This window comes from Aptenodytes forsteri, unplaced genomic scaffold (genome assembly GCF_000699145.1).
Source record: "Aptenodytes forsteri isolate BGI_AS27 unplaced genomic scaffold, ASM69914v1 Scaffold51, whole genome shotgun sequence".
NCBI lineage: Eukaryota > Metazoa > Chordata > Aves > Sphenisciformes > Spheniscidae > Aptenodytes > Aptenodytes forsteri.
In genome coordinates this window covers 5,113,486-5,171,871 of record NW_008795495.1, presented here as the reverse complement: position 1 = coordinate 5,171,871, position 58,386 = coordinate 5,113,486, and the positions used below count along the sequence as shown (strand labels likewise).

At 40.6% G+C, this 58,386-nt stretch overlaps 1 protein-coding gene across 3 annotated transcripts; it reads right to left on the bottom strand.

Annotated features, from left to right (window-relative positions):
• Window positions 1-3,929: 3,929 nt before the first annotated feature.
• SLAIN1 (SLAIN motif family member 1) lies at window positions 3,930-55,422 on the bottom strand. Of its 3 annotated transcripts, XM_009281731.1 has the most exons (7): window positions 55,281-55,422; window positions 27,260-27,409; window positions 25,190-25,339; window positions 22,614-22,952; window positions 11,701-11,865; window positions 9,152-9,449; window positions 3,930-5,025 (listed from the first exon to the last, which is right to left on the bottom strand). In XM_009281731.1, exons 3-7 carry the CDS (start codon window positions 25,248-25,250, stop codon window positions 4,950-4,952), a joined length of 939 nt encoding a protein of 312 aa, XP_009280006.1. In that variant the 5' UTR covers window positions 25,251-25,339; window positions 27,260-27,409; window positions 55,281-55,422; the 3' UTR covers window positions 3,930-4,949. The 3 variants fall into 3 exon arrangements, with proteins under 3 accessions (XP_009280006.1, XP_009280007.1, XP_009280008.1); XM_009281732.1 differs by lacking the exon at window positions 27,260-27,409 and having other exon boundaries at window positions 55,281-55,415; XM_009281733.1 differs by lacking the exons at window positions 22,614-22,952; window positions 27,260-27,409; window positions 55,281-55,422 and having other exon boundaries at window positions 25,190-25,250.
• Window positions 55,423-58,386: the final 2,964 nt, after the last annotated feature.

Here is a 58,386-nt window from a genome sequence, read left to right as displayed (position 1 = left end):
GACCCCGTGGGGGACCCACGCTGGAGCAGTCTGTTCCTGAAGGACTGCACCCCGTGGAAGGGACCCACACTGGAGCAGTAGCCTGTGGGAAGGACTCACGTTGGAGAAATTCATGGAGGACTGTCTCCCATGGGAGGGACCCCACACTGGAGCAGGGGAAGAGTGTGAGGGGTCCTCCCCCTGAGGAGGAAGGAGCGGCAGAGACAACATGACAAACTGACCACAACCCCCATTCCCCCTCCCCCTGTGCCGCTGGTGGGGAGGAGGTAGAGAAAATTGGGAGTGAAGTTGAGCCGGGGAAGAAGGGAGGGGTGAGGGGAAGGTATTTTAAGATTTGGTTTTTATTCCTCATTACCCTACTCTGATTTGATTGGTAGTAAATTAAACTGATGCCCGTGACGGTAATTGGTGAGTGATCTCCCTGCCCTTATCTCATCTTGACCCATGAGCCTTTTGTTATATTTTCTCTCCCCTCTGTCCAGCTGAGAAGGGGAGTGATAGGGCGGCTTAGTGGGCACCTGGTGTCCAGCCAGGGTCAACCCACCACAGTGGGATCTGCAGGTGGATGGTCAGGAACCGCACCAGCCACAAGAGCATGCATAACCACTGACAGAGGTCACAAGGAAGGTGGGAATCTGGGAAAAGCAAGAGTTGGAAGTGTAGACGAAAGGAAAAAGATGGCTGAGCAGATGGGCTGCAGGGGGTATTGCAAATGAAATGTGATTTCTGATCACATTTTGATTCTGTGTGATTCTGATTGGCTGGGAAAAAGAAAATTAAACCAGACCAGCCAGGACATACCCTTTTCACCACAACCATGACAGGGAAAGTCATCTGGGCTTAGTCATTTCCTTTTTTATCCAGAATTTCTTAATTAAGTCATGCCTGAAGGTTAAACACCACAAATCTGTTTTTAAGAGAGAGCATGTTATTCCCCAATTATTTTTAATTATGAAGCCTTACCCATCATTCATAGTGGATGTTTAAATAGTGTTTTCCATAGGAAGATGCTAATTTTTAGTATTTGTGCTAGCATACAGGCATTGTAATGGTGGGCCCGAGATCCTGGGCTTCGTGCTGTACAAACACAAAGGGAAAGGACAGGAGTCCCTGCCTCCAACAACTTGTGATTTAGGAATAGCAAAAAACACCAGTCAGAGAAAGAAAAAATGATGAGGCAGCATTCCTTAACAGGCTCAAGAGCCGTCAGAAAACACTGGCAGTTTAACTGTAGTCCTGCTTTTAGTGGTACTACCTCAAAGAAAAAACCTTTAAGGAAGGATTTGAGGGTGAAGAAAAATTGAGTCCCCTTATGCTTATGGGGGATTCCCGCCCACAGTGAGGGACAACATGGAAGGGAGCTAGGAGGTGCTTTGCTTGCAACAGGCACAGGGCAGGCTGGCATCATGGACTTTGATAGGGGCATCCACTTCAATACTCAAAGAGAAACTAGTAGTGGGATGGAATAGTGTCCCTAGCTTTGTAAAAGAGTACAACTAGCTTATAACTCTTTTTAACTGTATTCCACCGACAGGAGGAAATCAGTAGCAATACACAAGAAGTGGTCAAAGCAGTGACATGGTCAAAGCAGGAAGACAGGAAAATGATCTTATCGTTTTAGTTTGGACAGATCTCACATGCTGAAGACACTACAAGGCCAAAGATGTCTACAGGGGAGATCATGGACGAATGCACTATCTGTAGGGATGAAAAAGGAAATGTCTGTCTTCAATGTATTATGCAAAGTATGCAAGACTTTGACTTAACCAGAATATTAGGTTGTAGAAAAGTCAAAAACAGTGCCCAAGTTATGGGGCTGAATGACTGGAAATGTAGAGGTTTTATCCCCAGTGACAAAAAAAGAAGGGGAAAAAACGTTCGAGAAAAAGGAGTCATGACTCAGCCATCAGCTCAAGAGCTGAGCCCAAGACTACAGTTTGGACAGAAGGAGGTAGGTCATTTTTGGGATGCAGCAACAAGGAGACAAGAGTGGGATTTGCATTCATGGACTAAAAAAGAACCAAAGAGGGGGCAAAGAGAGAATTCTCAAATGCTCCCTTATACTTTGAAATGAAATGAAACTTTGGTTGTGAAAAATAAGCTTGAGTCTTTATTTTTAAAGATAACTGTGTGGCCTTGCTGTTTCCCATTGCCCTGGAAGAGATTCGGCCTCTCACAAAATCGAGTGTGACAGAAGTGGTTTTGTGTCGCACAGTCCACGTGTTTTGCTCCCAGTGAGACTGTGGTGAAGTACGTGACATTTTGCACGCTGTGCGGTAGTATCTGGTTTGTCGATGCTAATCTCGGGAGACAGCCAGCTCCCCCAACTACAGGCAAACAGCAGCAGTACCACAGCCCGTGGCTGAAACGAATGTGATTCTGCTGATCCTTTGAGTGTAGAAGAGATCGATCTGCTCACACCTTGGGTTTCCTCCTAAAGTTTGATGGCATCCGATGTGACAGATACTTGGCAAAAGCACTTAAAGCAGCTAAGCTAAAAGGTTACCAAATCCTGACATGATGAAAGAATGTATTGCAAGGGAACAGGACAATTAAAAAGGGAGAAACAACTGCATCTTCTCAAAGAGCTCATTATATCCAAAATGCTTGACTCTCCAGTTCATGACACATTTTGTAGTGTGAAATTTAAAAATGCAAATCACAAACAGTTGGGCACCTTCCTTTAACACATTGTCATCATACATAAACAACAGTGGAAAGAAACATATGCACTGGGTTCAAACCAAGAGCCTGGAAAATAGAAGAGCTTTAGCTACTAAAAAGAAAACATTTTCAAAGTATATACTGCCCTCCAGCGTACAACCCAGTATTACCTCCAACAGTTGCAACCTATTTCAAAAATTCACAGTAATGTGGGGCTGTGGTGTCCCAGATAATGGAGGAACAGGGATAAAATCCTGGCGCTAGGGAACAGAGTGAAGAGACAGCTCAAACCAGGGCTGGTACGGCCAGCAATGAGCAGAAGCTAATCATTGCCACTGGTCTCCAGCCATCTTTTATGAGAAAGATTGCACTGGTTCCCTAGCACCAGAAGCGGAGAGCTTATTAATTTGGGAGGTTCTGCAGCCCTCCTTGTCACAGGCAAATAGCAAAGCACCCCCTGAGCTGGCTCTGCACCCCTGCCACAATCAGTCTGTAAGCGAGACAAACCATTCAAGACAACAGAGATTGTCCAAAAATGACCGATTGCTTTAACCAGCAGTAATTTCTTCCAACTAAAGTTTCTTACGAACAAGATGAGTTCCACATACTCCTGCTGAAATACTTACCTGTGCAGAGGTAATTTCCTTGCTGGAATATTTCTTGATACCCTCTTCAACGGTCCTGCTTTTTTTGAAGGGGGGGAAAAAAAAAAGTGGATTTTAACTGGATTAAAAGAACTAAAGTGTGAAAAATGATTTGTCTCTGTCAAACAATATTATGCTGCACAGAGATACCACTGCACTACTATACAATCACTTCTCACTGTAATAAAGGTTTTACTCACCACTAAATGCTTCTCCTTTGTTTTTTATTTTAGTTTGCCCTTCTAAGAAAAACAGGTCCTTGAGCAAATTCAGAGCAAAATTCAGACAGAATTCAGAGCCACGGTGAAAGACTCACTTGGTACACAATCTCTGTTTCCCCTTGCAAGTCACATTTGCGCTTGCAGAATCTGAACATTAAATTGAAAAAAAAAATTAAGATAATAATAACATTGATTTCAAAATACTTATTTGTCTCCTATGCATACTATGGCTTCATAACACAAATTTATAAGATTTTAAAAATTTTTCAGATTAACTTAGTTACTATTTGCAAAAATCCAGCATAATCTAAGTGCTAAGTAATAAAAACTTCAGGAGTTAAATAGATGCCAGTTGCTAAATTCTGACAATGTTTACATTGCACACTCAAGAACAGCACTATTGCTGAAATAGATTCTTTATTTCTGAAACATTCCAAAACAGCAGTATACACAGTTGTAATCAAATATTAAGTCATATGCCATTATAAGAAAGCATTGATTAGTGCAATTGGATTTTGTAAAAGAGCTATCAAAAAGATTTATTCGCATTAAAACTCATTTTCCATAAGCAACTGTTAATAAAACATTACAATTTTATTCTTTGTAATAAAGTACTGAAAACCAACTGTAGTTTTAGAGATCACTGTATCTTTGTAAGTGCAATGTGACTTATGCTGCCATTTTAAATACAAAACACTATGACAATAAATTAACAATTGAACAAATGGTGAAAGACCAACAAAACCATGCTGACCCAGCTGGATGGCAATTTCCAGTGAATGCTACTTTTTTTGTGCTTCTGCAACATAAATATACTGCTTTGTATTGCCAATGGAACGATTTTGTAAGGTATGTTCCTAGCGCTAAAAAAGTACATTACCCCAAAAATATTATTTATGGCACAGAAAAGTTAAATTATCTCTCTGTTGTTCAAGGTTCAGGCAAGTTTAAGTGAACTTAAGTATACAAAATAAAATGTACAGGAAACACTAGAAAAGAATTCAAGCACATACGTAAGTCCCCCCAAATTCAAAATAAAATGCATGATGCCTTTACACTCATAAATTATCTTAGAATTTCAGTACGGCAAAGCTGCCCGGAAAGCATTGTCTCCTAGTTCTTTCCAAGGAGATAGTCTGGTACTTTGCACATATATAATACTTTCTTCAGTTCCAAATGCCAACGCTGCCACTGTTAGTCTGATAACAATGCAGCTGTTCAGGTAACTGATTAAGTGCAATATTTAGTATTTGATAAGATGCTCATTTTTTAAAAATGACATTGCATTATGGATGGTTAAATCTTAAAATCCTGGGGGAAATAATATTGTATGACCCTCCTTTCCCAAATCGTTGTTACCCAGCCAGCTGGGTAACGAAATCTGCATTATTTATTTTCCGCTGTTGATGGGCATCCTTCATCAATAGCAGCCATCTCTCCAGTTCCCATCCCGCATCGTGCTGAGCGACGAAAGTGGCTTTGGAGGCTGAAGAAAACTGTATTAAATGAATGGCCAAAAAAAAGAAAAAAAAAAAAAAGACAAAGGAAGTCATATTTCATGTGAAAGATCAAGGTAACAAACATCATTTACTTCTGTAGCGACACTGACTTTGTGGCTTGCTTGGAGACATCGCTCTGGTATACTTCTGACTCCATGCTAATGCAAATGTGAAATTAAGGCCACTTCCAATGAGACCCCATTACTGTTACTGGTCTTAACAGGGTAAAAGGTTGGTAAAAAGGAATTTGGTGAATAATTCTCATGATGCATGAGACCCCTCTAAATGGGAAGATTTCGTTCTTCAGGACTAAAGGCAATAAAAACCTATTTTTGTCACTACGGACAGCAGAGATCTAATGGGAAACATTAGCTAAAAAAGCTGTTGTGCTCAGCATGCTCGTCAAAAAACAGCACTTTATAAAAACACTATGCACCAACACTAAAGAATTCAGGCATCTTATCGGTTGAAGAGTTCTACCAAGTCCTGCTCCAGACACTTATCCAGACACATGATGACGTGTTTCCAGCCCACAGCCGAAGTCAGAGAGCCACCAGTCCCAGCACCAACACCCCCGCAAGGTACCTGCCATCCTCCAGGCCCCCACCCTCACACCTGGGCTGCATCTCTCACTAGTGAATGAGGACTTACTAAAAAATGCTTGTTGACCATCTTCCAAACCCTCCAGATACCACCGAGTTAACTGTTTCAGAAAAGATTAAAAAAAAAAGGAAAAACAACCATCATGTTTGATCTGACTGTCAACCCACTGGTGACGAGGCAGGCTATCTCTACTTTGCCGCAACCACGTTTTAGTTACAACACAATTTGCCGAAAATAAAGTGTCCCAATTCTGTGAAACTGTTTCTCATAAAACCAGGTCTTAAGCCTTGTTCTCACACTTCTCTGCTTTTTCTGAGAGTTACTGACTCCTCCTCTCCCTTCCAAATGCCTTTGGCTGGAAAAAGCTAGAGGTATGTTGGAAGGCAGGCAGAGTCAGCAAGTTAAAAGCAGTCACCAGAGCAGCTTCTCGCCTCTCTGCTACAACTGCTTTTTTAGTGGCAAAAAAATTGCACCTAAGTAAAAAAGGTGCTTAAACTTAGGTTCAGCCAAGCTGCTTTTGTGCAGCTCCACTTTGTTGCAGTATCACTTATCTTTGATATAAATCAAGTTACTTGAGGCATAAAACATGACCTGCCTCTGCCGTTTTCTGCAACTGCTGTTTTCATTTCTTTTTTCCCAGAAAGAAAAAAATGAAAGTATGTTTAACAATCTTCAAGAGAAAATGGAGAGGGCAGAAGTAAAGAAAAATTAACTACGTTGAAAATAAATATAAGAATACCGGTACGTATCCAGAATCGGATCTCTGCTACAGGGCAGTGAACAGGAAAACGCACCAGCGTTGAAAACTGTTTCAAACAAGCACAAGCTGTCAGTATGATGCTACGTGGTTTGAGACAACAGAGTTTTGGAGGGCCTGTAGTCCCCTTCTACTTTCCCATCAGCTGGATTACAGTGACTGGCTCCAGCACAAGGCAGCAGGAACAAGCAAGCCTCCCACCTTGGCTCCGGAGCGGTGCTTATGTTGCTGCCATGCCTGTGCCTGGTACCTGGGATGATCCAGACCCTGACCCGCTGATTGACTTCCTGGCTTTAGCTGGGACCTGCCTTGTCACTGTGGACTTGTCTGGAGACTGGGACTGTTGGCTGACCCTGGGGTCACCATCAGTGCTGCTCTTGGTTGGGTACTGTGGGGCAAGCCTGGCTTGCCTACTCGGCTCCTGGCTCACCTTGCCTTACTGGAGGCTGCCCCTCATGTCGTGCTCCCGGGTAAGGATAGGAAGCGGAGGACTGGCAGATAGGGGATGGGAGGTGAGAAGGCAGGTCTGCAAGAAGCCCAGAGCATGGAGTTGGAAAGGGCTGGGGGTTGCGTGGATCCATTCAACAGGAACAAAAAAAAAAAATGCTGCCTCACTTGTAAGGCTAAGTAGAGATGGACTGTACCATTAAAATTTCTTTACACTGCTTTTGGATGCATGAATTTCTGACAGCAAGGAGAAAAGCAGTTAATATTTAGCCAAGTTGGTTATCTTGGCCATTATAATTTTATTTTACAAATTATCAAAAGCACTCCCTCACATGCTTGATCCTATGCAGTAAATACTGAAGTTCTCTAATGCAGGCCCTATATAAAGTGTCTAACAACCTATTTTAAGTTTCTAAAATACCAATAACTTGGCTACCTAACAGTCTGGCCGTAGGCATGAAGACACAGCTTTGCTCTGAATGTGCACTTCTCCCTGAACATCTGATTGATTAAAAAAACCCAAACAAACACCCAACAACAAAAGACCTTTTCTACTTTTAATCAAGTTATGACTAAAACCACTTTAATTTTCAGTATACTAACAGAAGCTAGACTCTTAAACTGATAATCAGAAATACCATTCCTTAGAAATGACCACAGTGACAAAAATCAACAGTGAGAAAATCTGCTGCTGACGGCTGAATTCTTTCCAAGAAAATTCCATGTGAACTGAAACCGCCCTTATTTTCCACATGAATAAATAAAATGAAATGAGGGTCTTAAAGAACTGTAGGCTGAGCTCCAATCTGCCTGTGCTTTTAGAGTCCTATAAACTTGTCATTCCCACAGCGCAAAGACCATCTATCTTCAAGGATCATTGGTCTGGCTCTACGGCAACATATGATGCTGACAAGGTACATTTGAAGGTGAGAAGACAGGAGCCCAGACTTTCTGGACTATAAATAACTTTGTTACTGATTTGAATCAGTTTCTAATAAAACCAGTGTTGAGAGTAGTGTCTCACCCTCCCACTGAAACCTCTTAATTTATTTTTTCTTTAATATTGTCTGTTGTATGAAAAGTTACAAAATAGCAAGGGACCGGTCTTCACGACCCAGAAAGTCTCTGTCTTTCTCACATGTTGCTATCAAAGATTGAAGAGCTCTGCAGAAGAACACGAAGTTGAGGAAAGGAAAAAGAGAAAGAAAACCCTCTACTATAAAGAACTCTAATAAAGGGAGTTCCAGCAGAGAGTGAAGGAGTTTATAATAGAAATCTCATGGCACAGTCTTCATTAAAGAAGAAGCCTGACAGCTCTTTATCAGTTGGTCAAAATCTGTTGTCAGTCACATCGGTGTAATCCCCAAGTAACTCAACCAAAGAGAGAATGTGAGCAACTGAACTTATTCTGGATCTAGCCAGTATCTAGTGAAAAGTATAAAAATGGTGAGAGCTAAACGGTGACAGTTCATCCAGCAGAAAACCAGGTGGTCATGCAGTGGCCCCTCACCAGAGGAGGGATGCCTGTGATGGGAAGAAATAGTTGGAAGAGTTGACACAAGTTGATAGAAGTTTCTCTTTGAGAAACTTCCATCACCTATTAATCACAAAACATACAGCTAAGAGTTTAACTCCCAGCTGTGATAAGGTGATTAAAACACAGTCTCTTTCCTCAAGTTTATTTTAATGCTTGCCCTAAAAAAAATCATTTGGAGATAAAATTCTCTTGGAAAAATGCAAAAATGCATTTGCTTAACAGTATAGAACATTGCAAGTATGTGATACTGCCGGATTCCCTGTTTGCCTATTGTCTCCCAGCTGGAATTGAAAAGATGCTTGTTTAACCCAAGACCGTAGTATCCAGGATATTTCCTTCCTCACAATGCTGCAATGTCACAAGTTGCATTTTTAGAGTCTCCCGCCTTTTACAACAACGGGGATGCAACTCATTATTTAAGTACTCTAAGATTTGCTCATCCTGTGATATCGAAATAGCAGTTGGCACAAGTCTGGAAGAAGGCAAGCCACATATGTTAATGACATGAGGTTTCCATTTGTTTTGATTTCTTATTGATGGGCGGCAATCCATTCTTATTTGTATGCGACTACCTTCTATCAATTATCATAGTTTCCTAGGAACCACCAGCAACCATTGTCCATCACTATTTCTGGAAAGAAATCTTCACCCATTCAGTGACTCAGCATTGGGAGCTAGAAACTCTTCCTTTTTATAACCCAGCTTCATATTCAGGAGAAAAAAACCCCACAATCTGAGCCAAAGCCGTCCACATAGGGAAGGAGGCCTGTTTAACTCACCTTCGAACTGGCTGTGCAATTTTACTTCTGGGTATGCCACTCCCATTGATGGCCAGCGATGGTCTTGGAAGAGCACTGCGCCCTACAATCCCTTGACTGGCAGCCTTGTTTGGCATTGGGATCCCAGTGTTAGAATATAACTGCAAGTTGTTGGACACTGGAATACTGCTGCTACTACTACTACTACTACCTTGTACGGTTGGGCTTACGTAGGCAGTAGCTTTGAGAGGCTGTCTGACAGACACTGGAAAATGTCCCACACTGTGAACTCTGTGTTGAAGCTGTCCTGGTGATGGAACTGTAAAGAGTGGTAGAAAAGGAAGTAACAAGGTCAGTATGCAACAGATGAGGCCAGGCAGTAACGCTCATTTCTAGATAGATCTGAATAGGCATAAACACATCATTATACAATTTACTTGCTAATTATAAACTGCTGAAAAACCCCTTGGATGCAATACTGTATCCAGTAACACTGCACTGACCTAAAATACCATTTTCCATCCCCATCCTGAACAAAAGTCCATATTCATCCTTCTTTCTCCCCTCAAAAGAGGTTTCATGAGCCATTACAAGCACACTAATTCCACCTATGCAATTAGAGCTTTAAACAGGAGAAATTGCTGATGGTATAAATTAGTTAGTTAGATCATTTAGATTTTTGTAAGGTTGCTTGCAATAACCACATCTTGTTTAAGGATCATTGCATTAAAGCATTATAAAACATCACAGAAGTCTAAGCTTTATGTATAAAAACAATAAAAAGGCTATAAAAAGGTCTTGAACATAACAGCATATTCCAAGGATGATGTTATGTAAACTATCATTTTAAATCAATGCTATGGGGTCCAGAAGCTTTATATATAGGTTTTTCTACACAACCCTGCCCTCTGGTGGACATCAGACACACATCTGTTTCAGGGTCCACATATCAAAAGCAAACTGTCAAAAGCCTGAAGCACATAAACTAACATACCACATACAGGCCAATACTTTTTCAAGTCTTTGAAAAAGGACATCTTAAAATCATTTAAAGACACAGGAGAAAATAGAGGAGTGTGATTCAATTAAACAATACTGGCAATATATTACTATGGAAGTCTTATCATAACACAGTTCCTTAAATACGCCAGCACAGCCACTTATTAGAAATGTTTTTCAAAAAATTATTTCAGAAAAATCACATTTTATAAACACACACACATATATACACATAAACACACAGAGAAATATGTATTTCTAAAATAGCAAATAAAATTAAACTCTCAATGCACTACCATGCAAATTCAAGTGGGAACCTGAACAACTACTTCCATTCTCCTATTCAAACAGGACAAAAATAAAACAAAATAATCATTTAAAGACACTAGAGAAAATAGAGGAGTGTGATTCAATTAAACAATACTGGCAATATATTACTATGGAAGTCTTATCATAACACAGTTCCTTAAATACGCCAGCACAGCCACTTATTTGAAATGTTTTTCAAAAAATTATTTCAGAAAAATCACATTTTATAAACACACACACATATATACACATAAACACACAGAGAAATATGTATTTCTAAAATAGCAAATAAAATTAAACTCTCAATGCACTACCATGCAAATTCAAGTGGGAACCTGAACAACTACTTCCATTCTCCTATTCAAACAGGACAAAAATAAAACAAAATAAATCCAGCGGTCAAGTATATTTTCAAGAAAAGATGCAGTTTAATAGTTTTGAAGACATTTGTAAATTCTGCTCAAATTTTAAAGGAAACACCCACAGGAAAAGGTTTTGCCAACTTCTCCCTCCAAAATCTCACAGGACATGGGAAGCATAAGTTAAACCCTTTCTCCTGACTGTGTCCAGTGAAATCCACTTTTTCCATTTTCTCTGAGTACCTCAACCACTGTGCTACAAAAGATGGGTTTGGATCTTGATCTATCTTGTTCACATTCTACATTAACAATTCAACACCCACTACATCAATACTCCCTTCATCCCCCCATCAAGACGTCACCTAAGTTAAACTAATTACAGAGTTATTTCAATTCCCCCACTCAACAAGTATATTATACTTGAGGATATAACCCTCTGTTTACCACATTTGGTCGGAAGAAAGTGGCTCAACTTCAGTAGGAAGGTCATGTATTTCAAGATAGTATTTATACAGTGTACTATAAAAGCAGCATTGTACAAATTACCAAGAAAAGTGGTTTTCAATTCTAGTATCAAAACTAAAACTGTAAGCTTATATGAATTAACTGTATTATTGGTGTTTCTACAATACTACTAATAATTATTGTTATAATTTTAGTTCTAAAGTTGGCACAAAATGAATGGGCAAAGAACAAAAAAAAAGGAGGCGATGAAACTCTCAATACTGCATAACAAGATCGGCAGAATTTGCTTTCCAAAATAGAAACTTTGAAAATCCTGAGCTATATTAAAATCTGGTGCAGAAGGAACACAGTCTGCTTTAATTTTTCATAAAGCAGAGGATCAGTGATTTTACCACTCTATCGATTCCTTGCATGCAGCCAAAGAACACAGGTACTTACTACATGACTGCATCCTTGAAATCCCATTACTCGCTCCATGCAAATTGGAGTCAAAGCTCTGACTGTTCCTCACAGTGACTGGAGAACTAGCAAAGCCAGCATTACTGTTAATGGTGGGGGTACTTGGCATCCGAGCGAGGTTAGGCATGCTTCTTCGAAGTTTATCTGAAGCAAAAGAAGACAACATCCGTAGTCATGTCAGAATTTCCAACAAACACAAGCAGCCTCTAAATAATTTCTGTAAAAAATCAAAATTAAAACAAATTACTTCAACACAAAGAAAGGTTTTGCTCCGGCGAAAGAATGTGAATACGTTAGTGACAGCCTACTAATCGAACCCTTCTGACTATTGTAACAGCACAATTATTCACAAATAATTTTAAAGACACCAATAGGCAGCACGTTTTCAGAATCACGAGGATTTAAACACTAAAGTGTCATAATAAGGATGAGTTTCACGTAAATGTGTAAAGTAGGTCAGATGAATCATGCAGTGAATACAAAGCAAGGCTGCAGTGACAAAAGTCAGACACAGGTATCTACACTGTGGATGTCTAAAGGCAGGTGAGATGAACCCATCTTAAGTGACTAAAGTCTTGCTTTCAGGTGCCAATAAGATGCTAAAAAATTCCATTCAGTACCTAACCTTATTAGCATGTTAAGTTTCGGCAGGTGGCCATGCGCAAAACCTGCTAAGTCTTGATGCTGTTCAGTTGCTTGGAGCACTGGGTTGACCATCAGGATTTTCAAATCTGGTGGTTCTCCCTCCTACCCCACTTGTGGTGCCTGATTGGTGGGCATTTTCAGAACAGGCATGTAGGGTCTTTCACAAAAAGAAAGCTGCAAATGCCCCAAAAACATTTGGGGCAGGTTCAACAGCTAAGGCAAGTGTCTAAGAGGTCAGAAGAAGTCTGCAACCCCACTCATGCTAGCTGATTTGGAAAGAGAAGCCGAAACCAAGTCTGACATCTCAAGAAGACTTCCCAACCACAACAGCATTAGGTAATCTAAGGTTGAGCTCTTTTGGTCTCTTCTGCCGCAGGGCCAAAGGGAGATGACTCAATTCTGTATATCAGAAGAGACTGGCAGGGGCAGAAAGGCACACACTGAATGACCTGGTCTGAATTGCCTCCTGTGACGTGACAGACTTCAGTAAAGCACCGCTGTGGGGAAATAACAGGTCATTCGTTAAACTGTCATCGGCAACACCACTAACGCTGGCCTCTTGGCCAGGTTCAGAAGCACAAGTGCTGTGCTGAGGTGGCTATGTTTCTCCTGGTACCGCAGTCAGCATGGAGGCCACCAGCTCCTGCCCCTGCCGTAGGTTCCAGCGCCTGGCAGATGTCTGCCTCCAGTTCTTACGCTGCAACAGAACGCAGGCGTACGCTTGTCTTCTTAACAGGCAGCTACGACTGCTCTCTCCAATGGCAAGCAGGGCATTTCAAGATCGGCGTTTTGGATTTATGCACAGGAACGACACATCACACATGGCTTGGAACTGTTGTTTTGGGTCGACCTAGCTCACACAGGGCAAGTTCAGTCCACAGAAGCAACGAATTGACTTAGGAATCTCTGTTTCAGTCCACATAAATATATAACCTATTTAGCACCATCATGAACTCCTCTAATCCTTAAAGCTGCTAACAACTGACGAGTAATAAGATGTGACAGTACAGTTCTATCTATACAAGGTATTAGTAGTCACTAACAGTAACTTCAATATATGTGATGCCTATGTAACTCCAGCAAACTGAGTCACAGCAAGGCTACAACTCCAGCTGTTTTTTATGACTGGTCCTCATGATAAGAACTTGTACAGAATCCTGCAAGTAGTCAAAAACATCCTTGTACTTCAAAGGTCCAGCATTTCTAACATCCTCATGTCCTGAGTCCCAATTACCAGTGCCTACCTGCCCTTGACACCAGTCCTGTAATGATGAGACCTTCTTCTCTTCCATCTCAACTAAGGCTGACTTTCAGTTACCATAGATGGTCTGACATAGAAAACCATTGTTGTCTAGGAAATCCTTTAAATATTCCCGTGAATTAAATACACCACATTTTCACATTTTTGAAATCAAACAGTAGGTATGTGAGGTAAGATAGGGAGGAGTTCAGCGCAGGAAAAGGAAATGCAAGGTTTGAGTTCCCGGAAACTAGAGTACAGCCAAATCCCAATAAAGAACCAGTTTAAGGGTAATCGTTCACCAAAGAGTTAGAGTTGTGCTTCAGTGACTCTTCACTGACACTGGCAGGCTGAAACTGTCAGTGGTACCGCAATGAACGTTAGCAAAGGGATTACCACTGTGGTTCGGTCAGGTGGTAAGTATTAATATCACTGATATAACAATGATAAAACAGTTATCAGGCTTCCAAAACTGGCCTGGGGATGCAAACAATGTCATCCATACAGCTACTATATGCTGCTATTTCTGAAATACTCATGATTTTGCAAACTGGAAAGGGAACTGTCTTCCTATGATGGATCCTTGGCTCAGAGTGGCAGAAAATTCATGAATATGGGATGTCTGTAGCTACTGTTAATTTTGGAGCCCTAGCCTACCCTTTAAAATCCTAGGTCCTGGAATCCTAGGTCAACATTACAGCACTTGGCAAAAAAGGTTTGAGCTGCAATACGGTAGTAGGGAAGATGGCACTGCATAAAACAGCTTTTCTAATACTATCCACATATCACGTCGTATAAGCAGAATTCCTTGGACTCATGCTCTTCCACTCAGGGACTGCATCAGCCACCACAGGCATGATCTGTGCCTTGAATTGTCCAGTGCATGCAGCTACAATAGCAGGAAAAATAGGTACAGAAGTAGCTTGGATTTCCTCCATGTCATGGGTGGCCACATCTTTTGCCTCCTGTCCATCAGTCCCTTCTCGTTCCAGCAGTCTGCTCTGCTGCTGATTCATTCAGTCCTCAGGCAGCAGATTCCTGCTGCACCTGCAAATTCTCATCCATCGAGCATCTGCGTTACTTCTTTGATGGGTCCTTTTGTCTGCTGAGATAAATGGCCCTGAAAAGCAATGAAAATAGCAGGTCAGTTTTGTGTTTGGGGAAAACCCAGAAACGTTCATCTTGATGGCATTTTGCAGCTTTCATCTGCTTGGATGATGCATCCTCTTTCATCTCTTTCTTGAAGTTTGTTCTGTCACCTGTTCCCCTCCTAAGAACAGTGGAAAGAGTCTTACAGACGTTTTCTTTGTAAATGAAACGCTGGCTCTTCTGAGCTTGATATATGGAAGCAGAAGGTGGGACTTACATGATTTTAATATTATTTCAGGCTGCTGAGACATGACTAGATACGAACTTGCTGGAAATATGTAAGAAAAAAACAAAAATATTTTTCCAAGCCGCTAGTAGCAAACCTTCCCTTTCTAGAGCTCTTTGCTCTCCTAAGACTGATGAGAAAATTAACGGAGAGGAGGAGTAGAGCTGAGATGTATTCTCAGGTGAGAAGTAATTTGCCCAAATAGTCCTGTTTATCATGAATGCTGAAATTTGCTACAGTTTCTGCTACCTCTTCTCCACTAATCTGGTTCAGTGGCAAGCCTAAAAAAAATCATCGGTTGTTTACAGTTCATTCCGTTAGGAAGATGTGGATATTAACACCAGCGAGGAACTCCGAAGGACCTGCACCTTCTACAGCATCCAAAGTTATTGTGACCCACTACTGAGTCTCAACTATAATCTAGGCCAAAACAAATACGATGTTTAAGTAGGATGCAGCCATATAAAACATCACAGATGTATCTTCGCTTTTCCCAGCCTTCTTTGAGATGTAATAGCATGACCTACAGACATTGTATTACTGAGATATTTGAAAGTGTGAAGAAAATGCAAGGATAGGTCATGCAAGGGAGTTAATAATCGGTTCTTGGTTATTACCACCTTCTCAGAATAGTTCACGCATACACACACGTGCTTGTCACTTCATGAGTTTTCTTTAGGTGCCATATGTTGTCCTTGTTTCACGTATCTGCAGCGGAATGATACACCAAAAATCACCTACTGCATGTTTACACTTTTTCCTCCATGTGGCATCCATGCTGAATTGTCTGTTGCCTACAGCACAGGAAAAACCGGGAATTGTGAAATACAGGGTCTTCTGCCCTCAACTGAAAATGTGCATGAAAAGACCACCCCACAGCACAGATCATATTCGCTACTGGTGAGAAACGGGTCAAAAAGCAGGCAAAAACGTCCCTTGTTTTGTCAAACATTCCACAAAATTACAATAAAGACAGCGGTTTGCCTCTTACCCAGCTGCTTCAGTTCTGATTTTTTCCAGGAAGTTCTTCCCCTGATGCCATTTCTTCTCTGAAGTCAGCCTGGGATCGGTGGCCCAGCTTCTTTCTGGCAGGACACCAGAACAGGCAGCACCTGCCTTCTCTCCTCCGGTCCCAGCACCGCTGGTGGCCGCCCCCGTTCCACCGCTCCTTTTTTTTTTTTTTTTGTTTGTTTCCTTCCCTGACCTAATACTATCACCAGCCGAAGATTAATGTCCACGTAGCACGCACACAGACCGTGCCCTCGGAGCAAAGCTGCCCCAGAAGAGGTGCGCTCTTGGTGAGCTGCCAGACTGGGAGTTCTGTAGCGGTTCTTGTTAAGTATCATCTTCCCTCTGCCAAGATACCTCATCCAGTGAGGCTCTCCTTGCAAGGAGAGCTTAAGTTGACTCTACAGTGAAGTGTCTTAAAACACGTTTATTCATTCATTGTTATTCTCCGCAAGCGTTGTCCATGTTTTATTTGAACAAAAGGACTCACAAGCCTCACCAAAAGTGCACTATCGTTAAGAAATGTGATACAATGAATCATAATTATTAGTGTCTGAGAGAAATCCATCTCACTGTTTAAGCTACATTAGCAGTTTCTTATACATATTTAAATCCTTCACACAAACCCTGCAAATTCAGCTCTGCCTTATCTGTATTGTATGCACAAAGAAGTTGGAAAAAAACCATAAGGAAAAAATCTGTGCTTTTCTATTTTAAATATTATGTGCTATATTATGTAGATATTCAGAGTTTGTTCTGAAATCCTTAACAAACTTGTAGACTCAATTACAACTTAACTTTAAGGGATTAATTTCTCCTCATCATCTTTGAAGACCTGAGTTCAGTATCTGCATTACATTTGTTATGGTTGTAACATTTATGACATCCCAAATACACCACGGTCTAATTAAAGGTCTGTGGAATCATCAGTTGATACAACAGGGACATCAGCGTGTAAAAATACAAATACAGATTAAGAACTAAAAACAAGTCTTTCAGTTAAGCAAGAGACACCTTTCTTCATAATTGTCCATACCTACATTTTACTAATGTTGAACACTTCCATTTTATTTAGAATTATTCTTTCATCTCACCCTGGCTTCACAGGCATACGTCTCCCTCCACAGATAGTTACAAGCAAATTAAAGGTTTTTCCATTACCCTTCCATGACTTCTCCCCACTGATGACTATTCTCAATAAAACTTCAAAGGTGACCAAGTAAGATTTTTTTCTCCTTTTCTTTAATAAAGGGTCTGCAACAATTTCCTACAGTGAATTCTCCCTTCCTTACTGAACAAGAGAGGTTATGAGCAGAAAAACACTCTGTAAATCAGTAAGTAAGAACAGAGCTTTTCCCACCTCTCCAAACACACCAATCAATGTTAGTCTATACTGAACTGATATCTAAACACAGACCTACTGCCCCTGAAATGCTGCTCTTCTGTATCTGCCTGGAGCTTGCTTAAAAAACCCAACAAACCAACATCATCATCATCTGCAGCTTTCCAAATGAGGCAAGGGTCTTGCAACAGCCAACAATGATCATAATATTTTGCCTGAGAAAAGCTATTCCCCAAAAGCGTATGCAATCAAGTAACTCATAACTAGTAATTTCTGGAAAATAAAACCAACATTTTTCAAGTGAATGGTATCCGTGGGCTGTTTATGAAGGTATCAACCAAGCTAAAAAGTTAAAAATCAACGTGAAAAGGTAACAGAAAATATAAATTAAAATTAACCAAATTGCAGGCACTGCTACTCAGTGAAGGATGTGGTTTTCATCTACCCCTTCTTACTGTGCTATAATAAATTTCTTTTTTAGCTGGGATAATTTGTCCAAAGTACAAAGTTTCCAAATTTCAGGTATTATACCAATGGTCATTTTAAAATGCACATGAAATAAGGGGTGCCAGGATAAAAGTTTATGAGTAAGCTTATCTAAAGATCTTGAAAGTGGGCCTGAACACAAGAAGACCAATCCCATTTTCAGTATCTTGTCTATCCTGGATTTTGACTGTTCTGGATGTTTTCACAGTACTATAGTTATGTTACTTCTGGTTTCAGAAAATCAGAACTAATAAAGGGCATAAAAATCAAAAAGGAATAAAGTGACCAAACAGAAATAAAAAGTATTTTTTAAAAAGTTAAAATGAAAGAGATTACTTCTGTGTCAAAGTAAAAAAAGAGAAGTGTACATTTATGGACAACATAAAGCAGAAAACAGCTTGGTCTTACAAAATTTGGTGATACTTCTTATATGAAAATGACTGAAGTACTCAGTATTAACAGAGTTAGCAACATTTTAAGTTGTTAACCATGAACTTCTTCAAATTAGAGGAAACGGAGAGAGGTACAAACATAAATCTTTCCATTGCCAACATATGAAAAGCTTTGTTAAATTACAAAACACACACTAACTAGACAGACTCATTTTAGCTAATTGCAACAGATAGATACTCAAAAGCTAGTCACCTCCTGTCTCTCTCAGATCTTCTTTAAATGATCTATTTCTGACCCACTAACCGATTACAAAATCCCTGAAAACCAGAATGCCTTAAAAAGTTCAGAGATGGAATTTTTCTGACATAACTCATCGTTACAATTCCGCCGATTTAGGGAGAGGGTGTAAATTAAACAAGAAGAGAAAAGAAGCAGATTTCATGCAAAGTTTTTCTATCAGTAACTTCTTGGCAGAACTGGAAATAAAACTTATTTGAAAGCAAAGATAACACACACACACACACTCTACAGGTGATGGCTGCAAAACGTTGTTTGGGAGGTAACAATAGGTATTCCTGCAGCCTATGCTACAGGTAGCCCCATATACATTTTACACACATCCTACCATATTTACATTCGCACACATCTGCCACCCTATGCTAGCATTTACCAGGAGCCTTTCAAGTACAGCGAGCTGTTGGAGACTGGCAGTAAACGGGACTGGTACCATTGACTCAGACGATGTACTGGCGGAATAACATGAGAGAAAGAACCTGGGCCTGAGAGTGGGGGCTAGATGGTGTGGTATTTTAAAACAGATGTATGGTACTGTATTTTAAAATAGATGTACGGCAATTTAAAACAGGGCAGAGTGTCAAAATTACACCAAGAGGCAGCACTTTGCTAAAATACGCTGGCAAGAACAATGCATGAGTTCAAAATTATGGCCTCAAACACAGCTGGAAAACATCTGTGAGAGTATTCTCACCCCAAGCTCAGGCAGAAGATTACTAGGGTGCCAGAAACACCAGACAATCTCTCTGCTACCTAAAATGCAATCCTGTGGATGGAGAACAAGCAGACCATTGCTACAGCGAGACACACCTAGTGCACAATTCAGTGCCTATGTATAGATGCCTCATGCCATTTGAGAGACCGTGGGTTGTCTAAGGCATCTGAAAAGCACTGACACACAGCAATGGTGAAGCCAAGCAGGCTGCAACCGAGTACCTCATACAGCACTAAGTGCTTACATGTGGGCAGCTGAATTGGGACCTTCATACACATGCGGGCACCTACATCTCAGCATCTAAACATAGGCGCTCCTCATCAGGCGACCAATATTATACTCTTAAAAGAATTATTAAAATTTTCCAAATTTATCACACCTTCAGCATATTTGTTACAGTACAGGTAGTTAAAGTTAGAATTAAGTACCTCAACTATCATGCCATACCAAACTTCACTAAAAGCAGGTAGGACAGCACCGCTGATACTGTTTGCTCCTAAAGGCAAAAAATTGTACTTGAGCTAAACACATAGACAAGTTTTGGGGAGGCACTGGGTCAAAGCTGAACGCTGTTTTTTCACCCCAGACTGAGTGCCAAAATTCAACATTTACTTGCCACTTTTCTTCTACGGCGAGCAAAATGCAATCCTGTGGATGGAGAACAAGCAGACCATTGCTACAGCGAGACACACCTAGTGCACAATTCAGTGCCTATGTATAGATGCCTCATGCCATTTGAGAGACCGTGGGTTGTCTAAGGCATCTGAAAAGCACTGACACACAGCAATGGTGAAGCCAAGCAGGCTGCAACCGAGTACCTCATACAGCACTAAGTGCTTACATGTGGGCAGCTGAATTGGGACCTTCATACACATGCGGGCACCTACATCTCAGCATCTAAACATAGGCGCTCCTCATCAGGCGACCAATATTATACTCGTAAAAGAATTATTAATATTTCCCAAATTTATCACACCTTCAGCATATTTGTTACAGTACAGGTAGTAAGTTAGAATATTAAGTACCTCATAAAAGAATTATTAAAATTTCCCAAATTTATCACACCTTCAGCATATTTGTTACAGTACAGGTAGTTAAAGTTAGAATTAAGTACCTCAACTATCATGCCATACCAAACTTCACTAAAAGCAGGTAGGACAGCACCGCTGATACTGTTTGCTCCTAAAGGCAAAAAATTGTACTTGAGCTAAACACATAGACAAGTTTTGGGGAGGCACTGGGTCAAAGCTGAACACTGTTTTTTCACCCCAGACTGAATGCCAAAATTCAACATTTACTTGCCACTTTTCTTCTACGGCGAGCTCTGTGAATCATGAATCAGTGGCCAGACTGTTGCCTGCACATACAAGGACACAAGTCATCTCTTTGGGGGAAGAGAGATTTGGGAAGACTGTTGGAACAACCGAGAGCAGCACAGCATGCGGCACGTGCAATTTTGATTAATTATGGATGATGCTCTCCACATATATTGAAAACAGTAACTAAACCCTTTAGCCCCTCCATGTATCACACCCCTTTTTCTCATTTGCCTTGGTAAACTGTAAGAGCGTGGACACAACACTGTCCATCATATTGAGCTTCAGACAAGTTCTTGTTCTGCAGTCTACCTCCATTTCAATGTGTAGAGTTCCTGAAAGACAATGAAATTGTTGCCCAGATGATGAGAAGTGCCGATGAGAAGATGTTGTCGTAATACTACTCGGACATACTCAACACAGTGAACGCTTGACTCCTTGTCTGCCAACAGAACACAGCCAAAGTAAATGTTTCTCACCATCAGTATTTGCCACTTATGTGGATGAGCGCTGCACGAGTCAGAGTCTGAAGGTGCAGAAGCTGAAAAGATAATTCCTCTCTAAAGATAGTGGTACTGGCTGTTATAGGACTGTCTGCTGCTCCAGCAAACATGTAACTGAAGTCGTGTGTGTCCGTCTTCTCAGCGACACCAAACAGATTATCTAACACCTCAAAATTCTTGCAAAAAAAGGCAACCAGGTGGTAAAATTGGTGGCCTTTTACATTTATACACTTTCTAGTTAATAAACTAGGAGTTTAGTATTTTTAGTGCCCTGTAAGTACTTTCTGAGGTTTCCACGTGGGAATCCAATGCTTAAGTTCCACTGACGTGGAACACGAAAAAATAATTGAAAAAGCATTTGGGGACCATACAAAAACATCACGGCACCACATCCTGCCCTCACCCCTGAATCAAAAATGCCCCATATTCTTCCTTTCTATCTCCCCAACAAATTTTCTGCAAGCCCATCAGTGCTGTCCCATTCTTTAACTTCACCAGCAAGAAAAATAACATTGAAATTAATATGGCACATATGCTGTACCAATAAACACCCACGTCGCTCTACCCTCTGTTAACGTCAGCCTTCTTTATATACTGCCACTTGTCGATTATACTTCCATGCCATGTCTTACTTTGAATGCAAGTGCTTTTGGCACCAACCTGTCATGTCTTATTTGTCAGGAAAGCAACATCCATACCTGTAGCGCTCTATAAATAGCAACTTTGCGTTGTTTTGAACAACACATTTATTTTCTTGCCCAAGGGTGAGCTGTAACCTGTAATGTTACAAACAAGACCCTGACTGAAAACTGACTTTTGAATTAGCTTGGGGAAAAGACTGAAGGAATAGGAAAGTAAGATGTAGCAGGAGGAAGAAAATTGTGATCATAAAGAATGAAAGGAAGGTAACAGCAACAACAGAGGGAAACTTAAGTCTTGAGTAAGCACCGAGAGACAAATCTTCCAGAGACTCTGGAATACATCTCAAATGCAGTGCAAAAAACAGCAATGGCTCAGGATAGTTTGGGAGTGACATTATTGCCCACTGCTTTAACAGTCTGCCCTACCAGACCTGGAACAGGAGCAGAGCGTTGACCCCTGCTGTAAGCACTCATCGCGGATTCACAGCATAGCTGCATTAACAGCAAAGTCAGGAATACGAAAGGGAATGAAAATCTGAAAACCCTATTTTGTATTTTACTGTATCCATGAGGGACATGCATAGGTCAAGCTCAAAAGCCCAATTAGTTCTTCTAACCAACTATTAGCCTGCTAAAAGATGCTCTTCTTTCCTTTTTCTTCTTTCTTCACTTGTGGTCATATTTGCAGCACTTTAAAACAGACGAAAGCAACAATTTTCATGACCAGGTCACAGATTACATTTTGTAGCAAATTACTTAACAACAACATACCTCAATCATTTGCACAGGCTTAAATTGCTTGTTACAATTCACGGACTGATCTAGCTGTCACACACTAAACGCACTTCACTCTGTTGACACAACTTGATCTTTAAAATGGCACTGGCACTTTGCACAGAGAAAAGACCACTTCTCAGAAAAGCATGCAACCTACCTCCATTAATCCTATTTGGTTGCTGCTCTGGAGTTTGGGCTTGAGGAGAGTAGTAGGGCTGCTGATAAGTATTTGAAGGGAAGTGCGGGGAGGTAGGGCTCCTCCTGCAGTCCCGGATACTGGAGAAAGTCTGTGAGTGAGGAATCCCTCTCTGGAAAGGGGAGCAGCGAGTCAGCCGCGGCTGCGGAGGTGGGAGGTGGTCAAACTCTTCCTCGTCCTCAAGACTATAGCGGTCGTATTCCTGGTCACCGCACGTCCCTTTCTTTCCCGCATGCAGAGAGACGCTCGAACTGTGCCTTGACACAGATGCTGAAGTTGAAGCATAATCTTGCCTAAGGCCTGTAAATTCCAAGAAGAGGATGATTTGGCTTCTGCTAAGCGATTAACCCTTAACACGCACTTCAATCTTGAAAACTAAGCAGGTAAGTAGACATAATTTTACAGCAAGAATTGGATTTAAAATGTCAGCAGGCTGAAGATCTGAGGTGGGATCCATCTGATCTAATTTTCCGTGTCTACCTTTCAGGCATCTAAGCCTGAATTATTCCCCTCGAGATCTCTTTTTAATAAAAATAGAATACAGGCATCTCCAAAATGCAGTACCTGTGAGGTATCTTAGATGCCTCTGTGAACATAAGATGAATTGCTTTCAGGAGGCACCTATTTGTCTGCCAATAGAAAGACTACATGAGTACTAAGTGTTTAACTTTTAAACACTCTTACTTAGACAAATTAACTCTCACTCTATTAGTCTTCCAAGTTATTGCTCTTAAACTTTTATATTCATGCAATGAAAATGCTGACAATGACACTTCCTAAATGTAAGAGCCATGTAAATATTCTGGCTCTCCAACCTCCCTGAACCAGAATTAGTTCCTGCTAGCAGCCGGTCTCATGGACAAGACTTAGTGGTAACACAGCTGTGTTTTAGACAGGTACGCATCCTACCACCCCCTTCTCAGAACGCCAGGTTTTGAAAACCGTCCCACTATTAGCACTGCCCCAGAAAAGCATGTTTGCTCCGGGTCAAGTGAGAGGGAAACTTCTACAGCCCTTGTACATCCCCCTTTTCCTGACGGCACAGCAGCCAGGGAAAAGGGGGATGTACATCGTTATTTCTAAGAGCTGAGTAATTCCGCCAATAGCTGCAGATAACAACTTTCCCAGATTTACAAAAAGCCCTCAGCTTTGACAGATATCTTTGCTTCCTAATGGAAACATCTTAATATGCTTCCCACCCCTCCCCTGCCCCTTGAGTGGGAGTTTCTATTCGTGACCGTGAAGAGAGCGTGCCTGTGTGCACGTATAATACTACCACTTTCCACAGGATTAAGTGGACAACGACCATCACGTTCTCAAACATTCTGTACCAGCTGCTACTACAAGGATGAGATACGACCACTACACCAGACATAGATTAGAAGAAAAACAGTGTTTTTCCTTCCAGTTTACCAATGACCTGATTCCTTAAAGAGCTAAGTACCTGAAGTCTTTTTTAAACCTCACTCTGAAGGACATGACAACAGCTGTCATTTAAGCAATGCAATCCTTTGTGTCTTTGACAGTCATAATTTTTTTTTTAAATTATTATAACTTTCACATAATATCAGAAATTTTCCGAGCTGTGACCACACACGTTTGCCAGCTGAGAATTCAGCTATCTTGGAAAGTCTCACACTTGCTAATTTCTCTGCTGAACATAACGAGTGCTACCAGATGCTCAGCAAGTTCAACTGCTGACAAGTGATTGTGCCGACCTGCTCCGTCTGGTTGCTGCAGCCAGATCGCAGCTCTAATTTTTTCTTCACATTTCATTTTTATTTTATTTAATCACTTATTACTTGGCATTTTCCTTCAGTCACCATCTCTGAATTTCTCTTGTTTTTCATCTCATCATTTCCTCCTTGATGTCTCACTTGGCACTAATAGGAAGTGAGAAAGATACTGTACTTACTGTCTGAGTGACTTCCAAGTCAAATGCCCTCTCTTTATGAATAAAGACATTTTCCAAAAATTACTATCAATCCAAACTATAACCTATGTCAAACAAGCTTTTGGGCTCAGATTTGTGCGTAATCACCAGTCTTAAACCAAAATGTTAAATTTAAATGCCCCAATTCAGGATTTAAAGGGGAATTAATTTCAAAATTCATCTGACAATTAAGAAAATCAAAGTAGAGGCAAAGAAATCCATGAGAGCTACTTATTTTTACCTTTCTCATGAACTGTATGCATGAGAAAAATGCTTTAGCACTTTCCCTCCCCAGAAATAAAATTATTTTAAGTAGTGTGGTAAGACATTATAAATCTTCCAAATCTAAATGTACTCAACGGGTACGGAGCTACCAGTTGGGATTCAGAAATATATAAGCATCAAGTTTTGAAAGATCCAGTACCATTAACCTGAACCCAACAACGTGCGCACCTTCTCCGTGCAGGTGAAGTTTTTCCACCTGCCACTCAACAGGTGACACTGTTTAAGAAAGATCCACTTGACTGAGACCAGACTGGAGCAGTTTTGACTGTTACGGGAAATCTTCCTCAGACTATTTTGAAAAATGAAAGAAGCCACCTACTCTCCTCCTGTAGACGAGCCATGATCTGAACATCGGTGAGGTCCTGCAGCTTGTATCCCATGGAGATGGAATCATCCTCCAGCTCCGAGGCGCTCAGTTCACTGTCTATTGATGACTGTGGGCTCAAAGGGGAACTCCTAGAAACGTAACCTATGTAAGAAAACACAGCCTTTAGTCTGTGAACATGTTTGGCCATCTTTCATTCATGACCATCTGCCCTTTACGTTACAATAGCTTAAACTATTTTCTGTATAACAGATTAAAAACTTTCAGAAGTGTAGTGCAATCCACTAACAAAGGGCTTTGATACTCGTGAGAAGTAGTAAGTGTAGTAATAGATCATGAATTCCTCTGCTTGTTCCCAAAATAACATCACATAGCCCAGACAATGAAAAATTTACCCAGTACAGTTCTGATACAGCTCAGATTAGTTAGCGTAGTCTAAACACATCTGCATTTGAATCCTTCTTATGGGCCTGTGGTTCTCCCTACTCTGTTCTGAAAAGCAAGTGTGTATGTGTCACCAACTTCTCAGTACTCAATTCCATATCAGAGCCATTTACCTGCATTTTACTGGGTTTTTTTTTAATTGTTTATAGTCATCAGACAAATGAATGACAATAACAATTAAGACTGAACATTATGCAACAACAGAGAAAGCATTTCCTCCTTCACAGAGCTACCTTTTGGAGAGGGCTCTGGATTCTACTTTTTCCCTGCATGATAGTAAAATATAAGCTAAATTGCAATTAGTTGCATGAGGTAGTTGTTGCCCAACTTTGAAGAAGAATTCTTCAAATAAAACAGGAAATCACTTTCTAGTATCCTCTGGACTACCAGAGGCCCACAGCCTGCAGGGCGAGAACCGCTGTGACGATGGCTCATCAGCTGTGCTTATATCACAGATGTGTTTGCATCCCCTAGCGCTGCTCGGAACAGCCACCTAAAATTCATCCTAAATTCAGCTGTTCTCTAATAATACCTCCGACAGAAAAGGACACACAGGGGATTACTTTGCTTTGGAAGGATTGTGAGGGCTAAATGTGTTTGCTTTTTTAAATTTGCAAGTTACAATGGTCCTCTCGGTTTGGCAGAGGTAGTAACAGCTGTGCCCTTTTGGAGCAGCAGTGGGAAGCTAGACAAGATACCCGAGGGTATCTCAAATAGCATGAGATGCCTTCATTTAGGAACTAAACTACGTCCCACTGAATAGGGGAGCTCAGACATCTCGCTCACACATAGACACCTACACCAGGTGTTCAGTCTGCAGCTGTATCTCACCCACAGTGCCCATATCCCTAACAGGGCTTTCTGCACTGATTTCATGCGTTGTGAAGAAAACTGCGCACAGATTAGCGTGATGCTGATGCTAACTTCCTTAGACCACACCTGCTCCCACCAGCAATAAAATGTTAATGCCTCTTCCCCAGAAGACTATTTTCTCCACTACCACTGCACCTTAAGAGAAGTCACAGATATAAATTGACTCCTGATACCTGTAGCAAAGAAGGAAAAATGCAACTCTTTGCAATTTACAGTCCATAGAAAGTTTGTGTTTCTCCTAAAACTCCTGTGTCCCCTGAAAATCAGTGACAAACATAAAATAAATCTTGGAGGGTAGCAACAATGCCAGCTTGAAAACAGCCATGATTCTGCTGGCTATTTTTATAATAGGTAAGTTCTCCCTGCAACTTCATTACACAGCTCCATAAATGTTTCCGTAGACATAAGGAAGGGGCACAGAGGGGCAGAAGTGAGCAGTAAAGGGCAGACAAAGCTGGGGACTGTTTAAGCTGACACAGTTGCAACTACACTCTCAGGTGAACCGCTATTGAGAAATAGGCTCTGTTTACTAGCATCCCTTTCCCATAACATGCTGTGTAGCACAGGAGATAACCTACTCTACTAGTTAATTGCCAAATTTTAGGTCATTTAAAAAAAAAACCTCCCTCTGAGATGAGAGTCTATATACAATCATCCGAACAGTGTATTGCTGTTAAATGCTAGCAAGATTAGATTAAATTAAGCAACTTTGTAAGCACCATAAATCAATAAAAAGATAAGCATTACCTGTCCGTTCAGGTGTTAGTATTGCTTTACTGGAGGTTTTAGAGAAGCTGGGACTATTAAAGCCATTGGTATATGGGGTGAGTCTCGCAACAGGACTATAGGGAAAAGCCAAGGAGACAGGTGTAGAGAAGAGGTTCCGCCATCGGCTAGCTGTTACAGATGCGAGGGAGGAGGGGGGAAAAAAAGATTTACAGTTATAAATAGAACAGTGCTGTTAGAGAGAAAAATCATCTCATCTTAATCTGTTCATTATACATTTTTTACTTATGGCAAAAGGAAAATAATGGTCAAAGTTCAGCAGCAAAACAGAGGATCAGCACAGCCTTCTACATCTAAAAGTGTGCTGCAAAAAGTTTTCTAGCAAATATGTCGTTTACCATTTTCTATGTATATAGAAACAGTTCCTCTTCAAGGAACTGTTCATGACAACCAATCATCACACGATTGAATTCGCAGTTAAATTATCAGTTATGAGAGTTCAGAGATACAGCAGTAAAAGACACTTAACCATCAAGTGCTAAAAACAACTGTAATCCCATAGTAAGCTTTTAGACTACCATAGTCTTCCTTCTCTTTTTACAGCATCAAATTCCTGATTACATAAGCATGACTTTTTTTTCATTCTTTTTTGAGGATCAACCAAATAATAGAACAGGGCACCTCTTTTTCTACATATTGCTTACAACGAGTTTGCAAGGCATCTGGTCTGCTCAGTAACACCACAGAGAGCTCAGAGTAGGCAAAAAAGCTAAAGGCTTACTTAATTTACGTTTTCTTAGCTCATCCAGTAAAATATGAATACAACTGTCCTTCGGTTTGCGTATTTTTTAACATGCGTTCAAAAGGTAAAATAAACAATATCCACATGCTCTTCAGAAAATAAATAAATAGTAGAGATAAAGTTAAGCAGAAGGAAAAGGCAAAATCTTTAAAATGTAAATTTCAGAGAACCCATTCAGATACAAGCAAAGTTTGTGCAGATGAAAAACGAATGATACTGTTGCATGTTTATTTGTGACAGGATCTATTTTGTCCTGACAGATGTTATGTACAGTGATACAAGGGAGGGAGCTAGGAACATACCTACGCCTAGCTTCGAAATCAATGGCATAACCTTGATGCTTAGCAGGTGTACTTTGCTGTGTCAGATGCTGCAAACCGGTTTTCAAAACTAGAAGGGACCAAAAGCCCTCAAAAGCTATTCTCCATCACACGGCTAGTTAATACCACAAATCTGCCATGTTATTTGGACCTGTTGATCCAGTCGTTTTAAACACAGACATTCAAATAATATTGAAGCCCTCTCTATTTTAAAACCTCACTGTCGACAAAATGATTTAGCAGGACATATGAACTTTATTCTTCCTTTTTGTAAACATCAACACCGAGCGGCCATGGGAACAGCAGGGAAGTGTATCTCGTTGGCAGGCTGTCAATCTCATCCTCGCAACCTCTTGGAGCAATTGGTTTGTCATCAGTCCAAAAGATGCTATTTCCCACCTAGTCCTTTTGCTTTGCCCCACTCAGAGGTACTCCTGGGTTTGTAAGAAATAACCAGCCTTTACTACTCTTCCCACTTGTGCTACTAAGCTTGGAGCGAAGGCAACCGCCTGGTTCCAGCACAGGCACAAAGCAGTCTGCCGGGGAAGGGGAGTACCTGCAAGGCTCAGTCTCTGTGGGAGGGAGCTAAACTACAGAGTAGTAAGACATAAAAATGCAAATTCTGATCTTTGCTGTCCCCTCATCACAGAACTATTGCAATTCCCTCATTTTTCATGATTCTAGTTCCTTCAAGCTTAAAGAAATCTAAAAGTCTGAGATCTGAACTAGGAGCAGCATCAGCACCACTTCTAGGAAATTGCTCGATGCCAAGCAACACGACACCGACTTCCAGGCAGGGCTATTTGCCCTTAACGTTCACTAACCTGATCAGTTCAAAAATCAAGTACGCAAGTGTTCCAGGACAAAAAGCAGAGCACACGCAGATGGACACAACTCTACAAACTACTAATTAACACAGATCGCTGGGGATGAGATTAACTCACAAGGAGTTAATAACTGCAAATTGATTTGAGGCATTCATTGAAAGAAATGCACGCGATAGAGTAGATCTCAGTATCATATCCACAGCTAATGTTTGTCACCTCCACTAGAAACCATCAGTAAGGAGTAAGGGATGACAGTTCCTTGTGATTTTATTTTTCTTCCTAACACAAGATCCTGTTTTGTAGCAGCCTGATCATTTGCCAGGCCAATTAGCTGCCAGCATGTTCTCACCCCCAGATGTGGTCAGCCGTACAGCACAAATAAACATCATTCATTACTCTCTACAATAACTGCTGTGAGCTGGCCCACTAAGCACAAAGCAACAGTTATCATGACTGTGAAAGCAAGAACCCACATGAAGAATATAATTAGTATTTATGGCAAACCAGATTCCACACTCCTCTTTCAAATAGTATGCATTCTCCAGGAAAGATGGATGAAGAAGCCAAGAAACTCTATCTACATTAATCTCTCTATATACGAAATCTCTAGATATATAAAAAAGATGGGGGCAAACTTTTTGGCAGGGCCTGTTGTGACAGGACAAGGGGGAATGGCTTTAAACTAAAGGGGGGTAGATTTAGGCTAGGTATAAGGAAGACATTTTTTATGCTGCGGGTGGTGAAACACTGGCACAGGTTGCCCAGAGAGGTGGTGGATGCCCCATCCCTGGAAACATTCAAGGTCAGGTTGGACGGGGCTCTGAGCAACCTGCTCTAGTTGAAGATGTCCCTGCCCACAGCAGGGGGGTTGGACCAGATGACCTTTAGAGGTCCCTTCCAACCCAAGCTATTCTATGATTCTATGTACCAATCTAAAATATCTCAATTTCTAGAACTTTTGCCACCTTGCCTAAAATAAAACTTCATAGTGTTTAAGTGTCAGCAAAGGATTGACACTTTTTAAGCATACAACTCCATTGTTTAGGATCAAATGTAGAAAAATGTTTTCATTAGGTTTCAAATGGAAATATCAAAGTACATATTGAGTACTTCTGCAGTATTGACAAAGACAGCAAAATTAGACTTACTGATGTCTTGTGCTAATGCCAAAAACATCAAAAGGTATGTAGGAAGCAAGTGCTACATACATCTAGGCAAATACGTAAATTAATGTAAAATTTGTAAAATCCCAAAACTGTGCAATGGATAGTCATTTTAGGATAGTTATTTTGCTCTAAACTGATTGTGAGACTGCCCTGGTTAGCATGGTAAAACACCACTATGGTATGCATGGATTTGCTCTTTGTTACCCGTTCCCAGTAGGCTGTTTCCAGAGAATGAGACAATGTTGTTAAGACCTTTATTTTAAATGTAAAAGCCCAGCTGTTAAGTTCTGAATTTTACAATATTTGTAGTTTTATTCTTAAAGCCCCAACTCTGGTTGCCCACAGATGAAATAAGAAACTCGGGTACCTTTAAAAAACAAGGGGAGTTTCTAACCCTTGCAGTTGAACAAAAACATGAATAATCCTCCTCTGAGTACCTTATACAGAAGATGGACTGAAGGAAGAAAAAGTACCAGCTGTGGAAAGGAAAACGGGGGCATCTAAAGAACCATCAGAGAAAAGAAGCCAAAAAATCCATTTGATTTACTGACGGCAAAGAGTTAAATGCATTAACAATTTGACTTCTTGAAGCACGAAACCCTTGGCCTTTCACACCAACAAAGGAACTAATATTCTCTAACACAATATTCAAATTGTCCCAGTCATCAAAGTCTACAGTTAGATTGGAAGTGCCCAACATTTTGGGTATAATTTCCTTGGTTTTGATCAATTCTTAGTAACTAGACTGCTGATAACGTACTGCGTTACACAATGTATACTGTAGTATTTTTAAAAAGGACTTGTCAAAATGACTACATAATCAATCAAACAAAACCTTTCCTTTAAAAAATAAAATCAGCAACAAGTCAGCCTGTTCATAACTTTAAAATATTTACTAACACAACTGAAGCTTTAGAAACTAATTAAGACCTTATTTTTATAACTTCCCTGGAGATATCAAAATGCTAAAATAGACGAGAATAGTAACTCACATAGAAAAATATGAGCCACTACATAAACACAAATATTCACCATACTGACTCGTGTGAATAATCAGCATTTGATAAGAACTGATGGAAAATTTCACATGAAAACCTCAACAAGTAAACATCTACAGAATTGCATGGCTCAAAAGGAACAGAGCACCCTGCAAAACCAGAGCATGCTGTACCATATCTAAAGCAATTCCTTTACTAAAAGCAATTTCTCATTTAAGCCGCATAAGGTACACAATTTCTAAACATATATAGAAGCATGTTTTTGAAAGTGAAGACAAAATTTGCTATTCAAACCAATGGGAACATTCATAAGCTGGGACACGAGGTATAAACAGCATAGATTCCCATTATTTTGTTTTAATTTTGTGGGGTTACACTGATGTAAACAGAGACAGATTGAGTACAGGTCCTGTACTTGATGAATCAGATATACCTAGGACTTTATATTAACTAAGGATATCAGGGTTTCCAAGAAACCAAACGTACATGCACATTTTAAACACCTTCAATTTTCATAACTCCATTATGAAACTCAGTGAACTCAGTTTGACATAATGCTAACTTACTTTCACTCTAAGAGACACAAATAAAAAAATATCTTTGCCATAAAGACAGAAAACAATAAAGTCATAAATAACTGCGTTGTACTACTGACTAACCATACTAAATTATAGCTGAGGTGCTCTCTAGCTCGTTTATTCACTCAATTAGCTTAAGTTTTATATAGGCCTTCAGGCCAGAGTCAAAAATACTTTTTAAGCTCAAGCTAAAAACAAATTAAATTGCACATATGCAGATATTTGAAAATGGGAACTAATTACATAGCCTGAACAAAAACACTCTTTTGAGCCAGCAACTGGAGGAATATTTACAGTACTGTCAATCCAGTAACTGCAAGTTTTGAACTGTCGTGGTTTAACCCCCAACCGAAACGAGGACATGAACACACAGCACTTTCCTGCCGACATAGTCTCCTCAGAGCAGGAAACCCAAACCACCTCCCTGGTGCGTTCAGCACGCGCACAGTTGCACAGCAGCCACGCTTAAAAGCAAAATATCTCTCTCAGGAGTAAAGTGCACAGTCCTGCACAGGAAACAGAAGTATTTTGTTAATCACTGGAGAAGTTTAAGAGTGCTAGAAGGGAATTCAAAACCCTCTCCTTACTGTAGATAAGAGTATCTAAACCAGCTAAGAGGTATCACCTCAGTGAGGCGTACCTACTACCTCCCTCCCAAAGACAGGTATTTAACCTTCGCTTTCGGTCCTTGTAAAACGGTGATTCAGAGCCTGAAAACTCCTCCTGCAGTTAGACGTACGTCTGGGAACAGACAAGTGGGTAACGTGTTTGAAAAGACAGCCAGAGGACGAGGAGATGAAGGTAGTCCCACTACTCACTGAACAGCACTGTTGTTGCAACACTTGCTCGAGAAGCGGGAAATGTGGGCTCCTACTACTCACCAGCCTGAAGAGATTTACTCGAGTCCCTGGAAAAGCCAGAGCTCCTGCAAGAACTTGAAGCAGTCTGAGGTAGAAGAGAGGTGCTAGATACCCAGCTGCAACCAATGCTGTGGTGCCACCACATAGGAACAGATCTTCAGGTAGCTGTGTTTTCAAAGCAAAGCCTAAGTAGATACTTGTCTTTCAAGTACCTCAGTAGCTCCCAAACACATGGACCTTAGACATACGTACAATCCTTAGGTCTACTTCACAGGGTGAGGCTTTCAGCTTCTGTGCTCAAAAGAGGAGGATTGTAACATCTTCCAGGGTGTATTTGAACCCAGTGCTTCAAAGCTTTCCTTTACAATTACAAGTCCTAAAAACTTACTTTTTTGAAAAATTTGCATTTTTATTAGTTACGAGATTACAAGTTCAGGGCCCAAGACAGCAATGTTTTCAGCTCTAGTAACTGTGAGTAAGAGTATTGAGTTGTATCTGTAAAACTGGAAGTTAGTCTGGGGCACGTACATATTCCCATCTTGCTGAATGCTACTGTACAGTGAACGTCTTGACTTTTCAAGCAGCGCACTCCTCGTTCCAGTCTCCCAACAGCCATTAGCCGTAGTCATCTCAACAGCTTGTTCCAGCACATATGGTTTCCTAACCACAGCTGTAGCTTCCTCAGCCATCCAGCCAGTGGTAGAAACTCTGCCATCAGCACAGAGCTATACTTCGTACATTTAATGCACATTTTCAGTCACATTGAATCTGTTTTTGCCTGAAACCATTTCCCTGCACTGCTATATCCAGCTCACAAAATGCTCTTGGGGCTTGTTTGCTATTTCTGTCCCTTGATTTCTTGGTCAAGAGAGGTAAAGCACCCCCTCTTCTCCAGCTGCAATGATAACAGAGAGAAACCCTCTAAGTGTAGACTGCACAAGGGAACTTCTTTCAAGAATCAGTAAATAGGGGTCTCCAAAATACAATTTAGTGTACATCCTTACCCTTGAACCTCCATAATTAGACTACAACAGCTGAACAAATATATGCCAACATTTTTCTTCGGTTTTAGTTTTCTACACTAAATCCTATGGCTTCTCAAGCTCTTAACACAGATCAGCTAGTGAGAAACTACATGGCAATGAAATGTCTTCATTTGATTATATTTTGCAAGAATGTGATTCCTCTACAAAATTCTAAATTTCACAGTGGTTTTAATAGTCAATATACAGGATTGCCATATACAGTAAAAAAGAGATTAAATACTTGTCTTGTGCTACTTTAAAATAATAAAAAGCAATCAAGCTCAGCTTTCTATGTCTAATGAAAACAACGTCCGTTACAGTTTGGACACAGAGTGATAGATTAGGAGGAGCTGAGAAAATGAATAAAGATTGCCCCCTTTCCTCTAAGCCTAGGAAAACTGAAAAATAATGTTAGTTTTAAAAGTATGTGAGAACTGGGAGTACCTGAAAAAGTCTGTTTCCCAATTCATTCACATAAAGCAAGTCCTTTTTGAAAAATGATATAAAAGGATCTAATATTAGTGTAGACTGAGAAAGCAGTTCAGTTGGTATGTATTGGTATACAACTGCTTAAATATATAGAACTGCAACAACTCATATACCTCAAGAGCTGCCCCAGCAAAAATAGCAAAGACCTCTTTTAAAGGTACAATCAGAAAGCCTATCTAAATTGCAGCAGTTTCCAGGACTTTCAGCCAGCACAGCAAAGCAGTACAATCAGCAGTGGTGTTTGGCATACTGCAATTGGTGACAAAAATGTAAATCTAAGTAAGATTCAGGAATGACGCACTTTGTCTGACATATTCCAGTTGTGCCAATGATTACCTACCAGTGTGAGCAGGGAATAATCTGTATTTTTCAAGACAGATGCACAACTACTCCATTTCAACGTAATTCAGTGAAAGGCTGACCTGAAAATTGTCTTTGGACACATTACATACTGGAGAAATGATGACACTGCTTCGCAACTGCAGTGTGCTGAAGGGCAGAGAGACTCTAACCACCATTCTCTGACCCAACTTTGTCATAAAAATGATTTTATGACATCAAAACATTCAAAAGACTAGAAAGGAAATGGAATTGAGACGTACAATCTACCTCCTACAAAACTCCTACATAAAAGGATACTGCGCCTTAGCTATGTGCTTCGGAGGGTTGGGTTTTTTGTTGTTTTTAACTTGCCTCTTTTTTTTTTAAGGCAAACTTTTTACCGAACAGCTATATAAACACACAAGCACAGACGCTTTGTGAAAAACGTAATTGTCTCAGCATTCATGTTCTTTCTGTGTGCACAACTCTCCCTGCATGCAGAAGTCCAAAAGCAAATTTTCAGAGCAGAGGTAATAGCCAAACTTGGCTTCCCAACATCCCTTTTTTGAGAAACTGGACAAATATTACGCAGAAGTATTATGCCCTAGGCATGACCTAGGGCCCAAATGTCTGTTGCCTCCCCAGCTCCCATACTCAGCAAGTGCCATTTTATGTAAACTGCCAGTCTGATGCATTTTCATTCCATTTGGTGAATTCTTAACCAGAACCCATGAGCATACAAGCTCTCACATTTCAGCTAGTTTGAAATAAAATATACCTTTCTGAGCAGAAGACTCATTCTCGTGTATTACTACATAAGGTAACCTGAAACAAAATAGAGACCCAGATTCTGCCAAACTATTAGCATTTCATTCATTAAGGAGAGGATTTACCCCAGTTAATTTTAGGAGCCTTCAAATAAGGAATTAGGAGCCTTCCAAAACAGTGCCCTTCTTACCAAAGGGCACTGTGAATGCAAAAATTTACACGGGGAGACTACAGAAATTCACAGAAGAGGAATCCAAAGGTTAATAAATCACATCTAATGATGTGATGTCAGTCTCTGAATTGGAAATACATCTGGGAGGGTGTTGGGGCAGGCACGTATGGTATTTCCCTGTATTCTCACTTTCTTCTAGTATCTATTTATGGTGCTTTTGGACGCAGGATCCTGTGTCACACAGACACAATAAAGATGTGTGGATGTATAGGATGTATAGACACTGATGGCTGACCTAGCCACCACGGGATGCAATATACTCCAAAGAGAAAGGATGGAGCACGATTCACCTCACCTCCACTTTAAAAGGACATGAGCTGTGCCTGTTTGTCTGCGCTGCCTACAAAGGCAGCCTAGCGTGACTGGCTCGGATACAGATCTCTGCATATATTCAAACAAAACTCACTCTGACAACATTCATTACAGGGAACAATAAACAGAGCTTAAAAACAGATTTCAGAGACTGCATTCAGTTTTCCCTTTTTCTAAGCTATTGAAAAAGAGGACTCTTTTGCAGCGCAAGTGCATTGCAATGCTTGCGTCCATCCTACTGAAACAGCTGTAAATATCCAGTTGAAGCTGTTGAACATATTTCTCGGCAGCAGTTCCAGCTGAAAAGGAAACCCTTGCTACCTCCCTACAGGCTAATGCTTTACCTCGACCCTCCCCATGCCATCCTCTTGGCTGTACTGGCACACTGCACCAGCAAGTACAACCGTCCTTGCAAGACTTCATGCTAAATCAGATCAATTATCCAATCTGTAGTAAAAAGACCTTTTTGTTAATTTATTTTTTTAAACAAGGAAGAGTTCCTCAATCCCCTGTACCAGGAAGATGGAGCCCAGTTGTACCAGGGCATTTAAGGGAGAGATGGAGAAGCAGAAAACAGCAGCAGGAAGGTGGGGCTGCTGAAGCCAACACTACCTCCAAAAGAAAGGCTTGTCAGAGAGCAGCCTCCACGATGTGTGTAAAGGCAGGTGAGATGAACTCAATGTCTGACACTGTTTGCTTACATATATAGTGCAGAGCAAAACAACAGCACTTTCATCGTATTTTAAGAATTAGCAACAAAAAAGGGAACAAAATGGTAACCACCTTACAATGTCACTTAAAGGGTAAAGATTTATCACCATGATGTGCAGACAATGCACGTAAGGCCACAGAAAACATCTTCCTCCAACTCTTGCTGTGCCAGCTGGATAGACGACCTGCCTCCGCCAGTTTTGGCTGTAAAATACCAGGTCTCTGGTTAAGCTCACCCAGCATGTACTGACTGAAATGGGCAAGGAAGCCATCATCTGATCATCTCAGCTAGTAGATCTGAAGGGGCAGCAATTCCTGCAGGCACAAATGAAGTTAGAACAGGACGTATATCCCTGTCAAAAAGAAAGTAGGTTACATTCCCCTGTAAAGGGATGAGAGGAAGACTCAACCACAGCAATCTAAGATCATCTTATTCCAAATGTAGTGGATCCACAAGAGATTTTTAGGTTTGTTTATACCATAGGGCAGAGCAGAGTGTCCAAGAGCCCTTAGAGAAGCTCTGAGGAGGCTCGTGCATCTACCTAGAGAAAGGTAGGACTGTGGCAAGAAACTAGCATCTCTTCCACAATCAGCATACCTTCACTACCACCCAACCTGGTGGGTATAACTAATCTGGTCTCAAATAGCTCAAATAACCTTGCAGAAAGCTCCACAACATATTAATTTATGAGTGGTGGCTTCACTCCTCTAACATGAAACAGGTGTCTTCACACAGACAATGGTATTGCAGCCTACAGCATGGCAAAGCATTAGATTTAAGCAGAGCTATGTCAGAAGACATGACACATATACCACTTCAACGTCGTTTGAGCATGATGACCAGCGTGAATCACATTTTACTCACTGCCTGTTAGTCCAAAGGAAAAACATTTTGGTTGGCACAATTTGTGAAATAGTTTACATTTTCCTTTATAAAACACAGGTCTATCATTGATTACACACACTCTAACATTACTGTTGTGAAAGAGACATTCATATTCTCTAACGTCATCATAAGCAAAATCTGAACTCTCATGCTCACTGCATAAGCATTGTGAAACTCATCCCAACCTTATTTTCCTTCTTGAACTCATTACCTTTGGTAACTGCTTCGTCTGTATTTCAGTGACAGTGTGATACAGCAACATCCCACAGAGTACTGTGGGAAGCATATTCTGCAATCACTCAGCAGTGGTTTAAATGCTCCGTTTGCCACAATACTCCACAAATAGTACAACGAACTAAATTTTGAACGGAAAAACTTCTTTTTGTCTTTTTCTTTAAATGCTGGCTCTCGGGTCTGAAGCGTCTCCCAGGTCTGAGAAATAGCGTGCCTGGGTCTCAGGACATCTCTTCGCTGCCTGCTGCTTGCAGAGTCCTGGCAACCTTTGTCTGCCATGTAACTCATACCTTTTCAATCCAGTGGACATTTGCTCCACAGACCAGTATGACATATGCTCTCTAGGTCTGAAGGAGTCAAGGGAATGTCTGCAGATAAGCAGCAGCGAGGAGTATGCAGCCGTGGGAGTCACCTCCACAGCCTTCATAATTCAACACTTGCAGCATCCTCATCAGAAATGCTTGCCCAGAATGCAGCTCTTGCACAGTAAAGCATTGGTGACCAGCAGTTTTGTAACTACTGTGCTAGATTATTAATACCACAGTTCTGTGGAGCACAGCGTTATCAAAAATAGGAGGAGGACGTAAATAGGTTTTCTCTGACTCAAACCTGCTATATTGTCATAATCTCTCAGAGAGGTGCCTTTAACTCTAATGGGATCAACGATATATGCTCATGGAGGGGGAAGGAGGTGCAGTCTTGGCAACCCCACCTGAAATCACGTTGTTTGTAGGGTTTGTATTTTACAGTTGTCCCTGTGCAAAGGTTATACACAGCTATAGAGCACTGACCAGAATATACACAGTTAATATTTCCTATTTCTATATAAAATGTGTTGTTATGCCACTAATGTTCAGGTATGCTGTAAAGAAACAAAGAAAGTTTAAAGTCTAAAGCCAGGCCCATAATCTAATCAAGATATTCAGCAAAAATTCTAATTAAACTGCCTTAACCAGAAGAGGGGGCAGAAATTCCTTGTGCTCCAGAAGCAGCACTTGCTGTCCCTATACCAAATCACAAGGATGGGTAATTCCAGTTTGAGAAGGAGAGTAGCTACCAGAGACTCTGCAAACCACTTTAGAGAAAGGATCTGGGGAGCTGTAGCTCTACAAACCTTCCTGGGCATGTCCCCTGGGGCATGCTGAGCCCTCTAACTCACTACCCCGGCTAGCCGAGATTCTGGATCAATGAAGAGAGAAACCTAGTATCATACATAAGCTTAATAATGCATGTTCGGGTGGGGGGGGGTGCTTGTAATATGGGCCCACGATCATAAATCTGTGCACTTAAGTAAGCACTTCATCATCCTACAAAGTATCTGGTGGTAAAGTTGACTTAGAGAAATCTGGCCTGCCACTTCTTTGGACATGGTTATCTATTATTCAGGAGCAGGCTTTCAAGCTACTAATCCATCTGGTACACATACTGGGTATGTGACTCTTGTTACAGGTCCTCCTCTTCCCCAACCACACAGCTCTGTCCCTTGGGGCTACCCTTGCGTGTGGAGTTTGCCTCAGCATCCAAAGGGAAGCAGAAGCAGTTTCATGTCCCCTATTCACACGAGGGCTGCATCCACCCTTGTACAAGTCATGTAGGTGCAGTGACCATCTTTCTCAGTTGCAGTATAAGCTGGTAAAGGTAAATTCATTTTTGGACAGTTCTCTGTCAGGTGACTCCTTCAACTAGTACTTATGATAATGATGCTTTTCTTGGGCCTCTCTCTTGCAGCTCAAAGATACTTGTTTCCCCAAACCAGTCTACTTCACACATCCACTCAATTCTTTGAATTACTTAATAAAGACCAAGTAAGCCTGTTGGTGCAGGGTATTTTGCCAATACAGTATGGTAGGACCCGTAAATGACTTACACCACTGAGGAAAATCGTTCTTTATGTGAACACTCTACAAGCATTGCCATGAACTAAAGAAATTATATCAATACAAGGAAAAGTTTCCAGAACAAACATATCTATGTATCAGGGACTTCTGCCAAAGCAGGTCTGTACCTCTGTAATGTGCATCAGAAGAACGCTGTGGCGTCTAGGTAAGCTTCGCAAAGACCTCCTCAAGCAAAGTATCTGACTATGGGGAATTAAGCTCCTGAGTTTTAAATACTTTGTACTGATCACTGCCAGCCAAACCAAGAGCATGAACTTACTGTATTTTCAGTCATGGGGGAACCAGTAAATACTGAATCTCAGCTTATCATATTTTTAACCTCAAATATAAAGCAGAAGACTCCTCTCAACGTTATTTGACATTCATCCCAAAAAGCATACAATTAGTAGGCAAAATACCTTAAGGAACTAACATAAGGACAATGCACAAACCATGAGAAAGTCAGTTAAAGACTTCCAGTGATTTCAGTAGGTTTGGGATCAACACGGTCTTTTTCCTACTACATTTCTACTACTGTAAGTTTTCTACTACATCTATCTAGTATACGAAATGTAATTACAAAAGGTCATTTTTTTAATACTATTTATTTAGTTACCTCCCCTCCTACCGTAAGACTGGAGACACTTCACTTTATTCTTGTCTCAGGTTAATTTTACAGTGGTGGAAGGCCTGCTTTCAACAGAATTAATTCCAGTTTACCACAGCATAAGTAAAGGCTGGAAATTAACTTTGTTCGATGACTAAAAATTCTTACAAAAGCTATGGTATGGAAGCCAATCTGAATTTTAGCCACACAGGAGGGGAGTGGTGGAGGAAGGACATTTTGCAAAATGCAGCATGTCCTCCGACTTCAATAAACTCTGTGGTCTGTATTCACCTCAACTAGTTTTCAATGTTCAAATTTGACCTCCAGTTCTACCTAACCAACTATGTTCCTATCTGTCCGTCCCTATCACTGGACGAAGACAGATCTCATGCTCTGGAGATGTCTCTGTTTTTGAACTAGTCCCTGATTTCAAGCCTGAAGTTTAAGATGGCTTAAATAAAGTAGTATGAACCTCATCTTGAAAGCACTTATAGCATGTTTAACACACAGAAACATATATGGTAGCTAGAAAAGGTGTGACCTGAAAGTTGAAATACGAGGACTATCATGACATTCATTCAAGTTGGATCCAAGTGACAGCTATACCGATGTGTATTATCCATGCAGCACTGCACTGCAGCGTGTGGATGTATTGGAACTAGGCTGTTTGGCATGCCTCTGCATGGTGTAGACAGGTTGTATGCATTGACAGGATCAACTCTTAGGGTCTTCTTATGTTTTGATAACACAACAACGAAGGGTGAGGTCTTCTGTGTGCCTGTATGTGCCCTGTATACAAGCATACCCCTCAAGGCTACTAAGAACATGAGAGGCTTTTATCTTGTCAGCAATCTGCTTTCTACGTAGCAAAAAATTACAGGTCTTGTGTATTTCTTAACTTCAGTCTGAGAAGGAGGCCTGTTTTCAAAACCAGTTAACCTAATAGGGCTTTTTTTGTGCAGAAATAAATCTCTCTAATCTCTTGCAACTGTACATTAGACATCTCCAGTTTAATCAGCCAAAAGCAGTTTTAAAACCCCAATGATAGCAGTGCATCCACTCTTTTGGAAATGCTGTTTTCATCCCTCAGGGAACAACAGCTGCTTTGTGATCTCTTGAGTCTTTGTGTCTTTGTACTGGTAGGTCTAAGATCATCAGTGCCATCGTATTTATCTTCCTGTGCATTCAGTACAGGAGCTGAGTCATTGAAATCACAGCAGTCCCACAGAACTCTGCTGGACAGGCTCCCTTTCTGCAGCTTTGGTCTCAGGAGTTGAATAAAAAACTGGAGGAGACAGTAGTAAAAGTACCATTCCGGGAAAAAAAAAAAAATAAAAGCACATCAATTAAAACTCTTCACAGATGCATAATAATTAGGGCAAACATTCAACCACAGTGTAAACTTTTTTTTTTTAAACATGTTGAAAGCATTATTTTAGGGAATAAACCAGATTTTTTTAATATAGATTTCAAGAAGGGCTCAGCTGCCATTCACAAAACAGGAGGAAGATGAAGGGCGCCTTCACCCTTTCACTCTGTAAGTCCACGCTTAGGGGATTCCTCTAGGATGAGGAGCAAGGCCACTTATCCCTTCTCTGCTTGATTTAAAGAACAGGTATTAGTTCAACTCCCCTTGCAGACCAGAGCTCAGCTACTACACAAGGTGCTCTCATGTTCTTCTGCTGAAGATGTCCTATTCCTTTAGTCTATTCATTGGACTAGAGGAAAAAAAATAAAAGACTTATCTAGTGGTTAGTACACTACTTCAGAGAAGGTAGATATGTTTTGCTCCAGTTAATAAGACAACTTCATTTCCACATGCCACGCAGGATGTACAACAGTTCTCCTCAGTGGACATGTACTATACTGCTAAACAGATATGCTAGCAACAATTCGAATCAAAGATGTAATTTGTTTGCTCAGGAAAACAGGTGGCTGCAGGAAAAATATAGCTAATTACATTTCCTAAATTTAAAATTCCTGGTAGCATGCATAATTCTTTTTTCTTTTGTACATTACCATCTGCAAGGGTGGTAAGCACAACAGGTAAGGAACCTGCTCTGTAAATAACACTCATAGAAGGACAATATCCATCCTTCTCTTAACAGTATAGGATAATAATTACATACCAGGTGGAATCCAACTATATGTGCCTGTTGGGATACAACTTTCTTGCTCATTTATCATAACTAAAAAAAAGATTACATAATTCAAACGTTAACCCTAAACTGCTTTTTTTTCTAACCTTACCGGTTAGCCCTGAATTTCCCCTACATCCAAGAAACACCCTTAAACACGTTACTGTTTCCCCTACAACTGTATCTACCTGCCATCTTCATTCACAGGTTAAACCTCTGGCAAGAGGGTTTTGCAAGGGAGCTTCTCTGTCAACAGCTTCTGACACCCTATTCCAGGATGCCACACTCCTTTTTCTTTGCGCAAGTATACCTGCTCCCTATATTGAATCAGACTGGAAAAGCTAAAAGTTAGGCTGAAATTTAGGCCAAAAGCAGCACTTACCCTTCAGGACTCCTGTGGCTTTTTGGATAAATATAGCAGGTGTCACAGTTATATGCTTATTATGAGAAAGTGTTAACACTATTACCCAAATCAGCGAAAAGATACAAAACCCTTCAAAAATAAATGATACTGTAAAATAGGTTTTTCATACTTCTAAAACGCCAAACAGGGAAAAAATCCTGAAAGTTTAGGGTGAAGAAAAGTTCTGATAGAGGTTTAAGTGGCTGCCAAATATAATAAAGTATTCAGAATCCACATCCTCATGTAGAATTAAGGTTCAACACCAACCTAGAGCCACATTAAGAAGCACTAACCAGATAGTTATTTCTAGAAAAATGGATAAAATGACATATAGATGTTTGATACAAATACCATTACCATTACCTGTCATGGGGGTCAGGGCTTCTGCAATGACAATTTTTAGCCTAGAGACACTAGTCTCTTCAGACTCCCTAGAGAAAGACTGACTCCTCTTGGCACTAACTCAGAGCACGTTCCTAAATTCAGGCTCCTCTGGGGTGATTTCAGACACCTCGAGAGAGACTCCCTAAGTAAACTTTGCCTTGTGAGTACCTCCCAGAGGTACCTACACTGCAGTGAGAACTACACAAGATTTAACAAAGAGGCAATCCTTGCTCCTCGCAAACAAGTAACGTAGGTATAAGTTGACAGATAAGGAGAGATGAGTGTAACATTATCAACCAAGAGTACAGTACAACAGGGAAAGCATGAGAAGCACAAAGGACAAGAGTCAAAGCACAAAAGTTGGAAAAGTACCATCAATACAATTATTACGCTGCTGCAACATCCTTCTGCCCAAGTCTTACTTTTCAGGGTAAAAGGCACTCTACAGTATCTTTTAAGCATTTCCACCACCAAAACCAGTCATGTCCACAGTAAGCAGAAATGGGCTTGAACAACAAAGGTTGAGATGTTTCTTCAAACTATTCCTTAAAAACAATTTGTTTCTTCCAAGTAATTATCTCAGATTTACCAGCACCCACATAGGCCAAAAATAACAAAAAGTTTTCTGGACTAAGGCCAACACAACAAGAACATATGTGCCTACTTACAAACTGAAATTTATTTTTTTATTTATAAATAAAGATCCATTTGTGATTACAGTGAAGTATTTCACACCCAGTGTTTCACAAGACGTTAAGAAATAACCATGAGGCACTCTTAACCTTGGCTATATGACTGCAACACATGATGCAGAAATGACAAAAAAGAAAACTGGTGGACACTACGAAGGAACAGGGTGAAGCAATGATTCCCTCCACCACTCCATCTTGTCTTAGTCCGTGCTGGCCTACAAATCGCTCTCTCCCCTGTCTTTCCTGTGGGTTGGGAAGCAGAACAAAGAACGTTGAGAAGGTTTGCTAGTGTTTCACAGAGCTACTTGAGGGACATGGTGGACTTCTAGGAAGAAAGGACCTTAAGATGTTAGGATGCTGAGCACAGTCCTCTGTATTTGCAGGCAACAACACAACAGATGACTAAGTTGCTATCACCCACACACTACAGGTCACAAAATCCTTCCCTGCACCCATAACAGACTTCTGTTAGACAACTGGTCAGGGCATTTCAAAGGCATCAGTGCCGTGCGTATAGACAACCAAACCTAGCCCTGTCTTTCTGTTGGCTATAATGGGAATTTAAATACTGTTTGTGTGAAGGTATGCCAGGAGATAGCCTGTCCTCCTTGGCCGGAGGTGAAGGTAACTGGACACAACATGAGGAACTACAGGACCGGACACGAGACGTTGTTCAACATAACAAGAACAGGCTGTGAAGCTGCCAAAAGTGACCAACAGCACCACAAGGGATGGCTGGGTCTCACATGGGGTTGAGGGGGGTTCCATGAGAAACAGCCGAACATCACAGGCAGCTGAAGGGGAGCATCAAGGACCTTTGGGGGCAGAGTCCTGCAAGGTCAGCAGTGTCTCGGTAACCCCATCCGTAACACCATGTAAAGCTGAGATGACTTAGGTAACGGCACCAGAAATACCAAACCTGGGTACAGATGTAGCAAAACCAGGAACAATGGGCAAAAGGAATTAGGAACAGGTTGCTTATTCAGGAGGAGACAAGGACAAAGAAAGGGGGGGAATCACAAGGAATGGGTAAAGAATATGCATGGGAAACGAAGAGAAAGGGGATGAGAGGCACTGGCCACGTGGAAACAAGCTGCTGGTCAGCCCACTGGTCTGAGCCAGCCCTGCACCTGATCAGTCTCTTTCTACTTCTTATTGAACTCTTCTCCTAACTATTTCTCTGTGCAAAGGGTGTCCTCTGTGCCATGTGTATGAGACTCCAGCAAACTTCAAACCATGCTAGCCAGTGAGCAGCACACAAGATCTGGGAACCTGCTGTCAAGCAACTACAGGTCTACAGGCTTGACACTGGAGGGACTTTCAGTCTAGGACAGCTAACAGAGAGGTCTATATGAGTGTGCAGGTGAGATGCCAGCAAACATCAAGTCAGACTAGCCAGTGGATAGGACTGGAGGTTTGGGGGATGGATACCACAGGGACAACAGGTCTAGGGGTCAGCTACCTGAGAGTGGGGGTCTGGGGTCTGACACTTGAGGGATCGTAGGTCTGGGCAGGTACATGGGGCGTGCATGTACGAGTGTGGGTGTGAGATCTGCCAGCAAGGCTCAGCCTTACAACTGGCTGGACCTGGAATGGGGAAGTGCAGCAGCCTCACATCTAGTGGACTGGAGACGAGGAGTCTCCTGGGTCTGAGACTCCAACAACTTCAGCTCTGGAGAAATGGACTGGTGCATTCCCTTGCGTCTTGAAGTCTACTGAATTTGGCCACTCTAAACATACCTCATATGTTTAGACAGCTTCATTTAAATACCTACAGTCTGGAGCAGAGCCTACTCTTCAGCACAAAACAGCAGGGGCATGATTCAGTTGTCTAAAACGAGAATGTAATGACATTTGAGGTGCTCCAGATGGTTCAGATGAGTGAGGTTGTTGTGCAGCTCCTGTATCATACCCATCTGACCCATCTGGATATCTCAAGGACCCAAGAGCATGTCAAATTACACTTAGCACCTTTAAGATAAATGAATCATGGCCAAAGTGACTGTGCTATTAAATTAGGTATACTAGACACATGCTTAAAATTAGGTGGAATAAATCTGGGCCATAATATGTTCTATGAATTCACATAATAAATGCCTGAGACCCAAGGACAAGGTACTTACAGTCAGATTCAACAGAAACAGCTCTATGTCTGGCTCTGGTAACTGAGACGCAAAAAAAAAATATCTTTCCAGGGGGTTTCAATCACCCAGATTTTCCCCTGTGATTCAGATGCAACACAAAGTGATACCCCATGTATCTCAGTTAAGACTAGCAGACACATACTATAGCATTTACACCAACTACTTCACCAGTGTATGGACTCTGGCACAAAAATGTTGTGCTTAACTATCACAGAAAGATTCAGATCAGCTACAAGTATGTGAAAACACACAAAAAACCCTCAAGTGTTCTGCTTGTCCCCATTCTGGAGAATGAACTTAGGCATCTAAACAAATGATTATGAGCAAGGTCTGAAGTGCCATGAGCAAAGAAATAGGAGACAATGAGAAACCATCTCTGAATGAAAGGCATCAGGACTATTCTTGCAAAATGCAGAGGATATTCAAGGCTTGTTAAAAGTATAAAGGAATATTGTCATCTAATTCCTTCCAATGTTAAGTACTACCCAATTTTTTTTCTAATTAGTGGAGAGAAATGAGTATCTCCAGACTCAGTTCAGACAATTGCCTAAGAATGGAGTGAGACAAGTTGGATGAATTGCCCGTTGGCTTCTTCAGAGTCAATGGACAACTAGCTTTTTCCAGCTATCTAACTTTAATTACTGAAGTTAGATTAAATTAATCATAACTTTTAGTACCAACAATTACACGAGCAAGTTACTAATGCTTAACCTACTTAATCAGAAACAATCTGTCCTCCAGAAGCTGCAGACAAAGCTAAGTGAGAAGAGAAATTAACTGATCTTCTCTCCTGTGCAGCAGAGGATACAGCTCATCAACTCTCATACTGGAATTTATCTGACTACATGAGGACATCTTCAGAGTTAGCCACCTCTACCTCTATGTGTGACCATTTTAGAAATGTGCACTTCCAGGTACAAGTCTTCTCATCCTGAATTAATATAGCACAGGTAGCAAGATCAATATCGGTACTACATAATGAAGACAAATTAATACAAAAGAAGCTGGCTTTCTTTCCAAATGTGGGAAAACTTACTTGTTCCAAGTCAGAATTTGCAATGCCCCTCTGCAGCAGCGGAGCACAGAGGGTTGAGTATGTTCAGGCATCAGCTGTACTTCCATGCTTCTACTTTCAAGAAAAAGCTATCCCAAAATGGTGTTACCATACAGATTTCTCTGGTGTTACAAGGTGGGTACAATCTCAGCTCAGCTAGATGGGTAGAACCAGTTTTCAGGTACTTCACATTGTAGAAGTGGTAATGGTGGTCCAAATTCACCTCGTGTCTCGGTTTACATGACTTTTTAATTGTGGTAGAACAATAAAATAAATGAAACAACAAAATAAATAAATAATGCCTAAGCTATCAGCTCAATGTCACTTTAAAATCAATTGTTACCCCATATCAGTTTTCCATAACATCTCATAGCCAAATACTTCAATCATAAAATAAAATATTCAAGAACATGTTGAAGTCTATTTTGTGACTTATTTTCTTATGATTCTTTAAAATTAGTAAAAATGTTATCTTTAAACTGCTGTAAATGCTTTTCAAAACAAGAATTACCTAGGTTTCAGCTTTTCTTTTTGCTGAGAAAAGTGATTTTTACTCTTGCAGGCAGACTTATACTACTTTTCTCCCTCAGTCTTCTCATTTAATTAAGTATTGAATTACAGTGTTTGATCAAGCCACATTCAAAGACTTTAAGAATGGCTTCGTAACCCCCCAAAAAGTGAATATTCCACAAGAAAACATTTTCTGTAATTACAAATTTTACAAATATATCCCATCTAGAAGTAAAATTAAGAAAATCACATTTTAGGGGAGGTTCATAAGAGAAAATTATATAAAAGACTTGGGAATTTGATTTTTATAAACTCCTATGTCTCTTTCATTCATACTAACTTATCCTCTGTCTTGCAACATAAAAAAGATCAAGGAAATCTGTGAATGCCCAGGCCTCACAAGTATTCAGATGAGAGCTTACTGACTACATTTCATTATCAGGTAGAGTCAAAGAAGTTTTATTGTATTACAAGAACTTTTGCACGATCCCTAGGTAAAAGCAAATTACTGGTGTAAATGTTTTATCTCCACACAATATGAACACAGATACGCTGGATGTGGAACACTTGGTAAAGCAACTGCAGATAATCAACTTCTTTCTAATGTATTAAAACGCGAGGTCAGCTTCCAAGGAGAAAGACTGTATAGCATATTGCAGGACTGTGGACTACATCCCAGAAGTAACCAACAAAAAGATACTTAGGGGTCATGGCATAAAACTGTCTGAAGAAAAGCTTCCCAAAAGATGCAATGCTATGAAGACAAGAACCAAAGCGCTCCCTGAAAGTGAAAATACAGAAGTAAACAACATTTTAGTAAAGAAGCAGTGCTACCTCTACATACCACATGGAGAAGGCTTGTCTACATTCTGAAATGTTATTCCCAGCTCTCTTCTGCAGACATCAAAAATAGGTAGTGAAAGAAAGTCAGCATGTAAGACAAAAGCTATAACAATAACTTGGGGACTAGGAAACAATGAGCAAGACACAGACTAGCAGGAGCAAAAATGAAATGACAGCTTCCAGGTCAGCCCCGTTTTGAAAAGATCCTCTTTTCCATAGAAAAATATCTTCAGCAGATAAGCTGTCAAGTGCCCCCAGGTCCATTAATAAAACCTAGGTTTCTTTTTAATTCCTGTTGTGGTTTATCCCAGCAGGCAGCTAAACACCACACAGCCGTTTGCTCACTCCCCCAGCCCCAGTGGGATGGGGGAGAGAATCGGGGAGGGAAAAAAAAAGTAAAATTCATGTTTTGAGATAAAGACAGTTTAATAGGACAGAAAAGGAAGGGAAAAGAATAATAATAATACTGATAAAAGAATATACAAAATAAGTGATGCACAATGCAATTGCTCACCACCTGCCGACGAATGCCCAGCCAGTTCCCAAGCAGCGGTCACTGCCCCCCTGGCCAACTCCCCCCAGTTTATGTACTGAGCATGACGTCATATGGCATGGAATATCCCTTTGGCCAGTTTGGGTCAGCTGTCCTGGCTGTGCCCCCTCCCAGCTTCTCGCTGGCAGAGCACGGGAAGCTGAAAAGTCCTTGACTAGCGTAAGCACTACCTAGCAACAACTAAACCATCGGTGTGTTATCAACATTATTCTCATCCTAAATCCAAAACACAGCACTGTACCAGCTACGAGGAAGAAAATTAACTCTATCCCAGCCAAAACCAGGACATTTCTATCCAGGAAAGTAGTTGTGCACTTTGGAAACAAAACCAGTGATTAGTATTCTGCTGGATAACACTAATTGCGCCCGTATTTTTAGTGTAACTGTCAGGGTTGATGCTACTACTATTGGTTTTAGACATACGCTGCATTACAGACTTTGAGCCTATATTGCAAGCATATTATTCTTATTTTAAATAAGCTTACTGAAATCCTCACACTAAATTTTACAGTGTTTCTAGCTGTTTAACCACTCATGATGAGCTCATAATCCCAGCTCAGTAGCTGGTGTGGATTAATAGAGCGCATATTCTAAAATGGGATGGATATCTTCTCAACTGAGGTAAGATCCAATACCACCTCTCTACCAACCTTTACACAGACCTCAGAATTCAGCATCTTCCTGTAAGTATCATGACAACCAGAAATCAATTCTAAGAAAATATTTAATTATGAGCTGTACAACAATCAATCCCCAAATATGAAACTCTTAAACAGTATGCATATTATAATTTAATAAAAAGTAGAAGTCATATCTAAGAGGCATATGAAAAAGGCAAGGGATATCTGTGAAATGAATAAGAAGTGAAGCGTCTTGATCTTCTACGCATTTGTTGCCATAAGGGTTTTCAACCAAACACTTCTATCTTGAGGTGCACTGGCAGAATAGAAATGTTCCAGTGCTAGAGAGAAATATTCTATCTGAAATGCAAGCACACACTTCTAAACAGAGTATCAAAACAGAGTTTTTCCCAATTGAAATATACAAATCATCCTCAGCAGCTGTGTCAGAAAATCCAGTGATATCAGCATTTGCAAAACGTCTAAGAACTACCTGGAATTATGCAGCTGTTACAACAGGTTACGTCAAATAAATGAAATCTAATAGGAAATAACTCCTGTGCATGTATACGTGCGCTCTGAGCACTAAGCTTGTACTACTGCAAAAGACTGCTATGCATCCTGTCCTCCGAGATGTCACATTCCCTGAAAGATGCTCAGATGCTGATAGGAATTACTGTTGCTCATCGCCTTTTAGTATCAGAAACATATACGGAAAGGAACCGAATCAGTCATGCCACTTCTTTCATTCCTTCTAGAGCTTTAGAAATGTTGTTATTTAACAACAATGTGCAAGCTTCGGCACGTTATCATTTGCTACCCCAAAAGTGTTTTACATAAAACTTTAATCTCCATTACATATGAAAAATAAGGATGAGAAAGCTGTATTAAATTTTATTAATCCAGTCCTGAGCGCTAGAACATACATCTCAGATGCATCAATGGACAGCAAATAAACTTAAACCTATTTTAGAATAATAAAAAATCCCACCCTGCACTGGGTGCAGCACTGGATCCAGCTGAAGCATACAAAATAAAAGCTTTTGTCCATTGACAGTATTTTCTGTTTGCTTCTGCTGTTAACAGACTACAGTTTAAAAGTTCCCTATGACAGCAATTCTTAGTTGATGAAATGTATTTTATATCATAAAGACTCCAAACTAAATGACTTCACTATGAACCCTCGGGAGGGGGAAGTGAATTAGGAGAATGGGACAGAACCTGACCTCTTTCTGTGTAAGCAGCAAGTTTCACATCCACGTAAAAACCTTCTGCCTGGGGCCTTACCAGCTGTAAGATTATTTTTACAGGTAAAAAGAATATAGTACTGTGAAATTAAATCTTCCCCCCCAGTTTTTCTTCTGGATATGTTATGTGTCTGGATATCCAACTGAACTGACATGTGATACTGAGATCCAGCACAATAAAAGCTAAAATTTCACTGATGAGATTCTTGGGTTTTGTGAAATCATAAGCAATTGGAGAGAAACTACAATGGATCTGTTTCACAACATACCTTATCATCCACAGATGACATAACAGCATTCATCCTGAAGCACATTATTCATTTTAACAAACGAAGCAGAGTTTAATCTTAAGACTATAAATTACTGCAGCCAATTGCAAAACCTGCAAACTTCTGTTGCCTCCTCTTTTTAAACATCTGAAGCAGCATTTCTGAATAAGAACTCATCTAAGCCAAACTCTGAATCTAGCCAATACTTCATGTTCTCCAAGAAAGAGGAGTTTTCTGTCTGGAAGGCTGAACTGGATGAGATACGCTTTGAAGCCCTGCATAAAAGCTGAGCTCCTACAGACCGACTCCTTGCTAAGCCTCTTAACTCCTCAGTTTATCCACCCACCTCCTCCAGAGCATTTTACAGAAGTGAAGCTATACAGGATATCTTCAGCCAGGGTGTCAACCAACACCATCTCATCGATTTCAGAGGAGTTATACCCATCTGCACCAGCTAGGAAGTCTACACATCGCGTCTCTCTGCTCACTGGGCTTGATACTGACATAGAATCATAGACTCGCTTAGGTTGGAAAAGACATATACCAACATCTCCAAGCACTACCAAGAAAATACAGAAGAAGCTCCACCACACTGTTAAGACTGTGATGTGGCCCTGTTGATTTGAATGCATCTGAAGAAATAAAATAGACAGCAAGATTAAAAACCGAAGGGAGAGGGAACTGACCCTACAGTAGATAGAGAACCGCTGTAAACAAAACGAACCAGAAAGGTTTCAAACAAAAGATGATTGAAGAAGAGCAAAAAGAAAGAAGTGATCCAGGTCAGGCCATAGAGGAAACAAAAAAAACAACCAAACAAATCTTACCTCGACACTAGAATTGCTCATGCAATATAGGAACAATTCCAAGCAAAGATCTTACCACAGGAGGTTATACTTAACTTTCATCCTCCTTAAAGCTAGCATGCCTAGTCCACAGAAATAGGGCTTGTAATAAACCTAGTTCATTATAAACTCAATAAAAGCTTTACCTACATAGTGGTAGACCAGAGGAACGTTGAGAAGCTTGCCCAAGTTCTCACAGCGGTTCACAGAAGAACCACCTGCTGGAGACCACCACTGTGCTTATACCCTTAAAGATTTATGCCAAAATGAAATCTTACTTCCACCATGAAATACTTAAAACAGTCATTTTCACTAGAAAAGAAACAGGCTGGTGAGTACAAGGTGAAAGGTTGTTGATGAAACTAGCATAATTCGAGTGATTCTCCAGCCTGAAAGACCAAGTAGTCATTGTATTACTTCATTACCTAGGATTGCTTTGGCAGAAGTCTCTCACCAGACCTTTAGCCTTGGTATGAGCTATCCTAATGCTGGGATATTTCAGACAACAAATGGTACTTTTATGAAAACAAGGATATAATGTAATACGAAAAATTACATGAGCAGGAATAAACGAGCACAGATTTAAAAATCATAGAAGAGAGCAGGAATTAGTAAAAAGTCAGAAAAATAGCCTGACAAAATTTTACTGCTTTTGGCTCACAGCTCTTCTCTCTGTGTGCATTCGTTCAGATACGCTGACTTTGCAGACAAAAATCAATTTTTACTGCTTTTTATTTCTATGCGTACTATAGTGCCTAAAGAGCTATGACAATCTAAACTGGGTTAATTTTTGGTTAATGCACCATGGACAAAATTACTAAGCAATTTCTACCTATAAGCCATTTCAGAAGTCACAGATTGGTACATTATAAATGTTTTTTGACTACACATTTAATAATTCTCAACTACATCAGTGTTACCATTGACTCACTGCCAAACAGAAAAGGCACGACTAGATTTCAAAATCCCTTTAAATGCCCTTTCAAGGCACATGGCTAAAGGGGGAAAACGCTGTTCAACTTAAAAGTACAAAGTTTGAAACTTTAGTACCAGAAAAGAAGAATGCCATTCTTACTGAGTCACTTTTAAAAATAGGATAAAATTATGTATACATATTTATACACATATACTTAATGATAGAGTGGACTGCAAAAAGAAAACCCAGGGAAGTCAGATTACAGAAAGTTTGTTGTACTTTAAAACAGAATTATTAGATTCTTACAACAACCGCACACCTGGTTTCAAAACTGGAGAAGAATAAATATTGTGAAACCAACTTCTACAAAGTTAGGGTGAGAAATATGACATTTGCTATTACGTATTATTTGTAAAGGTATAGGTGATAAAAGAAAATCTTTAGAAATACAAGAGTTAATCAAGTCTAACTGAATTATTAATTAAAACAATTTTAGCATAGAATTGCTGCAGTAGAAACACAAGTCCATTCCATCCTTCAACATACGGCTCCCATAATGGCTTTTATACGTGGTATATAACTTCTCAGAAACTTTCTACAGAGCCCAGCAAATTCATGAACCCATCACCACAAGTAGAACATATGGATCAAAGCAACTCATTGTCAACATAACTCTATGCGACATACGTCACTCACTGTGACCTCCGCAGAGAGAGAGATTGACCTGATAACCATAGAGTCATTTAAATTTGAAACAATAAATTTGCCTTTCTAACGTCTTTATTGCCTATCAAATTTAAATAATACATTGTAAGGGAAAAACAGGTCATGCATTCCTCTGGCTTGTTTCTACATTCACATTATGGACTGGATTCAGTTGCCCATACCTAGGTGTGCTGGCCCATCTGAGAGGCCCTTGGGGAGACCAAGATATCATCACAGGAATGGCAGATAGGGCACAGGACCTATGGAAGGTCTGTATCCATCCTGAGTGGAAGCTGGAGGTCAGCCAGGGTAACCGAGGACATCTTGAATGGCACTGCGTGGGGCAAACTCAATGGAGCCTCTACACTGGGATTCAGTGCCAGACTGGGACACCCTCCACCACACAGATGTACCTTCAGGTGACCAGATGGAAGTTGAGTGCCAAGCACCCATTACTGTCAGTGGACTCGAGAGAGCTATTGACTTCATCCTAAGGCCAACACCTACACCTCGTCACCTGAGCAGCTCCCCTGATTCCTCTGACTCTATGGACGAAACTCCCATTGACTGCCAAGCACTGACACCCAGCTCACACTACAGACACCTAAAGTCAGGTGTCCAAATCGTGAGCCAAATTCCACCCTAAAGCTAGGTGGGATGATTACCAACATAGGAACCACAGTTTGGTCCACCTAACTTTAGGCAAATGAGCTCAACTGCATATTGCTAGGACAATAACCATTCCAGGATCTTTTATAGTCAATGCAAAGCGACAGATGCCTTCAGACACTGATTCAGTTAAATGCCTGATTTTGGATAAGACTAATCCACAACTACCCATATCATCCAAAGCATAAAGGTACATGCTCAATCTCTCTTAATGACAGCTGTAGCTAGCTTATACAACCACATGCTCATATTGTCGTTAGCTTTATTTCTTTCTCCTGTCATCTTCCTATATTGTTCATCTGCATCTTCTTTCCTAGTGAGTTATAAATCTTAAGACAGTATTTCCTACCTTAATCACTCTCTTCAATGACACTTACTACAATCTTAATGGGACCCTAAATGGTAAAAAAGTAAGAATAATGGTGGCTGATATTTATGTAGAATAAAATTCAGCATACCCAGATAGAACTCTACAAGTTCACTGGCACCAGACAGCCATCAGATTGATCCCAGTACTTGAGGCTACCGAGAGCCCAACAAAGCAGTGCTAGCAGTCAAGTTACAGCTCTTCTTGGTCTGTCCAATACTTAAAGTCCCGATACTACATTAGATGTGGACAAATAGGCCTTTGAAAATGTACAGCACCATGATAATTTTGGCTTTACAAAAAACCAAAAGCACTGTTTTTCAAATCTTAATAGAGATACCGATAGTAAAGATAGCATCAAAGTTTTCTTGCCAAGAGGTCCGCTATTTTAAGCAACGGATGAAAAGTGCCAAGTTTAAAAATCATGAGTTATGCAGGGGAAGAAAAGGGTAACGAAGGAGGAGAACGCTTTAAAAAATGCAAGATCAGAAAAAAAAAATTCAAACAATTGTTAGCATTTATGTAGTGGAGGAAGACTTGCATACATAGGAAAAAACTGCATGTCTGCCATTCGTAAAGCTTGCTAAACGGTGAAAAACACAAAACATGAGTGAAATGCCAGACCAAAAGTGCCAATTTACTAGTAAAGAAATTCAAAGAATAAGATTACCTTGTTCCAACCTAAAGCATAGGGAACGTTTTGCAGCCTCTATCTCAGGACTTGGATGATCCAGAACACGCCTGCACCACTGCAGAGGACTCAGTGATTTCTCTTGAGGAGTGAGAGTCTTGCTAGGCAAGACGTACAACCTTAACCAAAATACACACAAATATCAGCAAGATATGCAATACTTAAAAGTCTACTTCTGTATTCTCAATTTCCTGCCTACTAATAATGTATAACAGTGCAATGCCCTGCAACATGATATTCTAATAACAAAAGATATTATGAAGTAAAAGCGTTTACATTAGTTTTCTTCTTCCCTCCTCAGAAAAGTAGGTGGCAAAATATGAACTCTACAGGTCTGGCATGTCAAATCAAAGTTCAAGGAGACTTCCCAAAAATCTTACACCTCATCATTACCACAGTCTGAATTCCAGCACTGCCCAAAGTTCAAAGGCATTAGGAGCTGTACACACACCAAAGATGCCACCAGTTTTCCCTTTTATATTTATCTGTACTGGAGATTAGATAATTTCAGTATTTGATTTTACATATAAATCACAATTTCACTGTTATCTATTTCACCCTTTTACCTATAACAATTTAATCAACTTGTCAGAATGCTGATTATAATTTAATTTTCACACACAGTATCTTCTCCCAGATGAACCAAATGTTGTACAAGTCAGAGTTTTAAAGATTAGAAAACATTTGCTGAGAAACAATGAAAATCCAATTTCGATATTCAATTCCGGCTGAAAAAAAAAAATGCAAGAAAAGCTACCGCGTATGCGTTATTCTCAGACAAGAGTAGACAACTAATGAGATGGTCAAGCGCATTAGGAAGCCAGGTATCAAAGCAGATTTCATGGAGAAATTCTTGAAGCTGGGATCTGTGTTGCTGCTGTTGCCCTTGCAGATTAGCGGGGACAGGCAGATGCCGGGTCACCTGGGAGAGCGCAGATCTCCCGGGAAGGCAACTATTCTTGGCCGCTGGAGACGGCTCGCAGCTCCTTGGCCTGACCACTTCTGATCAATGGGGCTGCAGACAGTCAGAGGCAGATTCTCAGGCACCAGCAAAACACTCCACGGACTGCAAAGGAATCTGGCCTGCACACAGCGGGTGCAAAAGGCAAGAACAAAAAAAAAAAAGGATTGAGCTCCTCAGGGGACCACTAACAGGTAGCAGACTTTCACCTTCAGGGTTTTGGCTCAACAGCTACCCAAGTCCCCCAAGAGCAACTGTTCTCCAGTGTCTGCTCAATGTTTGTTTTTTTTTCTGTGAAGTTAATCGGCACTCTCTATCCAGCTCACAAGGAATAAACATCCTCACTGCGATTGCTGCCTCTCTTGGCAATCCCAGCAGAGATCAACTACTGAATTTCTCTGAGGAGAGGACCCATTTCCCCTGACTTTCTGTGGTGCCTGGCTAGACATTTAAAAAATGATACTGAGAAAAATGAAAAAAAAAAAAGCTTTCAGCTTTCCTGTTAACCTGCAGAGGTGCTTCAAAAGCTAAACATCTGACTGATGAATTCCTAGTGATCAGACGTTTGTGTAAAAAGCTGAACAGCAAAAAGAGGTTTGACTTGTCTGCAATGATGCCAATTCTACGTTTTTTTGTAACTGCAGTTAAAAAAAAGGAAAGGTATTTAAGGCCTAAAATTACTAATCAACAACTAGGATATGCACATGTCTTTGGCTTTCCAGATAGCAGTTTTCTTTAAAGCCTGACGTTACAAAAAAGCCCCAAGCAGCTGCCATCACACAGCTGACCTTTCATGGACAACATTTAGCCTTGAACTAAAAACATTCAACAGCTAAACCAACTCACTCTTAGCGGAATAAATTAGTTAACTAATCACTGTTACCAAATTCTTTCTGTGGACACATACATGTGTGACATCAAGGTAAGTTCTGGCCCCCCAAAAAAAGTATTCAGGATCACTTCCAGGGGGCAAATCAAATAGGAAATTTTACTAAGGCACCTAAAATGACGATGACTTTCTACCACCCTGAAATGTAAACTGGGAAAACGTTTTGTTTAACAGGACGGGATCAAACAAATTCGATATTCCTTAATGTGAAGGAAAATTAGGGGTTAGAACCGATGTAAAATTTGATTCAAGTCCGGATCGACAACCCCAAAACAGCCCTGCGCAGGCTAACTGTACACACAATGAAACAACACTGACAAAAATGTCCATACAATTTGCTGATGACTCTCAAAAGCAATCTTCCGGAACTGCAGCATGGTATTATTTGTACCACAAAGTACGCACAACCATCATTCAAGAAATATTTATGATATTTGCATTAATTCTTAAATCCTTTCTCTGCTACCAAAAGTAAGGATGTTTACTTGCATCTCAGCTGCATTATACAGTATTTCATTCTCAGCTGACGTAAGCTTCACCTCGATTTAAAAACTAACCGCATAAAAAACTACACTGAAGCTTCGACAGACGCTTGAAACAGTTATTTAAATGCAGATAATACATATTTTATTACTGACACTTTAAAACAATTGAGCGTCAATTATGTTTAACATGGTTACGCAGCCAGTGATTTCCATAGTATTCCAGCAGTGTCCCTACGATGTTCGTCCACGTTACTGAGACAAGTTTTGAAGCACCAGGCTCACTTATTATTTATATCTTCAGCCTGTAATTTCCCCTTCTATTTGTTTGTAAGTGAGCATAATCATTCCTCTAGGTCGATTTTATTTTCTGCTTTATTCATTCACTATTCATTTCTGCTTTATTCAATTTGCTAGCACCCAACCGTGCCTTTTGGAGCTACAGGGGCGCTTAAGATACACAACCAACCATTTAGATCAATGTCTAAAAGACAAAAGCCCTCCCAAATCCCTGAAAATGGGAGACAATTGGGCAGAGATTTTATGATGGGGAGGCAGCGCTGCCCAGATAAAGGCTTTCCCGGAACAATTCCCCTATTTTTAATTCCTTATGTAAACAGGAGGCTGAAACTAGGGAGACCTGAGACTGAAGAGAGACGATTTTCCTCAAAGGGGAAAACGAGCACACATACCCCACCGAGGGCGCGACCCCCTGGGCGGGATGGGGGGTAAAGCCCCCACCCAACCCCCTCC

Bases quoted from the DNA above. Each gene is read 5' to 3' on its own strand.
- SLAIN1 (XM_009281731.1), bottom strand. From the start codon at position 25,250: ATGGGATACAAGCTGCAGGACCTCACCGATGTTCAGATCATGGCTCGT. The intron at 22,953-25,189 runs GTAGGTGGCTTC...TGGAATTTACAG, and splicing joins GGCTCGTCTACAGGAGGAGA to GCCTTAGGCAAGATTATGCT. The intron at 11,866-22,613 runs GTAGGTTGCATG...CTTTTGCTTCAG, and splicing joins ACCAAATAGGATTAATGGAG to ATAAACTTCGAAGAAGCATG.